We start from the raw sequence: 68,947 nt of genomic DNA, 5'->3' as shown, positions 1-68,947 counted from the left end.
TGGCTAGGTTTAAGGTACATGATCAGTTTTACAGGTTGCACTTTTGGATGAAGGGATGAGAGATAGTCCTGTTGTTGAGTCGAGTAAGATCGGGGATGCTCTGATTGATGGGGATCAAAGCATGAGTAATGATGATGATATGTTAGATGTGGAACATGTTTTAAGATTTGAAAATGGGATGAATGTTGCACAGGAGTCTCTATCGCCATCATGCTTCCAGCAATTTCTTCTGTGGCCTCCTGACGATTGCATCACTTTAGAATGGGTTCAAGATATGATGTCCACATTTGAGCACGTTTCACAGAAGGTGTTGCCATCTGCATTTTGTAATATTGTGCCAACCATTTTGGTGGATAAGTTGACAGATGCTGCTTCCAGTATTTTATGTGAGGAACCAAATTGTGTGGAGGTTGACTGTGAAGGAGAAGATTCAAGGGTCATCGTAGTAGGCGATATACATGGGCAGTTTCATGATTTATTGTCTCTTTTCAAGCATGCAGGAGTGCCCTCGGAGAGCCAATTTTATGTTTTCAATGGGAATTATGTAGGTAAAGGAGCTTGGGGCATTGAAGTACTTTTGGTCTTGCTAGCTTGGAAGGTATGGTTATCACTGTGAAATTGCATAAATGTTGATGTCCCTGAATGCCAATAATTATAGTAATGATACAAACAAAACTAACTAAATTGTACGAAATAGAAATATGTTATAGATCTAGAAACCATACTAGTATTATATAACTTCAGAGTATTTATTAGTATGTAAAGTATGTCATTACATATTCAGGTGTTGATGCCTCACAGAATATATCTGCTCTGTGGAAATCATGAATCAAGATATTACACTGGAAGGTATGGTTTTGAGAACGAAGTATGGACCAAATATGGTAAACAAGGAGAATATGTATACAACAAATTTTTGGAGTGCTTCAAGGTGCTTCCGTTAGCTTCAGTTATAGCAAACTGTGTTTATACTACTCATGGAGGGTTTTTCCGTAGCAAACATTCTGCTCCTTCACGAAAGCCAAAACATAGGAAGACACAAAGGGTGGATCTTGGTTCTTTGGCTGAGTTATCTGAAGTTAAAAGAGCTCGTATTGGTTCCCCTTATGAAGGTCCTAATATATTATTGACTGACATCCTCTGGTCAAAACCATCTAAAAGGAATGGTCTAAGGGAGAATGCAGGTCGAAAGTATGGTTTATGGTGGGGTCCTGATTGCACTGAGGCTTTCTTAAAACGACACAATTTAAAGGTATTATTTAAAAATTATAATGTTGCAAACTTATATTTATGTTTTAATTGGTGTATAAAGGTTAAGCATAACTTGTTCGCGAAAGTTGAAAATTTTCTGTTAAAAGTTGCGGTTCATAACTCATTATTCTAGATGGGTTGGTGTTTAGATGTCTATGGAAGAATGACACAAGTTAGTAACTATTATTTGACTGATTAATCCAACTTGGTTTTAAAATGGCCTAATTCTGTAGTTCATAATTTACTTGATTTAGTTTCACTTCATTTATTTTCCTTAACTTGAAAATCTGTTGCTGCTAATACTTTGTGGTGTCCAATTCTTGCTCCACAGCTGATCATCAGATCACATGAAGGGCCTGATGCAAGGGCTGGTCAGGATGATTTTGGGAACATGATGATTGGATATAGCTTGGATCACGATGTAGAATCAGGAAAGCTATATACACTTTTTAGTGCTCCAGACTACCCACAGGTTCATATGTGTATATGTAACTAGCACTTTTCTGTTTATACTATTGTTTGTTTGTTTTTTTTTTTTTTTATATTTTCCTGGAAATTTAGTATGTTGGAATGCATGTCTTCAAGCTCCATAACCTTGAAATGATGGAAAATTCAGTCAAAATCTGTCTGCATTTTATTAGCTAGTAGCAGCTCTGCAAATGGAAATTATTACAGAGAGGTGTTTTATGATTTGAAACAAAACAGCATCACGCTCTTATTGTGTTTGACTAATAAAACATAACTTTCTACAAGGAATTGGGAATTTGAGATCTGCAGCATCTGAAGTAGCATATCTCTTGAAAGGTCTTCTATGTTGCAGTTTGGTCAAAAGAGATATAATAATGAAGGAGCATATGCAATATTGCAGTCTCCAGATTTTGCAAGTCCTTCCTTTTTCTCATTCAAAGCTGCAGAAAGACCAACGGTAATCAGTTCTTATCTAGTAAACATTCAGAGCTTAAACAGCATATTCTCTTACACCGTAGGGGATCAAATGCAAGCTGAGGGTAACCCTTGTAGGTATAAAAATATTTTCTTTATGCAAGAGTTTCGTGCTTAAAAAAGTTTCTTTGCATCATTGACAATGGTGATTAAGAATGGATTAGCTAAAGGGTGACCTAGGGGTATTTTGTTCAAGAGAATAAAAGTAGCATTCAATGAATAGAAAACTTCAAATGTTTTCATTAAATTTACCTTTTCCTATTAAACTTTCTACTTGACTACTTGTAACATGCTTAACAAGTACCCTTAGCAAGGCCCAAATAAAAATTACTGAAGTGATGTACCTAAAAGACAAAAGGAAATTATTGAATTGGTTTTATCGACTGTTGTTAAGTGCGTCTGTCTTTTGTGATACTTGCTTCCCAGGTGGATCCTTATGTTGATTCTGATGCTGATGAGATGGACTTGCGTGCGCCAAGTTCTTCCCAAATAGTATGTGAGCAAATAACTTTTCCAATAAGTTCTCCTCAGCTTTCTCTTTACGTGATAAACAAAGAATTACTGAAGTATATTTGTCTGTAATAATAGCATTGGAAATTCTAATAGAATTAGATAGTATTGTGCTGCTTTTTGACTTAGAGCTGTATTTATAATTTCTTCTTTTTGCATGTTTTAAGACAAAATGCCCAGAACATGATTTTCCTCTTTGCCATCATGCTATATTGGCTACTAAATATTGGAAACGCAGGCCTCAACCTCTGCCTTCTGTGCTTCTCAAAGACCATATCCAGGTGGCTCGAGACCCATTTTTGATTTTAGTTTGTTGGGCATACACAATGGACCATCTTGGAGCGTTGAGCTTGGAGATGGTTTAGGTGGCACTCAAGTTATGCAGGTTCCGAGGGCCCCCGTGGTGGAAGGCTTGCCGCTTCCTCCCAATATACAGGTACATTTATCACTCAACTCTGGGCATCTTTGTTAATATGCTAATCCTTACCCGAAGGTTTGGTCTACAGGAGCCGCACCGGTCTGCGTACAAGTATTTGTTCGAGCTGGTTGGTGCATTGAAACATGTGGTTGTAACAAGGGTAAGAATTATGGCTCATGGCTGGTTTGTTATTTCACGTGTTCTCTCCTTTTTAGAAACCAAGCTGGTTTTCTCAATTTCAGGAGACTGAGAACAGGGCCCGTGTGTCAGCATTGAGAAGCAGAACCAAGAAACGAAAGGGTAGGAAGAGTAATAGTTGATAGGGACACAGAGACACTTGCATGTGACAAAAGATGTTCGTTACCTTTGATTAAATAACCCTTCTTTGCTTGTGTCCCTTCTGTAAGTATTTTCGTTTCTTTTCTTCTTGCTACTTCTTGCTTCAGTCTAAGACTTTAATATTAGCTTTGATGTCAAGAATAAATGGACACAAAAGTTTTGTTGTCAAAATATTTTTGTGCCTTCCCGTTTGTTGCATTTTGATGCATCATTGAATTGTGAGTGTAACTTCTTGACAATCTTAAAATCACAACATGAGCTACCACGTGTCACATGGCACTGAGTTAACAAATAATTTCATGTGTGAAAACTGAAAAAGCTCAGTCATAAATGTTTGAGTTGGGTGAGTGTGTGAAGATGATATGATTAGAAAAGAAAATAGAACGAAAATAATGAGGGAAGAAAGAAAGATATGAACAAAACTACACATTCTGTTATAGTAGTAAATTTCAATGCAAGTCGCAATCAATATATCAAAACGGTTTATATACGAGTTAAAAAATAAGTAAAAAGAATGAGTAAACTAACTTTAGTTGACTAACTCTAGTAAATATATATGAGACTAATAACCACTAGTAAAAAATAATAGAAAAATATGATTTGTACATTAAAATTGGTCATTAAAATTAGTCACTAATATATTTGTGTATAAATATATGTAGTTTAATTTATTTTTAAGAATTATGTTACGTGTATATTAAAATCAGCCACCACCGATATAAAATATATGTTAAAATACAAATACACATTGAAAATAAATTAAATTATACATATATTTATACATAAATACATTAGTGGCTGATTTTGGTGTCCAAATAACGTTCTTCTATTTTTTAATGTGTATTTATATTTTAACATATATTTTATACTTGTAGCTAATTTTAATAGCTAATTCTAATATACACGTAGCATAACCTAAAATAATATGACTGCACACTAATTATCACTGTCACACACAAATGCACAATTTAAATTGATGACAGCACTAACAACCACTAATGTCATGCACGTTAAGATAATAATGCAATCTACTAATAGATTGAGCTGTGTTAATAATATCATTATAAATTGATTGGTATTGATCCGTGATTCCTCAATCCGTCTCAAGAGAAAACAAAACTTGTAATTATAAAACTTATAATTATTCAAATACCAAGTTAGGACAGACATATTTTCTGAAGTTTTATAACTTAGAAGCTATGATGTTTGAGTCCTCACAACAATTTTGGAACTATTATTCGCATTCAACTTGGTTTGACCAATTGACTGAATCATTGTATTATATGTATACTCGTAGAATAAATATAGGTATAGAAAATTAAATTAAAAAGGAAAATGTTGGGTACGAAGTTGCATTCTCGTTATATATCTATAGATCTATAGATATTATAGATATATACAAAAGTAAGAAATTGCTAGATGGGTTGGGATATTGATGATGCATTAATGTTAGGTATTATTAAATGTTTTTTTACGACAGAAGTTAGGAATGGAGTTTTATACCTCAGCAAAAGCAGTTGAGTTATGCCAGTCATAATGTGCTGTCTCATTATACTAAAACTTACCTGACCGACATTATATTAATTAAAAGGTTAAAACACGATAATTTGAATTCATTTAATTTTAAATTTTATTTTAGAAAATAAAATATAATTTTTTATTTTTGAATAATTTTTTTTTATATTTTTTTGGTTTCTATTCTAATCTATTTTTTAGGTCATTATTTAAGCTATAAAAATAGTTGTTATTTAATAAATTTAATTAAATTATTATATAATAATTTTTAATTATCAACTTCATGTAAAATTGTATGTAAAATTTTCATCATCAAAATGATATCTGACTACGTGGCATGCACATCTTTTTTGAAAGGTTGTAAATGGCATAAACAATAAAAATATAAAGTTCATAAGAAAAAAAAAGTTATGAATTAAGCCCTTGCTCTAATTTGTTAATCTTTTGTTAAATGAATAATTAAAACACAACCTAATACCTTGGAATAATTAATTATAATTACTATCTCTACAACCTGGCATATATTTGTTGGGGTATTAGCTTTTCATTTTAGTTAATTGATTAGTCTTAAGTTTGAACTTTTGTGCACAAAAAAGTGCATGATTGGCGTCATCAAATAAATTTTCCATGAGTATAATCATTGGTTGTTTGAAGTTTGAACCTTCCACAACAATAACAAGAATACCCACGGCAAAATACTGAAAGTTACAGTAATAAACTAATAATAATAAACAAATAATCAATTAGTGCGCGTAATTAGTTTGAGTGAGTCAACAACACTTCTTTACTCAAATTTAATTAGGGTTAATTAACTAAAAAATTAAACAATTAAGAAGTAAAAACCGAAGCTTTGGGAGATTGTAAGGAATTAAATGATTGAGCTTCAGTTAGATCCGTTTGTTGTTAGTTATTAAATTGAAGAACCCTCTTTCCAATTCTGAAAGCAAACAACTTTTCTTTGTGTACAGTTTCCACGTAATCGCCGGGAGAACCGGTCTTTCTTTCTTTCTTTCTTTGTTTTCTATCCAAATTTATTTTCTTTCTTCACTTTTCCCATTCTCAGCGCTTTATCGCACCTTCTCCTTTCTCTTTCTTTTTCGTTCTTTTCCCCTTTCTCCCATCCTTATTAGGGTTTTTTGAATCTTCCAAATTCCCCAAATTTCCCGTCATTTCTCACTTCCTGTTTCAACGAATCTTCAAATTCATTCGCCCAAGATGATGATGCCCCCTGGCCTCGTCTCCAACCTCCAAGAAGCACTTCAAAACAGAAAAGGTTCCCAAGAACAAGGATCCAAGGACAATGAGGACCCACCCGAACCCGCTTCTTCTACCGATGAGAATCCCGAACCTGAATTCGATCCTTCCAAGCCCATTTTGTTGGTTACCAACAGCGATGGTGTTGAGTCCCCTGGCCTCACTCACCTCGTCGAAGCCCTAGTTCGTCAAGGCCTCTACAATGTCCATATCTGTGTTCCTCAATCGTGGGTCTTTTTCTCCTTCACTTTGATTTTTCCTGTTACCGATTTGTGGGGTGCCTGGTTCTTTTCAAAGTTCGGATTTTTTTTTTAATAATTGATGTGGGTGTTGTTATTGAATATTGTGATGTGTTTTGTAATTTTGTTAGTTCGTAAAATGGTTGCTTTAGGGACAAATCGGTTTCTGGGCACTCTGTTACTTTCAAAGAAACTGTGGAAGCTTGTTCTGCTAAAGTTAGTGGTGCCTCTGCATTTGAGATTTCAGGTAACACTTCAATTATATCCCTTAATCTGGTGTCAATTTGATGGAAATTCATGAAATTTTTCTGTGTATTGATTTTTGTATCGTTAGCATCATTTTTAACAGAAATTGCTTGTTTTCTAAATTCAGGAACTCCTGTGGATTGTGTGTCACTAGCATTATCTGGGGCACTGTTTTCATGGTCAAAGCCAATGCTGGTGAGTATTTGTATCATACAATTAAACTTTAACTGTGCATTTGTTCTCACATCCAATGCTGAGGATTGTGGATTATGATATATATGATTTACATTTCAGGTTATTAGTGGGATTAACCAGGGATCCAGCTGTGGTCATCACATGTAAGTTGTTCACTTATGGTTAGAGATGAATATGTAATCATTGTAAATCTAACATATCGCATATAGCTGCTAAATTCCGAGTTTCATTTGAAAGTGGTGTTTGTAGCCCCTGTGTGTAGACCAATGCTCATCTCATGAAAATTCACCAGGTTCTACTCAGGTGTTGTTGCTGGAGCTAGAGAGGCATTATTATCTGGTGTACCGGCTTTGTCCATATCATTAAACTGGTAAAGTTTATGATTGTTTATTTATATCCAGTTTTAACTGTGCCTTCTTGCTGGACATTATGAATTGGTATCATCCTGTTGTAGGAAGAAGGATGAAAGTCAAGAAACTGATTTCAAGGATGCAGCTGAAGTCTGTTTACCTTTGATAAATGCAGCTATCAGGGATGTTGAGAAGGGAACTTTTCCCAAAAGCTGCTTTTTGAATATAGAAATTCCCACATCACCTTCAAAGAACAAGGTGTGCAAAATTTCTATATTTTCAAATGCTTTGCTGCATTATATAAGTGCTTAGTTATTGGGAAAATTGATTGTTCAAAATTCTAGTATGCTTGAAGTTTGATATTCTATACTCGTTTCTTTCTCTGGGAAAATTGTTTATATGAATGCAGTGTTATCCTTTTCTTTTTAGGGCTTCAAATTAACCAAGCAAAGTATGTGGAGATCCACGCCAAGCTGGCTAGCTGTGTCAGCTAGCCGCTATCCAACTGGTCATTTCATGGCCAATCAACAAGGTGGCCTTGGCCTTCAGTTTGCACAGCTTGGACGGGATGCCTCTGCAGCTGTAAGTGATCCACTTGCTCAAAGAAATTATGTTTATGCTTTATGTAATCCCCAAATGATTCCCATGCATCTAATTCGAATCTTCCTCATCTTTGTCTTCTTCAGGGCGCAGCTCGTCGACTGGCTACACAGAAAAAGAACTTGGAGGTTATTGAATCAGTTGGAGCTTCAGGAAAATCCGATTCCAACAGAGTGAAGAAGTACTTCAGACTAGAGGTAAAAAAGAAAAAGAGAAGAAAAACAATCTTCGTTTAGTATTCTGGCATGAGGATCATGTGTGAACCCTGTTAATATTAAGTTAATCTGTTTTTTTTTTTTTTCCAATAAGAAAAGATAGCATTTTGTACCAAAGAGGTTATCGTAAAAACTAAAAACTTAAAGTTGTTCACAAAGGTTACCTCTGACACATCAAATCACATATGATTTAGATTGCAGGTTTTGAATAGCATTTAAATGATTTTTAATATTTTCTTTAAGTGAACTTACTTAAGCTCTTCTTGCATATTCAGTTTCAGGAAAAGCAGCAGGAAGATATAGATGAAGATATGGATTACGGAGCACTTGAAAGTGGATACGTAAGTTGCAATATTGAATTACTTAAGCAGCAGTAATTTGTTATTCTCAACTAATTCTTTTGTGTGTGATTTGGCGGGGAGCAGGTCGCAGTGACGCCGCTGTCTCTTTCGACTCCCATCGAGAGTGATATTCAAATGGCAGCTTCTGATTGGATTTCTGCTGCCATTCCTGCTGAACAATAGATGGAGAGTTGAGTATGATTGTGTACATTTGAGATTTATGATGATTCTTTCTTTTCCTTTTTTCTTGCATAAATCAAAGATGGAGCAGAAGCGTTAGTCACACCAATTAAATAGTTGATTTCATTTCATTCTCTGTTTCAATTTTAATATTTTTTTTTCTTATTCCGGTTTTGACATTTTAATTTTGGTTCTCTTCATTGTTTCACTTGCTTTGGTTACTTAGTTTATTTCTGAGGCGAAGCAAATGCTTCTTGTAATCACTTGGGCATATTTTAGAAAAATGCCATTTGGAATGTTTGTAATGCCAATTATTAGCAAAACAATGGAGCACTTGTAATTTTCCACTTGTATCTTCATTTGAAGATAGTTAAGCTTTGGAGTTGATGATTTCTTAGTATGTGTTCTGTTCTTTCTCATATTCAAGGTGTACTAGTGTATATTATTTATGTTAAAAGAAAAATTAATTTTGAAATGGATTTTGTTTGTGATTTTATATATTTCTATAGTGTAACCACTTTTGAAGCCTTCGTTAGTGATTTTGTATATATTCAAATATATTCAATAGATGCAGCTCTACAAAATTGAGTTTAATTCATGATGCCAAATATGATGAGAAAGCATGACTATAAAAAATCCCAAATAGTGTAAATCAACACTGACAAGGCACAATTTGGAACTTGGAAGGATGGGTGATGTTTGTATCATCTTTTATATACAATTTTTTTTTTTTATATTTTTACCTATTCTACCGATATCTATCAAGTATCAACTACTTTTTTATTGTATTTAAATTATAATAATATTAGATTAGATAAGTTCAACTCTTTTGTTTTTTATGGAAGATTTTCCCCCTTTTTTGCATAAATGAATAGGTGAGATTATTAGTTTATTACTAGGATTTTTTTAATTTAAATTATTTAAATATAATATCTACGAAACTGTGTAATTTAGAGTGTATTTATCTATATGCACAACATCTCAAAAGCACATTTTGAATGCACATTTTCATAAATATTATATTTAAATAAAAAAAAATCCTTATTACTATGGTTTGCACTTTAGGTAAGGTTATAATATTTAATGCTGTAAAAAAAAATAAAATGTCAATTATCTAATCATTTTTTGTTTGGTCAGAAAATGGGTTAGATAATCTTTAAGACTGCGTTTGTTTATAGAGACATAAACAGAAACAATATGTTCAGAACGTAGTGTATTTTGTATCTATTCTGACAGAAAAAACACAAAGACACTAACAAAAGATAAAATTTATTTTTTATTATTTTTATTATTTTTATTAATTTTTCATAATTATATTTTTTATCACAAATTTTTTAAATAAAAAAAATAAAAATAAATTAAATTTTCATAAATTATTCTAATTTATATATGTCATATACCCAATACTAAAGATTTTCATCCACCATTGGTCTTAGGTAAGTTTCGAACCCAAGTGCACATATTGCAAAGGCAAAAATCATTATCACTAGACTAGGCCTTGTGTTATCATTTGAAAACTTTTTTCAAAAAGGAAAAAAAACATGGGCTTAAAAAGCACTTGATTTCTGTGATGGGCTTTACTCTACGGCCGAACCAACCTGTTTTTATTTATTTATTGGTGTCTACTAACTTGTTTTTAAAATATAAAAATATATTATCTTACGGTTGACTGGTTGAGACTTAGATCAGATGACAATTAGGTTGTCTCTTAGAAAACTGCACCAAGATCAAATCCCAACTAAGACTGAAATGAAAAAAATATATCATCTTAAATAATTTAGCCAAACATATTAAATTAATAAATTTCACCTATCAGTTTTACATAAAAGTATTCTATATATTAACATTTTATATGAATAGTTACTTAATTATAATGATGGCTATGGCTCTATGACATATATATGTAGTTGGTGGAAAATTGTGTGTGAATAATAATAATAAAAGAAACTTGGCTACAGAATGAGAAAGTCAACAGGACAAATTGATGTTGACTTTATATATATATATATATATATATATATATCCATGGCGGCTTAATGTTGCATCCAATAAACACATAGAATAGAAGTATATAATGCAAACCTATTATAGCATTGCAGCTTATTATTCTTCTTCTAACTGTCACTGTCTTTTGCAGATAAAAAGGATTTCAATCTCACCGCACTTTATGGCACCGCCCAATCCAACACACTCCCATAATCTCTATCTACTTGTGTGCCAATTCTTTCATTTGCAAATAAATAAATAAATATTTCATCCAATCTAGTTTAGTGAATTGATGTATGTATAGTATTATAAGCCAAGATTGTTGCAATTTGTTTAGAAGTTTAATTTGGATGTATTAATAGAGTAAAGTATTTTATACAGTACTATAATTATATGTGTATTTTTTTATAATTATTCGTACTATTAATATAAAATGTAGTTATTTTTACTGATATAATATTACGTGTAATTAAATACGCGTATAAAACTACATGGATATATGTGTATAAGAAATTTCAGATTATATATTAATAACCTTGTACTGTATGCTCTATCATCTTCTTCCTACAAATTAAAGCTTTGAATATTGATTTAGAAAAAAGTGAGATAACACTAACAATAATAATAATAATAGGGGAATCAAAGGGGTCCCCAATAAATTTTCAGAAAAATTAAAGCGTCACTGATGGATAGATCATAGATATGGCAAAACAAAAGAAGTTAATGATATTAATCGATGAGAGTGAAAAGATTTCTTTTGCTCATCTTACTCACCTTTCTAATTCGTTGCTGAATTCAATTCCCTGTGAAGTAAAAAAATGAAATGATTCTATGAAGATGGCCCATAATTAAAGAGAAAAGTTTCATTGATTTATTTGATTCTGGAGCTATGAGAAATTGATTGGAATAATTCAAAATAATAACAATAATTAGAAAAGAAGTGAGTCCACTAGACAAAGTTATTATGGACCCATCAAATTATAGAGCTTACGCGGTGCCGACTCGCCTTCATGCTCAACCTTCTCTTTGCCTCTTTTTTATTTAATTTTAATTAATTTTCAGCATGAATGATTGAGCTTCACATTAATCACTGCTCAGTGGCTAACAAAATTTGACATTAATCCAAACATAAAAATCAACTTGTTATCATTAAAAGAGGTTGTGTCTCCCTAGCTTAGATTCTTTCCAGAAGATTTCTTTTGTCACCAAAATCATAATTAATTATACTTGGAAATAATGGTTTTCATCCCCCCCCTTTTTTTTTGTTTATCTTAGCGAGGCACTACTATATATGAGAATAATGTGAAATTTGTTGATGGAAATTACACAACAACAGAGAGACTTTAATTACTTTTCAAAATGAGTAAACTTAGTAATTAATATCTAAGCAAAAAGAAATAGTACTGTTAACATTTTATTTCTTTTCCCTTTGGGTTTAATTTATTGTTGTGATCATAGTGGAATCCACTATATGGAAGAATATTATAGACTATTTTAAAGTTTAAAACACAGAAACATAATATATGATAATATTTTAGTTATTTTTTTGTATGAAGATATTTTTATGTAAATAATAATTTTTTTTCTTGTATTGATTCTTTTATTCCTAAGCATATAGAATACAATCCCGCTACGTTATCAACAGAATTTCTGCCAACTTCTGCTAACTCTTATTTATAACTATGTTTAATGGAAGTGTCTTTTGTAGATGTGTTTAATAAAAATGTCTTTTCTTATGGCTGTGTTTAATAAAAATATTTTTATAGATATATTTTTTGGATGTGTCTCTTTATATATGTGTTTAAAATTTAATAATTAATTATTGTTGGCAATAAATTGACAAATAATATGTTGATAACTATACTTTTTCTATAGAATAATATCGTCAAGTCAGGTTACATGTATTACATGCAAGAATTCAAACTCTTTGTAGATACAATATGTGTTGATAGTTGAGATTTATTATATATTTGATATATTTAATTAAATCATTATTTAATAATTTTTTAACTATCAATTTTATTTATATGAAAATTAATGTAGGTGAATTTTTATTATTTATAAATCATTTCCTTGAAAGGGAACAGGTTCATTATTTCTTAAGGCTCTTGCTCTTTTATATAACGACGAGTAAGTGAAATATTTGCAATGTCTCATAATATTCATAGTTGAGATACAAGTAAAAAAAAATTATAGAGTTCTTGTTTTTTGTTATAATTTTTTGTTTTAGCAAAGTTACTAAAACTAAGAATTAATTGTATAAGATATATAAGTTTAATCTCTGTCCTTGTTATAAATTATACATGTAGTTATTAGTAAAAAGAAAATACAAAGTGATACACTTTTTTAAATCAGTAATCCTCTTTTCCCCTTCTTTCTATTCTATTCTCCCTTTTTCCATCAAAAAGACTAGAAGTGACTTTTTATTCTCTATCTCCATTCTTTTCCAAAAGTTCAACCAATTTATAAGCAACATCTCTAGCTAATTTAATTTCCCGGGTAAAGCAAATAATGTCATCACCACTCAAGGTAAAGACTGAATGAGCTTTAGCTTTTAGAGTACCATAATAATTCAAACACACTCAGACATGTTTTTTGTACTTATTTCAATAGTGATGCATTTATATCTAAATGTTTAATTATTATATATGTTGGTCCTATAATTTTATTCAATTTATAATTAAATTTTTTATATTTTTTAATTAAATTTTTATATTATTTTTAATTTTATAATTAAATATTTATCTGTAAATTGAAGATATCTAGATTAAGAACAAATTTAAGTAGATGTTTTTTGAAAAAAATATTCTATTTATTATACCGTTTTTAACATGAAAAGAATTTAATTATAAAATTTAAAAAATTATAAAAATTTAATTGAAAAAATATAAAAATTTAATAATAAATTTAATAAATCTATAAAAATCAAGAAAATAACCATAATTAAATTAAATGCATGACCTTAGGTATACCAACGACAATAAAGGAATAATCTCTTGATTTATTTGCAAAATTTGTCTCCAATAATCCATCACTACAATTAATCAAACATGTTTAAATTCATCTTGATGAAATCATAATAAAATATATACATATATATGGTGCTATATATTTCATATAAACGCCAAAACACCCTACCTAGCTAGGTCATATTTTAGGTCATGACTTTGGCCTTATCAACTATTTCTCTCTCTCTCTCTCAAGTACCAACAAGTTGACCATGGCATGTGTACGGCTTTTGTCTTTGTTTTGACGTCATCATCCATATCATAAATATCAGAAAGAAAGAAAGAAAGAAAGAGAGAGCAATGAAACAATATGTCAACTTTAAAGTAGTTCACAACTAGACTCATATGATTGGTATACAACAACATACACTATAGAAGTGAATCATAATAATAATAATAATTATACGCATATTTAGAAGTAAAAATAAATATATATTTATAGAGAGAGAGTACTTACTTTTAGGCGACAAACATGTGAATTCTGAAAGGACCTCAACATATATTTATGGCAGTTTCAAAGCAAGCACATCACTTATAATGGAAGACCCTCAAAACTAGCATCACTCATGTTTACCATTGACAGATAGAGACACTCCCTCTATCTATCTATCTATATACTCTCTCCCCTGCCTCTAATATTTATTAAATGCATCACATCTCTTTTTTCTTTTTTGACCTTAAAATAATGTATGCATGGAACTAATTTACCTCATCATCACTACTACTACTACTACTACTACTACTATTACTTGCTCAATTATATGTACACATAATAATAATAATAAGCTTGCTTAATTAATTAATTAATCAAAGCTACTAGAAGGAAAATGATGATACTAAATGTGATCTGCTTGATAGAGTGATGCTGATGAAGAAGATGTTGATGATGGCAATGATGATGGAATGATGAGGGGATTATTATTATTATTATTATCAATGTGTTGTTGTTGTTGTTCCAATTGATGATGATTTGCAGCCAGAAGAGTTGCTTGATCTTGTGGACAAATAGCAGCAGCAGAAGCAGAAGCAGGTGTAGTAGTAGTAGTAGTAGTAGTGTAACAGTGGATTCTAGCAAGAGGATCTTGTTGTGATGATGAAGCAGGTGAATATGGTAAGCCACAAATATAATCCTCAATGATGTTGGTGTTATTAATATCACAGATTTTTGGGACAACTGGTTCCATCAAGTGATGAAGATCAAAATGCTGCTGCCATGTAGTACTAACTGGATTATTGATGATGAGTTTATCAATAATATAGTTTGATGGGGTGGCAGCAGTGATGGCAATATCATGATCACTACTATTTTTGGAAATCTGATGATCTTCTTGAAGAGGTAGCACACATCCAAATGATGATGATGACCAAGTATCTTCATACAAAGATGATGATGGATTAACAGTAGTATTCATGGATGGTACTACTACTGTTTCTGCAGTAGGCATTTGAATATGGTGATGGAAGTTGTTGCCATTATTGTTATAATTAATGTTATTGTTATCAAGCTGCTGCTGCTTGATATCAATAACATTTTGTTGATCAAAAGCTTGAAGGATTGATGATGGGATTATTGGAAGGTATAGCTGATGAGGGTTTAGGATAGGGTTTTCAGGGAAGAAAGTTTCTAAGGAAGAACCATTATTATTATTGGCAATAAGGCCATGATGATGATGATGATGGATATGATGATCAGAAAATGTGGCCAAAGAAGGAACAAGAACATCATGGGAAAGAAGCTTCTTCTTTATGCTTGAATTCCAAAAGTTTTTCACCTCATTATCTGTTCTTCCAGGTAGGTGTTTTGCAATCTGAGCCCACCTGAAGAACAAGTTGATATACACATAAAAAGAAAGGTTTTTGATTTGATGGGGTTTGAGAATATGAAGTATGGGATACCATACCTGTTGCCTAGAATGCTATGGAGGTCAATAATGAGAGCTGCTTCTTGAGGAGAGAAGCTTCCACGTTTCAAATCAGGTCTGAGATAATTAATCCATCTTAATCTGCAACTCTTTCCACACCTCTGCAACCCTATACATGAAATGAAATGAGAAAGTATAAAGAGAATGATGAAGAGAGAGGTGAAGTTATTGGTACCTGCAAGTTTAGGGACAGAGCTCCAACAACCATGGCCATAGGTGGTGATGTAGTTGATGAGTTTTTCATCTTCTTCTGGTGACCAAAGGCCTCTTTTGACCTTCTGCTTGTTGCAGCAAGAGTGATGCCCCATTATTATGAATATGATGCTGTCTAAGGCAATGAGGGGAACAAGATCAGTTTTGGGATTCTATCTATATATATAAACTGAAAAAGAAAAGAGAAGAGAGAGAGAGTTACTATAAGGGAATCTTGATTTAATAGGGTGTAGAGCCTATGATCTTTTAGGCATCCCTAGTAGGTTACAAGATGTTACATCAAAAGTATTGTATTCAGAGAAGGAAGGCTTGCCGTTTATTTTCTTAGATATTAGTAAAATTGAGATTGAATTTTAAAATATTTCTTAAAATTTTAAGGGCAAAATGATATATTTTTGATTTGATTACTCTGTTGGTCTCTATAGTTTTGTGAAATTTTCAATTAGGTTTCTATACTTTTTTTTTTTAATTGAGTCCCTTCACTAATTTTTTTTCAATTAAGTCTCTCTTAGTAGTAATTGGCTTAATTTTATAGGGACCTAAGTAAAAAAAAAAAGAATTGGTACATGGATATAAATAAAAGGAAAAAAAGTGTAGGGACCCAATTAAAAAAAAATTTAGTGTAATGACTCAATTAAAAGAAAAAAAAAGTATAGGGACCTAATTGAAAATTTTACGAACTATAGATACCAGCAGAATAATTAAACCTATATTTTTTTGTTTATTGACAAATGACAATATGTCTTTAGGTATTATATATTTTAAATTAAAATGTATAATATATATAGTAGATGTATTATTTTATCTTTAAAATTTTAAAAATATCATAAAATTTAATAATTAAATAATATACTAATTTTTTTATATTAAAAAATTAGCCAAGAGAAGAAAAAAACTGAAGAGAAGAAATAAAAAGAGTATATATTCAAATAGATTTTTGAAGAATTTTGTGTCGGACACTTTTTGTTTTTTAAAAAAATTATTTTATTGAGATTTTTTTATTTTATAAAATAAATTTTTATTTTAGTTAGATTCGTTTTTATTTATACAAATCGGTCTTTAAAAATACGACGAATAGATCTATATATTTTATTTTTATATTTAAAGATTTTTATGTAATAAAAATTGTTTAAAAATCAAAACATGTGATACAAAATTTTTAGAAATTTATTTGAGTATATTTTAAAAAAAAAAAAAAAAAGGAAATTGAGGGAGTGAGGTGGTGAATTTAATGCTGGGGAGATGTACAGAGATTGTGGGGCATGGAAGAAGCGAGTTAGGGTTTTGTGGGGAAAGAGCTAAAAGCTGCAGTGCCTTCTCTGCAACACTTGTATGCCTTTTAATGGATCCTTCTTTTTCCCTTTCTCTTCCCATGGCCCTCCCTTGTACACGTGTCATCCATGCATTCTCTTCGGACCCCCCTCGCTCCTCTTCTCTTATGCCCTTACATCTTCCCTATCACACATGTTCAAACTTAGGTAATTTTTGTGCTCATGGATGAAATACCTATGTATTGTTAATTAATTTGTTAGGGTTAGAAAAATATTTCTTCTAGTGTTGTATATGCATGTGATCTATATTATTTCTTCTATTGAATGCATAAGTGTTACTTGGTTATTAAAGAAATATGGTAGGAATGAATAAGTGTTTTTTATGTGTGAAGAATGATAAAAATTTTAATTTACAGTGATCTTGATAGTATGTCGAAAAAATTATTGTGTAATTAATATTTGATATTTTAATGTGTATGACAAGTTAAGGTAAGTAAAAATAAAAAATTAATAAAAAATATGTGTTATGTATGTTTTTGTTGTTATTTTTATGATTGTTACTCGTATTAATTTTTTTATTGGAGTCGAGATCTTACTGTAACAACTATAAAAAAAAAGTTACATTTTTTAGTAACAACAACACTATAAATAATTAACTGCTTATAAAAAATCGCCAGATAATTTGATATATATTTAATTAAATTATGTATTTTAATCATAATAATTAATTAGTTAGAATAATCTTAATTTTTGAACGAGTCAACTGATACGAAAATTTTTATTACAGATTAAATAATTTTATAATATATGTCCATATCTAAATTTTTTTTTTTGTGAAATATTTTTATATAAGTAATTAACAAAAAAATATTTGCAAATATTTTAGCTTTTCAGTTTTGTCCTTATTGAGAATGGTAATTAAGAAAGAAAAAGGCGATAAGAAGAGGGGTTAATGATAGAGGACAGGACTGTATTTCCAAGAGGTGAATGATTAACATAATCCTCTTCCATTATGGATCACTTAATCAATTAAATTGAAGCTTCAATAATATTACAGCTGTAATGTACTCTATAGACATCATTAATAAGTAAATAAACGTTTCAAGGGTCATCATTCAAGGTTGATTGTTCTTTTTCATTTTCTTTTCCTAAATAGAAAATATTTTACTTAATAAATTAAGACTATACATAAGAAAAGTCTGTTTCTATTATTGGATATATGTATATATATATTGCATGCATTCGTAAGGTTTTGAATGATTTTATGTGAAAAGTGTTTACATTATTAAAGGAGATATATACATTAATTAAGTATAGAAGACAAGGGTGGCCAAGGGGCTAGCCATCTATAATATATATATAATATATGTTGTTCAAAATTGAATTTTGTTTTAACCTTTATGACTAAAAAAGTTTGTGCTCTTCTTGCAACTTGGTCCACCATATTAATAATATCATGTATTATATACATAAGTGATATATATATTTAGTGAGAAATTAAAGTAGCTTTATTATATGACAGTGATAATAATATAATTAAGAAAATACGAGTATTTATTTTCAATTGTCAAATAATTAATCTTCATAGATTTTTTGCTCAATATTTATCAATAAATGTATTATGAAGAAAAGTTTTTATAATTTAACAATTATTGAGGTTCAAAAATAGGCTATTTTTTTTTATATGAGATTAATATATGAGTTATACTGAGTTATGAAGTATTGGGGAGATATACACAATTGTGACGGTTTTCAATTTTTTTGTTTTAGTGAGAAGAAATTAGACCCAGAATTTTTTGCCAATACACAAATCGGACCCAATATTTACATAAATCGGACCGAGAGTTTTCTGCCGGTACACAAATCGGATCCAGGATTTACACAAATCGGACCCAGGATTTTCTGTCAGTACACAAATCGAACCCAAAATTTTCAATACCTCCTCATACCCTGTTAAAACACCATATACCTTCGTAACTCTGCTATACACCAACCCTCCCTCCATATTAAAATTAAAAAGTTCTCAAAAATATCTTGATATGCTAAAATGATTATTTTTAACTATAATAAAAAGATGATAAAAAGAAGGTAGCTAGTAGCTAGTACTGATCCAAAAGCTGTTTTCGTTTTTCAAAGTAATCAACCGGGATTTATTGAAAAGATTGGTACGTATTTAAACTTTAGAAAATTTGCCATCAAATGCGGTCAAAGGTGGTGATTTGCTGGATTACTTAAATGTGAACTTGTTCCTTTTAGGGAAATATAAGAGCTTTTCATTTCCACGAATCTTAAATAATGGAGCAGGCTAATTTATCAAAGTTTTTGAATATAATTAAAAAGTAGTTACATCTTATATAATAAGTAGTGGTCCTGTTGTGATAATGATGAACGCATCAAAACTAACAATTAATTAAAAAGGGATAGACAATGATCTTAACCTTGTGTTAAAGTAGTGACAAATATTTTTGCTCTAGATAGAGAAAAATAAAGTGGTAATAATAATTTCATGGAAGTGGAACATAGAAAAGCAGCTGCGAATTTTCACAAACTAATTGGCTAAGAGAATATTTCATAAATTACTATATATTTACCTGTTCTTTTAGCATGCTGCATTAAAATTATACAAAATTAAAGAACTATTTATTATTTAGTTTGATCCATCCGTTATAATTTGGAATAACTAATATATAACCTATAGTATGGTTATTTTATTTATGACATTGTTGATTACAACATATTATATATATATTATGATAATTATAAATAAGTTATAATCAATTTGAATTGGTTGAGTGATTAATTTATTCGTCAATTTCAACAACTGGAGAATACCATTAAACAAACATTAACTTAAGTATTAGAGTGTTTTTTGAAACTTGAAAGTGTTCGTTCTACAATAAAAAATATTTTTTTCTCAGTACTTTGAAATAATTCTGAACTATATCTCGGATAAAGTTCAGGTAGAGGTGTTATCGATTCGGTTTGATTCGAAAAAAACAAAAAAATCGATTTTTTCGATTTTTTATTCAGTTGTAGTAAATTTTGGTTCAGTTTTGCAGTAAATTTTGGTTCGGTTCGGTAACTTACACCCCTAAATTCAGGTAGACCAGATAATTATAATTTTTTATAATTAAATATTTAATTTATTTATTATCAAATATTTTATTTAATTATATTTCATTATTGCTGTACATTTTTAATTAACAGTAGTGAATTGTAATTACTGGCAATAATGGTGGTAAATAATACAAATGAAAATTTCAAAACCTGGTTTTAATTGTTCAATGTGTGGTTGTTGTGGTGTGGCTTCATTCTTTTTAATATTTTCTTTATGGGAAACAAACGATTTCAATTGGTATTCAAACCTTATAACATGCTTCACCATTTAGGTGAATAATAAGTCTTTTACTAATGATGATTAATCATTCTTATTCGTTCTTAGTGTGTACTACCATTCCAAATTTACTATCATCTTCATTCCGAGGGTCATATATATCTTGGACAAGAAGAAACATTGAATTCGGTGTAATGTTTCACTCAAACTTCAATTCTGAGCTGTCATTTAAAAAAAAACATTATTAATTTCAATATTTTCATTAATTAAGTAGTTTTTAGATTTTTTAGTCCATAGTATAAATTACACTTGAAATTACTCAAAATATGAATCACTCTCACCTGGTCTTGATGAAGAAAATGCATGCCAAAATGAATATTTTACTAAGAGAAAAGTATCGTTTTTGTCCATAACGTTTGGGGTAAGTCCTATTTGTGTCCCTAACGTTTAAATCGTCCTATTTGTATCCTTAACGTTTATAAAAATGATTCAATGTTTTCATACTATCAATTATACTAACAAATCAGATTATATTTTTCAATTATTTTTACTTGGATGTATTCATTCTTAATTAGGTCTCACTTGGATGTGTTCGATTTTAATATTATACCCACTATTTGTGTTTAGATTCAATTATGTCCCTAGAAAAGTGAATTATGTAAATGTTGTACGAATTAGTTTCAACATTTGATGAGTTATTTTTCGGAGTAGATCATCGATTCTATCCCAGATATTTGTATTCTAACTTTAAGAAGAGATTTTTAGAACTCAAACTAAAGCACTCATGATGTGTAATTGACGGCAGGATAACATTGAATCACTTTTACAAACGTTAGGGATACAAATAGGACGATTAAAACGTTAGGAACACAAATAAGATTTATCCCAAACGTTAGGGACAAAAACAATACTTTACTCTTTTACTAATTTAGGACTAACTTGCAAAATAAAAAATTTAATTCGATTTATATTAAAATTGAGTAGGTCTTAATTTAATTTCAAAAGCTAATTCAAAAAATAAATGATATCTTATATTTATAAACTACCTAAAATTATATGTATTTTATACTATTAATTTTGTGTTAATTACAACAATATAAAATATAGTATTGCTAAAGAGACAAAAAAATAGTCTAAAATTATTTTATTTAATATTTATTAATTTTAGTAAAAATTAATTAAAATTAATTAAGATAAATTTTGATTATTTTTTATTAATTATTTTTTGTTATTAAATATTTTGGCATAAAATAATAGGATAGCGTAACGGTATTGGCAAACGGTAACAGGAAGAATATTGTTTCCCATGCAAAGAAATTTATTACGTGCGTCCTTAGAAGTCAAGGGGTTGATGAAATTATATATTTTTCCAAGCAAGGCATGATTCATCATTTTTTGACACAAACAAAAACATAATAAGTCGAACATTATTCATTATTTCGTTTTGAAGGAGTAGTGATATATATGATGAACTCCAAAAAGGTGTTTATGGATCCACTCTTCTAATACAAACTAAAAAGGAAAAAATAAAAGGAGAAAAGGAGAAAGAGAAAGAACCAATAAAAATGCTAGTGTCCACATCTCACAAGAATTTTTAAATCTCATTTCTATATCTTTTACAAATTATTTCAACATTGCTGAGCTAGAATCTCAGCATCCAAAACAAGAAAAACATGTTAGGACTTGGTATTAGGGTTGGAAATGAGTTAAGTTGAGTTGAGTTAGATCAAGTTTAAGTTCGGCTCATAAACTTGACTCACAGTTCGCCTCATTAACAATTGAGTCTATTTTTTAAATTTAAGCTCGACTCACCGAAAACTCACGAGCTGGTTCAATCTCACGAGTTGGCTCAAATAATAGAAACATAATCTATAATTATATATCAATAAATTATAATAACTTAAATATTTTAAAAAGTATTTAAAAAGATTAATCTTAACATTGTTTATCATTCAATAAATTATAAATTTTTTATTTATGTCCTACATCAAAATTATATATAAAAAATAAATATAAAATTTTAAATAATTAAGATTATATATATATATATATATATATATATATATATATATATATAATCGAAACAGCTTACAAGCTAATGAGATGAGTTTATCCAAACTTAAGCTCGACTCATTTAATTTATGAACTTAATTTTAGGTTTAAGCTTGACTCACTAGCTCATGAATTTAGTTTATCGAGTTATTAACGAGTCGAGTTCGAACTGGCTTGACTCACTTTTAGTCCTACTTGATATATATGTCTTTCTTTTTCAAATAAATAAATAAAATAAGAAATAGAAAAACAAGAAATAGGTGGTCTCATCAACATAATCTCATTAGAGTTGATGTTGAGTAATATGGACGGAATAAGTAGTAAGATTTTGCTCAGTCCCTTATATATATTAGGTGAGATCCCCTATAATTATCATCAATATCATTGATCTAGTCTTAAAATACTTTTTTTTTCCTTTTTCTTTTTTAACTTTTAAAAATACAAAAACGATTATATATACTAATAGGATTCTTCATGCAAAACTTTCTTTTGCACTTGAAGTATATTTATCCATAAGTTTGTTTTTTAAAAAAAAAATTATAATAATATATATGTTATAAAACTATTTATTATCCCATAAATTTCAACTGTTAAATAGAATTATATCCGAGTTATTAATAGTTATATAACAGATACAAGTCTATCTATATATGTTGAATCTTATAACATCTTCCAGCAAAACAAACATAGAGTAGTAATAAAATATATAATCAACTATATTAGATGAAAATTAAAATTAACTACTAAAATTATTTATTAATATATTTGTATAAGATATATATTAAAATATAAATACACATTTAAAATGAGTTAAATTACATATATTTTTATACATTAATATATAGTAATTGGTTTTAGTGTACTGTTAATATTTTTTTGGATAAAATATTAAATTGATCCATTATGTTTGACCTAATCCTATTTTACTTTCTAAGATTTAAAATGTCCTATTTGAATATATAAAAAAAAATTGTTTAGTTTTAATATAGTCCTTCCATAAAATCAAAGTTAAATAATTAAAACTCATAACTAACCTCTTCAGATGTTGAGGGAAGTTTTTTCAATGGAGATGTTGATGGCCTTGTCTTTGTTGTCACTGACGAATTTTTGTGCAGAAAGCAAATTTTCAACGATATTTTCTATGTGCTTAGACTAAGACTAGTGGTTTACGGAGATGCATCTACGACTAATTTTGTACTTTTTCAAGTTTATATATCTTTTTCAAATTGCCTTATTCTTATACTGCTGTAACGTAAAAAATTTTGTTAGTATTTAATATTAAACTCACCGTAAGATTACCTAAATGAAACCTTTTAAGATTTAAATAAAACACTTTAAATTTTAGAAACTAAAACAAAATTAAATCTAAACGTACGGAATTAATTTAATATATAAATGATGAATGAAACCCTAATTATGAACACGTTTCTTTAAATTTATTTGCTTTTTTAGTCCTTGGGATTTGGGTCTACCATAAAAACCATATAAAGCAAAATTGATTAACCGTGTTCCAGCAATTGGTACCACTGGAAAGAGGGTTATGGCCAATGCTGGGGACAACATGAAGAATCTATTTGCCGGCCACTTTAATTTGTGTGCCCCTAACACTTCATTTCAATTCAAATTTTCATTTGATTACAAGAATGGACCAAAAGAATGCGTTTTCATCCTGTTATAGATTCCATGTAAAGTAGTACTGTACTATTCTTAATTATTGCCTACCTTATCTATTCATGCCTGCTTCCTTCAATTATCTCATCATTTCCATCTCATTTATATTATTTCAATGAATTCAAGAATCTTATAACAGTAATTATGCACATCTACTTAATTAGATTTTTTTCTTTATCTTCTGCTGTTTTTAATTCTATATCTCAACAAAGTTATTATAATAAATTATCATTTGTACCCATAAAAGATACAGATACTGACAAATGTATCAATATAAGAATAAAACGATAATTGTAACTACAAAAGATGACCTCCGTGTGTCAAGAGTATCCAGACGTTTGGTTACGTAATTGGTCTGTTAGGGTACTCTTGGCACACAAAAGCCATCTTCCGTAGTTACAATTGTCGTTTTATTCTTATATAGGTATATTTGTCAGCGTATGTATCTTTCATGGTACAAATGGTAATTTATTCAAGTTATTATTAAGTTACATAATAACATGCATGCTACATGAAATCTCGAGGAATTAGAACGAGTGTGAAACGTTTTATATAATTGTTCATTCACATTAGTTACATAATTATTTTTATTGACGTGATATTACATGATTGAATACACGTATAAAACTGTGTTACAGTATATTAAAACTAAATTCTACAATGAAATGTTAATGAATAATAATAATATGAACATATATGGTAATACTACCTACCTTAGTTTGTATGATTTGTTTGGTACTAAAGTTGCATAATGATTCTGTTTGACCATTCTATAATTGTGGAGCAAAATCTAATTAATTACAAGTTGATCCGGTTTAAATTAAAGAGAAGAGTAGTACAAGAAGAGACTAGTCTTTTCATGAGTGGGAAAAAGCAATGAATTTATTATTGGGTTTGGAATAATAATCCTAATTAGAATCTGGATGTGTACCTTAAGAATATGATGATGAAATAGTAAATGAGATAAAAACAAAGATCTTTATTGCGGTGAAAGAATGGAAGAGGGATTGTGGCAGTTTCATGCTGAAATTTGTTGCTTGTGGGAGAAAAAGTTGGAGCTTGGCATGCTTATGATGGAAGAAACAGATAGTTAAAAACAAGATTCCTAATTAATAAATGCACATGCAACATTTAATTCTGCTGGCATCTTTTGCTTTATTTGTTGAGCCATCAAAGGACTCTTGTTGTCAGATTCTTTTGTTTTTTTCCACAACTTAATGAGATATCAAAAACAAGTACATGAGAAAAAGAATGCTATGTAATTCTTTGTCCTCTATTGATTCCCACATTGGTATGTGTCATTTTCAGTCAAATGCTTGTTTTTCTCCTCTTCTTTTTTCATTTTTCCCCCTCTATGAGAAGCTAGGGGAATTTTATTATATTTTTTTTATTTTTTTTAAGAGGAAAGATATCAATATGCATCATCCCTTGATATGCAACGAAACCCTAAATAAAGTAACAATGGTTATATCTCCCTCACCTAAACTTATCTTCAAATCACATATGCTACTATGGTCAATGATAAAGGAGAACCTAATATAATTAAGTGTTGTGTTTAATTAATGGTATACTTAATGAAAGATCAGTTATTAAGAGCTTAACTAACCAATATGGACACATCAACTATATATGTGCCTATCAATCAAGAAAAAGTACAGGTAACCAACAATATTTTTGAACAATGTGTGAACAATGTGAATTAATAAAGTTAAAAGAGTAAATTAATCTTAAATTTAATTAGTAATATTAAATTAGGATGTATTGTATTTTTATTTGATTAGTGGTTATTCATATTGTTTAAAATGGTCATTATTTACCTAGCACTCCCTATTAATAATTACCGTAATGTTAGAAAAAAAAAACGAAACTTGTCTTATTTAACATTCATTAATTGTGAAGACAATTAATGAAAATTAAATAAAATAAAATTTTAACTATTTTTGGCCAATTTATTTTGGTTACCAAACATTTTTGAATTAATTATTTGATGCCTCGTAGGCTTGAAGGAAACTCTATCTAGTATCTACTTATATAATCAACACATTTATGGATAACATATACTTAATATTAGTATTAAAAATTAAATAGACCTAATTTACTCTAAAAATTAATTCAAGAGGTAAGAATTATTTAACATTTATAAAGATAAATATTAGCTAAAGACTTAGTCATTTAAAATTTCTCATAGTATTGGGAGACAAAAATTAGTCAAAATCTAATTAATAATAAGTAGACATCAATTCATATAACCAAAATAATATAATGCCATGGAAACAAAGAATTGAATTCATGTTCAACCTAAGATAGGTTCACATAGAAAGTAAAATAATATTCATGCATACTCTACATAGATGCACTAGGAAGAGAGTAAAGAAAAAGATAAAGAATTATTCTAAGTTAAGGACAAGAAATTGCTCAATCTGTTTTTCCATTGCTATTCACGCTTCCAAGTCAATCAATAATTGGAAGTGACATGCATAATAATAATAATAATAACTAAATTAAAGGGACACATTATTATATATTATTATTATTATCTTATATTATAAGTATGGCGAATGTAGATACTGAGAAAGAAAAGGAAAATGGAAAAATAAGGAGCTTAGGGTCTGTATAAAGCAAAGAAACAAGAGTGCAATTACCCCACAGAAAAAGGGATATCTAAGAAAAAAATTAATAACACTTTCTATAAGCCCCCACTGCCCCCACTTCAGTCTTCCTTCTATTCATGGCAACCCCCCATGAAAGGAAGTTTGCATACTTACTCCAAATTGAAGAAAGTTGAAAGCAGCATCTCACAACTTTTCTTCTTCTTTTTTTTTTTAATTTAATTTTTTTTAATTAATTTCCTTCATTTCATCATCAGAATCATTCAATTTTTTTTTACAACTTTTGGTGGCACATCCTGATTTCTTGCCTTTGTTAGCGCTTAATCTCACGTGAGAATAATCGTCTAATTAATAATTATTATTGCCTACCAAATACATACACAGTAATATTAAAAAGACCCAAAAAAATAATCAGAAGTTATCTTATTTAATATTCGTTAATTATAACCATAATTAATAAATATTAAATAAAATAAATTTTGACTATTATCTTTTAAATATTTTCGATATATATATTTTAAATTTTTGAAACACATTTGACAATAAAAAACGTTAAATGCAGATTGAAAATTAATGTTTATATATTTGTATATAATAAATACATGTATTGTTAATTTAATTTTATAGTAAAGTATCATTTTTGTCTCTAAGTTTGGAATAAATTCTATTTGTATTCCTAATATTTAAATTGTTTTATTTGTATCTATAATAATGGTAAAAGTGATTCAATGATATTCTGCCATCAATTACACATCATGAACTTTAATTTGAGTTTTAAAAATTTTTTCTTGAAATTAGAATACAAATGTCTGCGACAGAACTGATGATCCACTTTGAAAAATAGTTTATCAAAAGTTGAAACTAATCCTAGCAATATTTATATAATTCACTTTTTTTAGGGACATAATTTAACCTAAATACAAATAGTGGGTACAATGTTAAAATCGAACACATTCAAGTGAGACCTAATTGATAATGAATACATCCAAGTGATAATAATTGAAAAATACAATCTAATTTGTTAGTATAATTGACGACAAGATAATATTGAGTCATTTTTATAAACGTTAGGGATAATTAAACGTTAGGAACACAAATAAAAAACGTTGGAAACAAAAAAAAAAAACGTTAAGAACACAAATAAGACTTACCCCAAACATTGGGATTAAAAACAATTCTTTACTCTTAATTTTAATATATATTTTATATTTTTATATAAATAGCTGGTTTGATGATTAAATACTTTGTAAAATGGTAGAAAATATTTTGATATATTATTGATGGGTACGTACGTTTACGTAGGCCATGCAGTAGTAAAGAGAAGTCAAAGTTGATGAACACGTACGTACTAGAGATTCTGTTTAAAGCCTTATCATCAGCAATAATAAATGTTCGTGGCTTTATTTGAAACGGAAAATGTTTTTCTTAACATACATATATTTGTATATATCGATTTTTTTTTTGTTTGGTATATACTTTAACAGTTAATTAAGCTATGCACAAATCATAGGTGGTCCTGTCGGCTAAAGCATGCGAACCACTGCTACTATGGACCATACTATACGTTCGTTGCATCATTATTATATATCTATATATCTAAATATATATATATACACACACACACTCTATTATTGATTATTAATTATTTGAAATGGACCACGTGATTTCTTGTATTAAACTATTCTTCTTGTGTTGCTTAAGTGGAGATAAGAGATGTCTAATAAAGCTTGTTCATTTTATGAATGATTGTTGATTGATGTCTTTTTTTTATTTCATATATTTTGTTGATATTCGAGTGCTGAAAATAGGATATATAAGTAATAAGTGAAGATTGGAACAATACTTATTCTTGCTTGAAAGGATGATAAATTTAGTCTCAGATGGTTTAGATTTAGACGTGTGAGAAAAAGATTAATATAACATCTGAACACATAGTATATCAAATAGAAATAAATAAAAGGTTAAATTACATAGTTGGTCTCTACACTTTCAGTAAAATTGTAAATTGGTTTATACACTTTAAAAGTTTGTAATTGAATCCCTAAAGAGAATTAAAATTTGTAATTTAGTCCCCGCCGGTCAAAAAGTATTGATTTAACATAATATTTTCAGAATATACTGAGAATATTCTATTAAAATAGAGAATATGCTGAAAATATTCTGTTAAATCAAATACTTTTTAAATGACGGGGACTAAATTACAAATTTTAATTCTCTTTAGGAACTAATTACAAACTTTTAAAATATAGGGACCAATTTACAATTTCACTGAAAGTGTAGGACCAACTGTATAATTTAACCTAAATAAAACTATATACGAAGTGGTTAAAATAAATTTATGTGTAAACAATTTTACTGTAAATATGTTATAGGATAAGATATAATAACATTGTTTAATTCACATGGCTGATCTTACTTTATTATGGGATAAGATTTTTTTGTTGTTGTTTGTATTATGTTGATATATATATATATATATATACTTGATATAGTATAATGCAAAGCAGTTTTAGGTTGAACTTAGAAAATGGACAAGTAAAGTTGGGAAGAGAGAGTTGAAGAATTGAGGCATTGAGGCAGCAGAAGGAGCATAATTTTGTTTTAGGTCCAAAGATACAATCAACAATGATGGATTGCTATTATTTCTTAAGAAAAGTTGTCAACTTTGTATGAAATAGTGAATCATAGGTGTCACAAAGCCATTGCATATTATAATAACCATTGCATTTCTTTTGTGAAAATAACAAAAAATATAAAGGGTATGTACTAATTACCATTTTCCAATAAGTACTTGTGAAATATGATACATTGAATTGAAGATGTTAATGATAGTACTGCCTTGATTAATTATTCTCTAAAGTAAAAGCAGATGGATAATAAATGCCTGTTAGAAATTAGAATAGTAGTTACCACTAATTACCAGTGCTGATTAATGTTTGGATTGAAGGCTAGCTAGCTTGCTATCAATCATTTCAAAAGCATGGTATGGCAATAATAGTCAATAACATGTTCTGTTTTTTCGGTTTGAAACCTCAAAACTGTTTGGGCCAAAAGTTATAAGAAAACATAGGTTTGTATACAAAGTATTGTGCTACTTTCTGGCCCCATCTTTAGTTACTAATGTGAATGTAAATTCTGAATTGAAATCAGCACAAAGTAATGTAGATAGTTAATTATTAGTTGGACATGAATCAAGAAGGATCAGAAACTAGCAGAGAAACCATAACTTGAAAACAATTGAAGCTGAATGTACAAACCATATGAGACCCCCTCTATGTATGTATAAATATTATATATTGAAACACAATACAGATAATGTACCAGTTTGATGCTTCCATTCTCACACAAAACCATTTGTTATATCTATCTACACTGCAAAACCATTAAATTAACTATCACTTTGTCACCAACAAGCTGTTGGATACATTGAAATTGGAGATATTATCTACCTCCTAGGCTCCTACCATATCTTCTTTGATAACTTGCCCTTAGAGGTGTTGAACAAAGACCATTCCACAAGTTAACTGATGGATCAGAGACAGCACTGTTACTAGCATCTCCATTCACAAGTGTTGTGCTATGAGACACACAAGAATCCTTTGAATTCTGTGAAGAACTCCTGCAAGCCTTCAATTTTGCTTTGGTTGATTTTGTCAAATTCATGTAGCTAGGCTTATGAACAACATCTCTTTCCTCTGATGTGCATGTTGATGCAGGACTATTATCATCATACATGCAATCAGAGCTTATCGCCGAAGACGATGGAGTCGAATGACTTGTTGGAAGAGATTTCACTGAGATCCTGGTTGTCACACCATTCCTTCTTGATTGAACAATGTGATCATCACTTTTCTTGGACATTGGACTCTCCCATGGCTTTGATGCCATCCAGTGTTCTAACAAGCTGCTTCCTAAGCTCTTACTGTCTAGGTTCTGATGCTTGAAATGAGTCATTGCCTCTGCCTTAGAGGCTCTTGAGTTTGGACTAGCACACCCTCTTGAATGCTATAACAACCAAAGCCATGTTAATTAAAGCACATAGATTTGGTCATACAATAGTTTTATGTTGCACAATTTAAGAAAATTAAGGTAACAAAATTTGATTTGATCCATATATATACCTGTGTGGAGAGAGAGTATGCCATTGCTCTATCCCTTTTGATGGCTCCTTCCTGCCTCATTCTCAGCTTTGCTTTAACTTCATCTGCAGTCCCAGGAATGTCACACCATCCTTGCTGGTTACATTAACATGGCAAAATATGTTAGCATCTCATTACATAATGTCACATAATCTTGAAGTAAATTGTGAAGAGCATAGAATACATTGATTATACCTCAGCCTGCTTAACTGGATCAGCAAGGTTTCGATGTTCATCCAACAATTTCTGCACTGCCTTCCCTTCTGGAGAGTTCCTCACTTTCCTTGCCCTTACGCGTGCCTGAACTCTAACAAGAGCCTGCATGCACCTTAGAGTAACAACCGCTTGCTTTCGAACTAACCGGCCTCGAAATATAGCTTGCAACCTTACCACTGCCCTCAAGGCTCTCAAAGCTCTCCTAGCCTGAAATTAAGGCAAGAGCATAAAGATGTAGTCACTAGCCAAGCCTCACATGGATAGTATACAAGATCATTCTGAAAACCCCCAAATTTTCAAATGTTTACACAAAGCTTGATTCTAAATTCTAAATTCTAAATTCTAAATCATATACCCCATGGAAACAAAAGCACCATCACTTAAATTTGGATCTATTAGATAATAAAGTATAAAACTTCATAGGGTAACATGCTAAAATTAAGCTCTTTTATTCCTAAACTAACATTGAAAATTGAAAATTGAGAATTTTTACATGAGATCTAGAGCACATTTCATAGTAGTTGAAAGGTTGAGATTTGATAGTTACCAAAAAAGCTCGAAAGACTGCCTGAATGCGTATGGCAGCCCATTCATGCTTGATGAGCTTGAAATCTTTGGGTGGAGCTCGAACAAGTGCAGCCATGGCAGAAGTGAAGGAAGAAGAATCAGATTTGTGAGAAGCAGAAGCAACAGCAGTAGCACCCTTCTTCAATTCTGAAGAGTTCTTCCATATCTTCCACTTCTTCTTACTCTTGTTATCAGAGCTAACCTTCTCCTGAGTAAAAGAAAAGAAATGAAATACAGGACAGAACAACCAAACAGAGCAAAATTAGGTTTCCTCACTTGATCAGTAGTTGAGATCTTTTTCAGAGATAGAAATGATTTGAACCATCTTGCCGGAGCACCCATTGGAGGAAAGATTCCGTTTTTGATGCGCACACACACAGAAAACAGAGGGAAAGAGTTTTGGAGCTTTGTAATAGTTAGAGAGAGAGCCAAGCAAGTTTTGAAATTTGAAATGTGTGGAAGAAGAATTGAAAATGCAAAATCAAATCTCAACGGTAACCATATGTACCTATAATTTCAAAAATCAAAACTTTCTCCCCCTCTAACTTTTTATGGGCCTGGCCCAACCAAAAAAGCCCAGTGGAAATAAAGCCCAACAAGATATTCATATGTTCAAATTTTTTTTATTAAATAAAGTAAACTTAATTTAATGATAATAATGATACTAAAGTTGAATGTATTAATGATCAAATTGTCCAACCCTAAAGGTAGAATGAAAAATAATAAGGTCCATCTAAATTCTAACTATGGGAGTAGGGAGATACAAAAATTTATCATTCTATTCCCATGTAGACAAGTTTAGGGGAGAGGTGGAGTTTGAGAGTAGGTCTTGGAGATGCAATGGGTGCCATGCCAACAAATCTTCCAAGGTGCTCAAGTGCCATCACTTGCAGCTCTTTAGGGTACTCTGTCATGCAACCAATTCTTGGACCAACTCCAGTGCTCCACTTGCTTGCTTGTATTATTGCCGAGTTTTCATTTGTTGGCGACTCACTTGATCCCATTTCACTTGGCACGTCGTCGTCTACTGGATATTTCTGCATGTAATAAATATATCAAATCATTTAACGATTCTCGTCTATCCTTTTTACATGCATAAGATAACTTTACGTGAACAGTTGCGAATTAATTAATATTTTAGAATCACACCTTGACATTAGTCAAATCAACATGGTGAGCTTCCAAGAAATGTAAGAATTCCAAGAAATTCTTTGCTGTTGGACGGTAATGACCACTGTAGGGCCAAATAGCCTGAATATATAACATGTGATCGGATATCAATTAATTAATTTATGTAATAAGTATGTATAAGACATGAACCATAAATAATTCATTCAATTCATACATCAATGACTCCATTATGGGCAACTAATCTTCCAGAAGAAGTGGTAACAGCTCCAGCTAGAAAACTAGAATGTTGGAATTCTCCTTTCTTTTTCTGACCAACATACAAAACTCTTGATGGACTAAGAACAAAAATCCACTTAGACCCATCAGTGGTATGAACAGGTTTCTGGCTTTGCTTATAAACCAGTTTTCCTCCTTCCACAATCATCACCTCATATGCTTCCCTCTCCTCCTACAAATTAAATCATCATCATCAAACCCTTAATTATAATTCCATAAGGAATATAATATTAATATTCCCAATGATTTATCATGACAACTTACAGGTCCAAGGTAAGTAATTCGTTGCCTTTGCAAGTTCTTTCTTAAGCATATTTCAAGGTTAACTTCCTTGCCATCTCCAACATCCAGCCTTCAATTTTGAAATCATTATTATTATGAGATCCAAATTTAATTATCATATATAAGAATCAAGATTTAATTAATTACCAGTAAAAAAAGGGCTGGGAGCTCTTGCTCCAAAACCAGATGTTGTAATAAAAGTGCAAGTTGTGCCCGTAACGATGACGTGGATCAATCTGAAAAGGGGAGTACTAGGTAAACAATGACTTTGCTTGCATTGCAAGTAACCATGTATATATATATATATATAGAAATTAAACACTAATCTTACGGCTTCAAGCCAGTGACTTAGAGCCAAATTCTGCGCCTTATAATCTTTGGAAAACTCTTTTCCCATCTCATCAGCCATGGCTCTAGCTCTTCTCCATTTTGATATAGCTGATTCTGTTTTATCGGCAAATTCAGAAGCCTTCCACCTGAAAACAGAACCTCGAAAATTCGCTGAATTCGAAAAACAAGAAAGAATTAAAACAAGCATAGCCATAGACATGGGAGATTGATGAACAAACCAAAGCTCCTCGCAGACGATTGCGCAGTCTGCGAGATTTCTTCTTGTCCTGTAACTCCTGTAAACTTTCTGGAGCTTCACTGCAGCCACGTGAAGAACTTCAAAAGACAATAACCATGCTTCTGGTTTCGGTAACAAATCAATGGGGTGGTGTTGTTGCTTCTTGCACACGTCTTTCACTTGCAATTTCATGACGGATTCAAGAAATTGGAAGGAGAACAATGTAGGTGGTAGCTTTAGATATTGTAACTTCCTTCTCCTTGGTAACGAGCTTGAAGATTGATGAAGATCTTGCTTTGATACTAGAGCATTCAACTTTCTATCCCTCTTGCTGTGGATTCTACTCTTAGAAACCGATGAACCCCAATGATTATTAGCACGCCAACTTCCTCTCAGGTACATTATTTACGTGAATCTTTGCAGCAAACTAACCTTGCAGAACCATTAAGAGTCAACAAAGAACAATGATAATAATAATAAGGTGCAGTTAACTTCACGTAAAATTGATAGCTGAGAGTCGTTAAATAATTTGATAAGTTTAACTAAGTTGTGTATAACGACTCTCAATTAAGTCAAATTCATGTGCATTATGCAATTTTGTTTAGTCACAAGGAAGAAACAATGAGACCAATTTTAGAAAAGAGAGTACAAAAATATGTATTGATACCCTTAGAAAAACCATAGTCATCATTGCATGCAATGGCACTTCTCAAATAGAAGTATATACTGCACAAGTTTGATTAACAATCAGTGATTATTGGTGATTAACAATCAGTGATTATTTATAGGTTATGATGTAATCTGATTATAATAAAAAAGAATCAATTAAATTTCCCACTGAATCAATATAAAATATACTAGATACAATGTTAATTTATATAAAACACACTGTGAAGTTAAGTAAGTATGGGATATTTGCATTCATATTCGAGATTTTCTTTTGGATTTATATTTTACGAAAGGTTAGTACAAGAAAAATAATACGTTAAGACAAAAAAAATGCGGGAAAATGCATTGCTGGCATCACTACAAGTCTACAATTTGCAGGCCTCAAGTTTAGAAGAAACGCTTGGACCAAGACAAAAAATTTCTTAAATGGTTTCATTATCCAAATTTTATTACTAATAAAAACCTAATTAACTAGAATTTGATTTTAATAACTAATTTGTTAACTTAAATATAAATTATTTATTAACTCCTAAGTTATTTCTGAGATTAAATCCAGAAATATTTTAAATAAATAATTTGCTAACTCCTAAATTATTGTATATTAGATGTAATCACTTAATAATGCGGTCCAAAGTCCAAATATTTTTTTTACTTATAGATTATTCGGTTTGCATGTCCATTAATTTTTTTTAAGAAATATTTATTCCTTTATTTCTTTTTATTTTATTTTTCAACCTCACATGCTACACATATAGAAAAAAAAAGTGATTAAATCAGTTATCTAATTCATATAAAATACATGTTTTTATATATATATATATATATATATATATATAAAACTAATTTTGTAGTTAATTTTTAATATGCATATAATATTTTTGTTATTTTCTATATGAATTCAACTAGGAAGTTAATTTTTTTCAGCCAATATTAACTTTTTTTTAAATTTTTTAATCTTAAATTCTAAATTTTCTTCATAATAGTTAAAAAAATAATTTATAATAAAAAATTAGTTATTGTTAATTAATAAAAAATAAAAATGGATATGCTACTTCTCTTTTAATGATGTCACTTTTTTTTTAATTCTTGAAAAATATAATTAAAAATATCATATGTAGAGTGACATTATAAAAAACGAGAGCAATATTATTATTTTCAAAAGATAATTCTCCACATTTTTTTATGGATTTTATAAAAATTACAAAATTAAAAATAATTAATATATTATTTTATGACTTTATCAATTTTTTCACGATGCGAGGTAAATAATAATCATTTTGAACAACATGAATAACTACCAATCACATCAAAATACACTACATCCTAATTTAATGCTACTAATTAAATTTAAGATTAATTTACTCTTTTAACCCTATTAATTCACATTGTTCAAAAATATTGTTAGTTACCTATACTTTTTCTTTTTTTTAATATAATATAAGTATCGCAACAATTAATAAATGCTAAATAAGGTAAGTTATGACTGTTTTTAGCTGATTTTCTTTGGTTACCAAACATTTCCGATAATATAAATGAAAGAGAAGGTAAGAGGTAATGCTAGGGAGACAAAAAAAATAGTGAGAACTTGCCTTATTTAACATTTATTAATTGCCGCAACAATTAATAAATGCTAAATAAGGCAAGTTATGACTGTTTTTGGTTGATTTTCTTTGGTTACCAAACATTTCCGAGAAGGTAAAAGGAGGAGTTTGGATATGATTTATTACCTTTACAACCCTTTGGTGGTAGCACACAAGAAATGAAGCTCCAAAAGAGTACGATGAAATGTGTGAAACAGAAGCTTGAAGCCGTACGTAGTTGAGGCACGCAATTAATCCCAACAAGGAATCTAGCAATCATGAAACACATGTCAAATTTCCCCTTATTATTTCCATCTTCCAAACACATACTAACACTAAACCTATATATATTTGTATGTATATGTATTTGTCTTGTCCACTAAGCTTTTGTACTACTTTTATTTTTTTCTTTCTTGTTCACTCCAATTGTTATTTTGTCTTATTACAACAATAGCACAGACAATCTCATGGGATGACTTTAAAATCAATGGTTCTTACTCACTAAACAATACTAAATTACTAGTCACAAATAATGTGATGAAACACTCTCTCTGTGCCTTTAACCATCTTGTGATTTTATTAAAGCCGCAAATGCTTTTTTTTGGTATATATAATACGAGAAATGTTAGATGATTAATATTTTTAATTTATTTATCTTATATTTAAACTAATTTTCTATTTTTGACTCGCTGATAATTTTTATTTAGTATTACTTCTAACTAATTTAATTATTTTTTTTTTTCATGAAGCAGATGTATCCCATAACGCGTGACAATGTATTATAAAGTATGTGTATCACTAAGACATACATGTGGCCTTTGAAAATTGTAGGTGGCCACAAAAATGACCCTCTCCAAGCTGGAAATAATTATGATTGTGATGATCATGAACCAAAATGACCATTACATTGTCTTTGTGGCCATAATACAATTTGGATGGAATGTTTGAAATTAACTGATGATGTTACGTGCATTGCAAGATCCCTGGCAAAATTGTTGGCATTTTGATGTGAACCCAAATGTGATCACCAAAGAATAATGTGATCAAGTCTTATGAAAATCAAAATTCAAATGCTAGCTGCAATATAATATGATATTAATTAATTAATGAAATGCTTTAATTAATAAGTTCTTACACAAATGCTGAATTGGCCACACCCTATTAATTAGTAGAGTAGATACTTTTTTCTAATTCCTAAAAAGAGCTTTAGTCTTAGTAGCAGATGAGAGCAGTGAATAAATGCAACTGAACCCTCCAAGTGCCCCATGCTACTATCATAGCTGCTTTTTTTCCATCAATAAATACTAATAATAATGCCCCCCCTTCAACCATCATAAATAAATGTACTACTACATAATCTGTTTCTTCATTCAATGGCTCAGATCATCTGTTCTCTCAACAACCACCCAGTAGAAAAGTTGACTCTAGTACTACTACACCACAATTAAAGTGAACACAGTAAAAGAAAACCTTAACTAACTTCATTAAATACTATTATTATGTGTAATGTATAAACATATATTTTTCTGGTGCAAGATTTGAATGTCTCAAAGGCTGTGGTACCTTCTTTCCACTTCATATAATTAAGTAGCACTGTGGCATTGATGATACTGTATATATCTTTCTTTCTTTCTTTCTTTCTTAGTGTGAGGGATGGGGCCATCAAAGAAAGCATCAGTAGAAGACAAAAGCTCTGCATTCTAGGTGTCAAAGCTATTATTGTTATTATTTTTAAACTGCAATATCATATGATATATCAGATATATAATTATGATTAGGGTGTCTTTGCAGGGTGTTCAAGGCCTAAAAAGGGTGCTGTTATCTGGACTTGTGGACCACCATATGTAGTACTACTCTCTTTTTAGACCTTTTTTTCTTTCTTCAGAGAGAGCTTTGGCTTGTATAGAAAGGTAAGCAATCGAAGCTACCATTAGAGGCAGAAAAAGAAAGACAGTGAAAATCACTGACCCAGAAAGCTAGCCTCCTTAACTAGCAGTGCATCACTTGCTTGCATTGTGAAGCAAAATCTCTCTCTCTCTCTCTCTCTCTCTATATATATATATATATATATATATATATATACACACTGCAAAGGTTGTGATTTGTGAAGATTATTTTGGGAATTGCAAGCATTACATGCTTTGATAGCAGTTCTTCTCTTGCTTCTATATATATGTTGTAGCAATCATCATGCCTTGCCTATTCTACTGAAGGGGAGGATTTAGATATCATCATCACATTCATAATTTGTGATTTTGACCCAAAAAGAAGCTGGAATGAAGGGAAGATTCTTGTGCTTTCTGATTGTTCTCCAATCAGTGAGTTGGGTTTCTGTAGCTAAGAGGCCTTTTTCTCCAGATCATGCCATGTCCCATCCAGGTTTCTTTACCCTATATACCATTTTTAGCATATTTTTTGCTTGCATGCTATAGCTCCCAAAATCAATTATTCTATCCCCTCAAAATTGAATTTGCTTTAAATTTTGGTTCATAAATTAAATATAGTCTTCTTATATGATCAATTGTTGGAGAAGTGAAAGTTTCCATTAGCTTAAGTAAACATAACATGCACCTTGAAAGAAGGACTTATTTTAGTGTTAAGCTCCTACTTTTCTTAGAACTTCTCTATATGTCTTTAGCTATTTCCATGCTAATATGAAAGGAAGGACACTATTGTTAAACTATGAAAAACATATACTTCATTCGGTTACTGTGTCTGCATATCGGATACATTTTAGACACAGCAACCTTTCAATCTATATAAAGAAATACTTCTCCAAACACAGTTTTAACAAAAGTTTGAAATTCGTATTTCTATATGTCCCGTGTCATATTGTGTCCTTTTACCATCCTCATAGTTCTTAAGTAAATTGTGATCTGTCAATATCTTTGAAGATAAATTGGCATCTCTGTTATAGCATTTTTCACAGCATGTCATTCATCATGATCTTGTGTTTTATCCATGCTTAATCATCAGGTACAAATGAGTCAGCAGCACCAAAGTCTTCACCACCCTATACTACTATAGAGTCAGAAAAGGTACGTGTATTGTGCACATTTTTCTCTTTTACTTAGTGGTTCCATTCTCTATTCTATTCTGACCCAAATTGTTTGGAAAAGTATAGATAACCAACAATATTTTTAAACAATGTGTGAACAATGTGAATTAATAGAGTTAAAAGAGTAAATTAACCATAAATTTAATTAATAGCATTAAATTAGGGTGGGAAAAGTATAGGTAACCAATAATATTTTTGAACAACGGAAATGTTTGGTAACCAAAGAAAATCAGCCAAAAACAACCATAATTTGACTTATTTAGCATTCATTCATTGTTGCGACAATTAATTAATGCTAAATAAGGCAAGTTCTGGCTTTTTTTTGTCTACCTACCCAATGAACAATGTGTAAACGATGTGAATTAATAGGATTAAAAGAGTAAATTTAATTAGTAGCATTAAATTAGGGTGTAGTGTATTTTTATTTGATTGGTGGTTGTTCATATTGTTCAAAATAGTCATTGTTTACCTAGCACTTCTCATTAGGGTGTAGTGTATTTTTATTTGATTGGTGGTTGTTCATGTTGTTTAAAATAATCATTGTTTACATAGCATTTCCCAAATTGTTTTTGTCTTGGCTGGTGATGGTTAAAGAAGATGAAGTCGTTGGAAAATTGGAAAGCAGTGAAGAAAATAGGGTCAAGTCCACCAAGCTGTGAGCACAAGTGCTATGGTTGCACACCATGTGAAGCCATTCAAGTTCCCAGCACCGGCAAGCGCACTCATTTAGCCATTCACTACGCCAATTATGAGCCTGAGAGCTGGAGATGCAAGTGTGGTCCCTTCTTCTACAGCCCATGATTAATTAATTAATTCATTTTGTTCATATCATCATATCCAATTCAATGTATAATTTAATACTCCATTTCATTTGCTTTTTTTCTCTGTACCAACCACATATGTAAAATACATGCACAATGCGTGACCAACTTCATTTGACTTAATTTGTTAAAATTAAATGTTAATGCAGAAGATTTATGCAAAGATAATTGAGTGAATTTGTTAAAATAAAATGTTATTTGAAAACTCGAAGAGGATTGGTCAGTTTGAACATAAATTATCGGCTACTTGGAAGGTGAAATATTATTATTAGGCCAATGGTTCGCGATATATTTACGAAATTACCCTTGTTCCCCGCGTAAATGAAATCCCAATGTCACACTTTTTAGATCTCAAAATTCCCCGCACTCTCTCATTCATTCCGTTTCTCTTCAATGGCGCATCATGTAATTCTCTCTTCCTCTCTATCGTTTTCAGCTGAAAATTACTGTTGTATCTTGTTATTGTATCATCGATTGTTTTCGAATTTCTATAAAGCTGATGAATATGTTGCTAATATATTCCCAATCGCAGATTCTTAGTGTCGTAACTGATTTTCATTTCAGAATTCAGATCCAATTAGGTCGTCTTTTTCTTATTGATCTTTGCCAAACGATTTGTTAATTTGATCATAGAAGGAATAGATTTGATTCAATGCTGCAGGTCTTATTAGACAAGATTAATTATTATATCATAAAGTTTGATGGACTATATATGGCCTTGAATAATGTGAATCTGGATAATGTTGTGAAATTGTTGGTGATTGATATCATCTGCATATATGGTTTGATCTTTAGGTCTCGTGTCCGGCGATAAAGAATATTCTTCTTTTGGATTCCGAGGGAAAGCGTGTTGCAGTCAAATATTTTTCAGATGACTGGCCAACAAACAGTGCAAAGCTTGCTTTTGAGAAGTTTGTGTTCAGTAAGACCGTTAAGACCAATGCTCGAACAGAAGGTAACAACAACACAATGTTCCTAGGGTTCCTTATGTTTTTGTGTATCTGCTTGTATTAGCCATTTAAACTAGAACTCCTTTGTATTCAAATTTAATCACCCTTTTTATGATGTTAGCAATTAAAAAATATCAAAATTTTCCATTGGGGGAAGTGAGTCTGCAATGGCTAGCAACCTAGCATGCTCTAAATTTTAGTGGAAGCATAATTAAGTGTTCTGTTTACTAGGTAGAAAGGTTGGTTGATATCATAGAGGTTCTCATGTTTGTAATGCTTCTTTGATGACCAATACTCCAATACATTGTTTCGTGTAATCTGCAGCTGAGATAACATTGCTTGAGAACAATATCATTATTTACAAATTTGTACAAGACCTGCATTTCTTTATCACCGGCAGTGATGATGAGAATGAGATCATTTTATCATCAGTTCTTCAGGGTTTCTTTGATGCAATCACGCTTCTCTTGAGGTATTCAGGTCCTTTTTTTTTTGCTAGTTATAACTATACATTTGCTTTTACTCATCAAACGTAATATTTTGTGCTGTTTACAGAAATAATGTTGACAAAAGAGAGGCACTTGAAAATTTGGATCTCGTTCTCTTATGTCTTGACGAGATTGTTGATGGAGGGTATGTGATTTTTTATTATTATTATTATTATTATATTATTATTATTACACAATTTGGTATTTGCGTAAAATTTTAATTTGTTTCTTTAAACAATTTCTGCTTTGAAGAATGATACTTGAAACAAATGGACCATTAATTGCTGAAAAAGTGACCTCCCATAACTTGGATGCAGAGTCCCCCTTGTCTGAGCAGGTAATGCAAAATTCTCAGTTAATTTGTGGCAGTAATGTTGCTTATTGTTTTAATTTGCACATTAGAAACATATGATTTGCCATATAGACGCGAGGTTGTTGGATTTGTTCCTCAAATAGTCAAATTATTATTGAGAATCTTAATCACATATTATGTAAGGTATATTTGGTCAATTTGTTGTGTATAAATTAGTCTCGACATTTGACTGATAAAAATAACTGCGGTCTTCTTCTGACATTGAACTTCTGATATTGCAGACACTTACTCAAGCATGGGCTACAGCTAGAGAACATTTGACAAGAACCCTTTTAAAATGATGTTTTCATACAGAGATGAGTTTTGTTACATTTTGAGCGATATTTGGCGTAAAAAAAATTGTCTTCTGATTTTTTCTGGGCATCTTATCGGCTGCTTATATAGTCTTATACCCTCTCTCTCTCTCTTTCTTTTCCTTTTTAATTCTATATTTCTAGTTCCATTTAAATATAGCAAAGACTCTCTATGATTTATATCTATCCTAAATAAAACTTTAAGGTGGAAAGAGGAAAGCTTATACTGCACTTACACAATTCGGTTCAATCCTGAATCCTATATCATTTATCGCACATGCCAATTGAGCTAACCTTATTCACACTTCTTGGATATAATTTAGTTTCATTACCTTAACTTTCGATTAAATCTTTTAGCTTCGAAGACTTTTTTGTATCAACTAACCCTTTTTATATGTTAGGAAATCTTAGTTTAGTTCAATTACTTAAATCCAAAAGAAAACAGATGTAACAAAATCGTGACTAGTAAATGAATCTTGAATTTTCTGTTTGGAACACAAATTATACAGATGCTCTTTGGACATTCAAGAATGAAAACTAATTATTCTACTAATTTTGCATATAACATTGTAATAATTCATCCATTATTGGATAACATACTAGATCTCATTAAAATTCAGTTCAATGATAAACATTAAATAGCTAAAATCTTATATAAAATAAATAGTACCAAACATAACTCTTCAAAAATGGACATCCAACAAATTACAAAAAGAAAATTAAAAAAAAAATATTTGATTGGAATATCGGGGAGAAATGCTAGAATTTGTTTTTTTCTCTCTTAATATGTCTTCAAGATTTCTATTTTAAATATGCAAAAAACATATTCTGATCAGAGTTATAAGAGATGAGAATTTACCAAATTATGATTTGAAGCTTTAAAGAAAGCCGATTTGCTGAATAGGATTTGTATGTATGAAATATGATTCCTAGTTTCGGCTCAAACCTCAGACATAAAAACAAACGATAGTGAAAACAAAAATGAAAGAAAAGAGATGGCCTTGTCAGCTTCGGAGCGAAATAAATACATGCATAATGCATTTAAAGAATGAATCTAATTTTAGTTCTAACTAACCTCAAAATTTACAACATATGAACTAAGGCTCACATTTCCCTAGTCCCTTAGCATTTCTTCCCAAAGATTTGGGATCATGCAAGTGTTTCTACTTAATGTGGATTACATAGAAATTGTAGTGTACTATGTATATAGGTGTCAGCATGGTTCATCCGCTGTGTAGACAGGTATTTGCCAAACTTTTGTGTTCTTTTTGGGATCATCAGTGAGGCTAAGATCAGTGTCATCTTCTTTGAATGTTCTAATGAAGGTTTTCGCACCCATCATGATAAGTCTCTCCACCATGAATAACTCGTAATTGTTCTCAATCAAGGGATCCAGGAGTTGACTGTAGTTTGAAGAATATGCCATTTTGTACCTGCAAATTTGAATTTGAATCATCATGAACATCAATAGAACGTAATCTCAGCCGAAAGCTACATCGAGATACAAAACCTTTAAAGAGTCATTGTTCCATGAATTATATGATCAATGTGATTGGGTAAAATATAAGAACCAACCGCAATAGAGTTGTGTTATATGTTCTTATAGGTCATGGGGCACACTCACACTCCATCCATTGGATAGGGTGTGGATTTAAGTGGTGTCCAAACTGCATATGAACACAACATTTTCACCGCAATAGGTGAACCAATAGAAAGCAGATACAAGATAGGATATTATAGCCCAACTTAAGAGAAAATAATCTCATGTCTCGATGAATGCACACGAAGAAACAAACACACAAACACCGGCATGCATGCAGATGAAGTCTTTCACAGCCATGGAGACTAGTATGATACAGCTATTGCACAATTTGATAACTCCACATGTTATTGGAACCGAAAAAATGACACACAAGTCCAGTATGTAATGCACATCCTTTGATGGTTCATGAGTAACAAGTATTTCATATTTATAACATCATAAAATTGAAAAGATCAACTTCATTCAATGATGAATATAAATATTCTAGATTACGCCATATAGATTCCTAAATTATACTACCTTTAAAAGTTTCAATTTTCTAGGAACCCATGTGCACAATAGAACAGTTACCTGACAGCAAGCGGTGAAAAAAATCCAGGAGACCTTTCATTTGAAGCAATAAATAAGGTTCTTCCAGGAGGGACCCACTTTGCGATTCTGCAGAGTATAAATTCCGCTCGCGTATCCCTATCAAGGTGAGGATGCAGGCTCCTTGCTACTCCAAATCTGTCCTTCCTGGTCTTTATTTTATCCCCACGACGGACATGTATGGCATCATATTCACCAAGTTGTGCTTTGATCTGTGACCAAGCAGGTCAGAAATTGAACAGTGAAACTTGGAAATAGTTTTTTGAATGTAAGGCTATAGTGTGAACTCAGCCAGCATGTTATAACTATAATCACAAAATTCTCAAATTTGCAGAATAACACTCATATATGAGCTGCATAATTAAATTTCATCAATCAAGCCATGAATTCAAAATCTTAGATAAGTGACTGTATCACAAGTCCTGACAATCACTGCAAACATACATAGATCACAATATAATTCATCTACAACGAGAACTCTATTCAGGATGTAAAGTAAAATATCATCATGTGGAGGATTGGGAAAGAAGATGATGTCTCCTAGGAGGACCTCAGCACATATTTCTGTATATCGAAAGGGCATGTCTGTACTAGGTATAATTTTATTTTCCTCAGAAAGAAGCAAAAAAACAGGAAATTGCTCTAACTTCACTGAAATTTTATGAATCAGGAAATCAGAACATCAGTCTACCCATAATCTCTACCCTCTCTAATTTGTGGTTCATCCCAAACAGCTCCTTTGTTTATGCTCTCCTAATGGCTGTTTCAAAGTATTCACTGCTACCTTTACGGGAAGACTCTGGGTATCAATGTTGCCTTCTTGCTTAGTACCTTTTCCTAGTCATTCTTTTCATTTCTGCTTCAGAGGATGTCTTACCTCTCCCCAATTCCCACTTCATTTCTTTCCTCTCCATGAAATTTCTTTTGGATAAAAAATCAACGTAAGGAAAATCTGCTGCGAAATCCTTGAGTAGCACATAAATGAAACATTCAAGCATGGATACATAGAAGAATCTAGACAATAACATCCAACCCTTTGCTTCATTGAAAATTTTCACAAACAAACCAACAGTTCTCACTCACTCACCCTAAATCCTAAACCCTCACCTATAATCTCTCCAAAGGAAGGGAGAAGGTGTATTATAAAGCAGTGAAGATATTTGGCCATAGAACACTGTAGGCACACTCTAAAGTATATTATAAAGCACTACCATTACAGTAATGTATTATTCAAGCAATAAACATCTTATAAAATATAATAAATCAATATATCTAGCACGAGAAGTTTACCAAACTTAAAGAGAAGCTTTAAAAAGATTGTGTGTCAGGTGGACCTTTTCTGCTGCATCTCTTAGTTTACGTGCTGCCATTGATGGCAGAAACGAGTATGGCAACATTATAGCACTACGGTTGTTTCGATCCTTGCATTCCATAAACCTGAAACACCATCATTACTCACATCTCAAGAAAATTGGAAATTTTTAGAAGAATAATGACTAGATAGAAGTAATAATCATGTTCACATATAACTGCCAAATATTAGGAGGAATCCTGTATGTCTAGGGTCTAATAACATAAATTTCGAGCCATGATTTTACAATCAATAATCAAACTTCCATGAAATTCTATACTAAACATACGTCATAACCAAAAGAGGTTGGCTGACCTACCAAGAAAGAGGGCTAGCGGTTCTGTTGATAAGCAACAGACCTGAATAGTGAGTATCCTGTTTAAGCTCGACACGGCTAACACCCTGCACATGTGCAACTCCCCTGGCTCCCAGCTTCATGCTCGTTTCCAGAACATGATACCACTCTTTTGAATTGTCCAAAATCACGGGAATAGTCTCGGACATCCTGTCCACATCATACAAAGAATCCATGGCACAAGAACTACCTGCCCACCTATTGCCACAAAAAAAAAAAAAAAAAAGTTGCAGACGTAAATTTGCATTTTCAACAGTTTCTATAACTGAATCATGATAGCAAGAGCAGCTGCATCAGCTCCAACTTCCCATAGCAATCACAATACAACAAGAAAGCACAATTTAAAACCATGACAAGCAGCAATGTTTGTTCACCTCACAGAAACTGTAAACAAGAACGGATCCAGACACATGAATTGAGTAACGAAAAACACATCAACATTGAAGAAAGAAAAGAACTCACATTTCCTCAGAAGTAGCATTAGCAACGGAATGGTGAAGGATCCCTTTCTTGTTGTGTATGGGGTTGATGCACATCCTAGACGGCATAACGAAGGTTCTGCACTTCAATTAAATCCAACACCTCACAATAAAGTTACAAAGCTAATAGAATGTAGGTAGAGGTAAATAGTAAGATTGCAGAAAAGAAAAAGAGTACCTTTGGAGGAAGAGGGCTTCTTCGAGAGCGCAGCGGAGGCTTGATTCCTGGTGGCCCAAACCCTCGCAGGAATCGCAGTGTTTTCCGGGGCAATCGATTCTGTCGCCCCAATATAGGTACCTTCGGAGTTGGTGGTGTTGCGGATAATTGGCGTTTGAAGAAGTGGTGGAGAGGAGAGAGAAGATAAGGAAGATAATGGCAATGGCGGTGACAGTTGCCGCTAGCACCAGGATCGGGGATGTCGCTGATTTCGTCGCTTTCGATTTCGAGAACCCTCTCTGAATTGCCATCTCCACAGAATGAGAGATGTTAAGTGTTGACAGTTAACAGCAACTTGTTATAGTTGATCCATGTCCTCAACAATTTTGCATCTATCTTGAGCATATCACAGAATCCTCGTCTTCTTAAAATGTATATTTATATTTTGAATTTGGATTCTCTCGAGCAACAAGTTGGTAAAATAATAGAGTAAATAGTTAATATATTATCTTAATTTAAGAGTAACTTTTCAATTTATTATTTTACCAACTTTCTCGTTTAAAAAATTTTGATCTTTATATTTTATAAAAACAGTAACATGCGTACGAGTATGTGCTCCACTAGCATCTAATCAAAGTGCGGATTGCATTTTTCGCATTTTTTGTCCTACACAAATTTTAAAGCATAACACAAATTTTCGTAAAAGAAGAAGGAACGATCATTAAAGGGAAGAGAGAGAATGGTCCGTAAGTAATTTTTTAATTTTAACAATTTTGTTAAACTTGATTCTGCAACCGAGGGCTTGGTGCTAGTGGCAGGATTTGCTGCTTCGCAAGTAGCTGCATCCGGGTTTAAGTCTTACTAGCGGCTCAACAGGCACTAACAGTCGCTTTTCTATTGTTTTTAAGATATTAATTTATTGTTTTGTTAACATATTATTCACTCTTCAAATTTATTAGATAAGTATGTTTTTATTTTAACGTTGACGTGACTTTATTTATATCATATATTTTATTAAAATTAAAATTATTATAAACAAAATATAATTCAAAAAATAATGATAATAACATTATTCTAATTCAAAAATAGTATATATAAACCAAAATGCATGTTAGTTATTTACAAAAGATAATTTTTACTTAAATGTCATGGATATTCATATTTGTCTTCATCTTTTTTAAGTGAAAGGCCAAAATATAAATCTAAATACGAAGAGCTCTTCATTTTTTTATAAATAGTGAAAAAATAGAATAAATGAGAATGCTTATTTTTTTCGTTTTTAAATATCAAAATATAAGAATAATTAATAAACAAAATAGGAGAGTATAAAAATTGTGTATCTGGACAAAACTCTTCGTAATTCATCATACATCTTCTTATCAATAACTTGTTTAGTCTTGAAAAATTGTTAGATTTATTGACCATAAAAATAAATATATAAGCGTTTCAAGATTATTCAATTAAAAATTATGTGTAACAAAATCAAAATAAAAATTTAAAAATATTATTTACAAATTAACTATTTATAAACGTTATTAAGTTAATTATTTATTTTTAATGAGTATTTAATTTGAAGTCGAGATAAAAATTTATATTCAAAACACTCTATCTTCATGCATAATTTTAATTGTTAAAAAATATTTTATTTTTTTTTCTAATTTTATATTTAATTTTTTAAATTATCTTTAATTTTATTATATTTTCAAAATTATTAATTTATATTATTATTATATCCCTTACAATATCAAACACTATTCTTCCTCTCGTTATTATTCTCTATACACATACATGTCATTGTCTCATCGCCATTATTATTATTATTATATTACCTTATTTTTCTTTCTCGATTTTTTCCTTCTCTTTCTGTTTTCTCTTCACCCGAACGTCCGTAATTAATTATTACCAAGTACTATTATCGTAAGTTCGCAACTTTTAATATTGTCTATCACTTTGATCTATAACCATCTATTCTGTTAACTTTTATGAGTTGTTGAAGTTTCACAAAAAAAAAAAAAAAATAAGACATAAATCATTTAAATTTTTTACCCAAATTATCAAATTAACTTTTAAAATGTATAAAATTTATAAATTTAAATTAAATAAGATATTAAACAAATTTATTATGTTGTTATTATGCATAAAAAATTAAAATAAAAATTTAGAAACATTATATATAAATTAACTATTTATAAATGTTATTAAGTTTAATTATTTATTTTTAATAGTATTTAATTTGAAGTCGAAATAAAAATTTATATTCAAAGGACTCTTTATTTTCATCTATAATTTCAATTGATAAAAAATATTTTAATTTTTTTAATTTTATATTTAATTTTTTTAATTTTCTTTAATTTCATTATTTTTCAAAATTATTAATTTATAACTTTTATTATATCCCCTTATTATAACAAACATTATTCTTTCTCTTATTATTATTATTATTATTATTATTATTATTATTATTATTATTATTATTATTATTCTCTATACACATACTTGTCATTGTCTAGTCGTCATTATTATATTACTTTGTTCTTTCTAGTTTTTTTTTCTCCTTCCACCTTTTCTTCACCCACCGTAATTAAATATCACTAAGTATTTATATGTTACATCTTTTATACGTTAATCAAATAACCATTGCCATATGCCAAACAAATGATATTATTAAAGTTAAAATAAATTATATTTTTGTAATATAATTTATTTATTTTAGTTTAATTTAAAAATAAATATTTATGTACTCAAATTTTAAATATAATATTCTGTATAGTTAATAATTTAAAAATTAAAAAATAATATTATTCCATATGAAGTAATTTAAAAAAGAAAAAAATGAATTTAACAAAATATTAGACTTTTTTAATTCATTATTGATAGGTACATACATATTTAAAAAAAAAAAAAGAATACATCTTAGATGAAAAAAAATTCGTTTTTCCTTGGTAAGAGAAAAAGATAGAACACTATCTTTGTAAACTAAATGAAATTTGTAACGATGGATGTGATGAAATCGATGGTATTGAAGGTAACAAAATAATAGTAGCAAGAGAAATATAACAAAGTGTATTAAGAGGTCAAAAAAATAGTAGAATAGATGAAATTATAAAAAAAATAAAAAAGATATATTTTTTATGATTACAAAAAATATTCTAATAGAATAATTAGAATTAGGCTAAATTGCCGGACAGACCATCAGAGTACAATACTCACAGACATACTCAAAATAACACTATACAAAGTACAAACAAAGACTAACATAAAATTAAACAAAATATAATTTAAATGAATATCTCAAAATATAATAAGATCTATAAAAATACTATTTATCACTACTGGTTAAACACTTGTTGGCTTCTAATTATTTTTTTTTCCATTTCATATATGGCCACAAAACAATAAAAAAATAAAAAAGAGATTGTGGAGTAAAGAATTGAATAGAAGTTATGGGTGAGTTTTTGTAACTGAAATATGGTAGAAAAATAAGTAACTGTATAATATTTTTGAATTATGGTAGTAGGGTTAAAATAGGAAATAGAAAATTGGACACCAAACCTCATGTTTTGGCATTATATATTGTTATAGATAAAAAAAAAAATTCTTAAATAAATTCATGTAGTGTGTAGATGTATAATACATGTTTAATGTCTAGGATTAAGGACTGTTTAATCCATCTGACCAAAAAAAAATTTCATTCTCCAAACAACTTAAACACGTAGCATTTTTTGATTAAGGAAGTATAGGAAGTCAATGGAATATCTATACAATATGTACAATGGAGATTTAAGGATGTCCAATTCAATATTAGAGATATAACCATTAGTATTACCTTTTCCTATCAACTTAAACTTTTGGAATGAATAGTTTCATAACATTATATCAGAGCTTTAGATCTAAAAGGTCAAGAATTTGATCCTTGATAAATCCCAAAATTAGTTTAAGTTTTTGAGATGAGTGGTTTCATGACATAAAATGTTTATTATTCCTGGTACTCGAATGGTTATTCTAGATAATATAAATGATGTTCATTTTATAACTCATAGTTCATTGTACACATTGTACAAATATTCCATTTGCTCGTGATTCCGATTGATTTAACAAATATCAAACATGCGAGGGAATTTTATATAATCTCTTCTCTTTTGATGGATAAAATCAAAATACAACAAAAAACCTAAAAACCTGTGCAAATATGCAAAGGAAAAATATATATATATATATATATATATACACACGTATATATAATGAACACAATTGTAAAAGTTAACTATATACTGAAACAAAATTAAGCTAACTCCTTCGCTTATATGGACCTTTAAACGTAGTATGAACCCCGGTCCTCTTAGAGGCATTGCAAGGAACCTGACATTTAATATTGTAATTTGGTAAGCCAATTTGGCAACCTTCATGATACTTCTGCTGCATTCTTACCTTTCTATGGTTTCCTGATTTTGTAAAACCAATCCATTCCAGTAAGGATGATATCTTGCAGCAGCAGGACTATCATTGTCATTGCTACCAGTACGATTGAAACGACCTGCTCTTCCATGCATACTCATGCCACCATAACCACAACCACTATTGCCATAAGGATTGAATCTATACCCACCAGACCCATACATTCTACCATATCCAAATCCATAACCATATCCACAATAGCCACCGTAGGATGCTGCAGAGATTCCTCCGTAGCTTCCTTCGAAATGGCCACATTGCCTGTTCATGCCAAAATTAGTATACGGTTCATCCCATTTTCCATGATTATGACCTCTAGAACTGTATGCACCAAATCCATCCATTCCACCATATGAATTCCCTGATCTTTTAGGCTCGGCTCTCTTAATCTCAACCTATATTTATAGTCAGATTCTCTTATTTAAAAGAATACATAAGGAATATATAAAGTAGTATCAGCCTATGTTTGGGACAAGAATTTGACTTACCTGCTTGCCTCCAAGTTCATGTATTTTTCCTGCCGAGAAGACCTTTTCAACCGAATCTTCATTGTCAAAAGTGACAAATCCAAAGCCTCTAGATCTTCCAGTTTTATGATCTAGCATGATTTGGTACTCAACAATATTACCATAAGTTGAAAAGTAATCCTTCAATTCATCTACAATATAATTAGCTACAGTCAAAAGACAGATTCAATAATCGCACTGCAATCCAGAAAAAAAAAATGGTGGCTGGCTCCCTATACCATCAGTGAAAAACTGGGGTAATCCGCCAACAAAGATCTTCTTTGTTCTGAATACTCCAGTAACTTCCATGTCCTCCCTAGGGACAGTCCTCTTCACTTCAACCTGATAAAACAAAAAGGAGTTAGTTTGTCACGAGGGGAAGGAATATGCACTAAAATGATTGAAATTGTGTATTTGAAATGAATAGATTACCACTCTGCCGTCTATGGTATGCTCCTGTGACAAAACTTCATCTGCAACAGCTGAATCAGCAAGTTGATACACTTGATTAGTGCACCTTGTATAATTCAGAATTTATTCTATCTTTTATTTAATTTATCATCAAACAAAATACAAAAACATCTCAATATCCTGTCTTGTTCTGTTTTCAAAACAAAATGCAGCCTTAAAAAAACATGTACTTGAAAGTCTTGAAACAAATTAAGCGCAAACCTGGTCTTTGAAACCACGAGAAAGCATTTCATCTGCCTCATCCAAAACAAACATCTTTATGTAATCTGGGCGAAGAGACTGTCTCCGCAGCATGTCAAAAACACGGCCGGGAGTGCCAACAACAGTGTGGACACCGGCCTGGAGAATGCGCTGATCCTCGCGAACACTTGTCCCACCAACACAAGCATGAACCTTGACACCAAGGTAATCACCAAGTGCTCGCATAACCTTCTCAATTTTCTGTGCCAGCTCCCTTGTTGGTGCCAAAACCAAAGCCTGACACTGAACCACTCCATAATCAAGCTGCTGCAAAATTCCAGAACAGAATGTTGCTGTCTTGCCAGTTCCAGATTGAGCCTGCTGAATCACATCTAAACCTTTGCAGAAAGGAACAATTCCCCTTTGCTGTATTGCAGAAGGCCTCTCAAAACCTTTAGGAATAAGAAAAAAACATATCACTCATGATCTTGTCTAAGAGTTAAGCATGACATTGAAACAAATTTTAAATATAATTTCAATGGGTTAAATATTGCAGAGCACAACAACAATGCATCAGATCTTAAAATAAGACAGTAATTAAGACATTGATAGACCAGTATAAAATAAGAACTTAAAGGAAGTAACAAAGAAACATTCATCTGCTACTATACCATAAGCATATATGCCTCTGAGAAGATTTTCTTGTAATCCCATTGCATCAAAACTATCATAGACTTCATCATATGAGGTGAAGAATTCTTGCCCATCGGCAGAAAGCCTGTAATTAATTTTAAAGACATCAAAATTACAGACAAGTACATGAAAAATTCAACCTTTAGCATAGAGTGAAAAAATATATACAGTATATTGCATGAAAAGTAGAAGAACAAAGACTTACAAATCATTCATCTTAGAATCATATTGCCGAGCATCGAATTGTGTTCCTTCAGGAGCCAAACCCGCCATCACTGCAAAACCAAAATAATAATAATAATAATAATAATAAATTTTAGCATAATTAATCCGTGCCAAGTAATGGCTACAACATAGATTACATTCTAAATCTTAAGAAATCTAATCTGGGCATGCAATAAATCTTAAAAAGAATAAACTTTTGACAATAAATTCCAGTATTATATAAAAAATAGAGAAAATGACAAATAAGTCCCTGATCTTTTGCCCCGTAGACATTTTCGTCTCTGAGCATTTGAAAATATTTTTAAATCCCCGACCTTAGCAAATATTGGACGGATGAGTCCCTCCATGGAATTGCCTCCGCCGGAGCCGTCGGAGAAGTCTGATCTGGCTCCCGTGAGGATGACGTGGAACGCCTGGTTGACAGCTGGACTGCTGAGTGGAAAGCTCCATTCGAAAATTGGACAATGAATGAGTCTTTTACAACTTCCTTAAATCTCTCTCTTTGTCATTCTTAATCCACCTAAGCTTCCTACCCTCAACAATGAATGAGTCTTTTACAACTTCCTTAAATCTGTCAATGGTGGCAAACCTTGTCCCTAACTCAAACCTCCCCTCTCCATGCTCATAATCGTCATCAAACTCAGGGAATTTATGCTTGCTAGATTCATCATCTGATGAAATAGGTGTATGTAAAGTCTCAAATTCATAGTCATATACCGGGTCATCATCATCATCTTGCATCAAGCTCTCATAGAACCTAACATCTTGGTCCATGTTGGGTTGTGGGCCTCTGTTGGGCTGCACATTAGGATCAGGCCCAACATTATTTCTGGTCTGCTGCTCATTGGGTCCACTGCTTTGTCCCATCTTCTTCCACATCTTCCTTTTTCTTTTAGCACCTGTCTTGTTTGCAGTTGTCTTCTTTGGAGACACATCTTTCTTTTTTCCCTTCATTACTCTCTGCCTTTTGCTACCCTCATCATCAGCACTTGTATCATCATCATCACTGTCACTTTCAAACCCGGGAGGTGGAGGTTTGTAGGGCTCATCCTCCGTGCTCTCGTACCCATCATCAGATGACGAACTCTGATCATCCACCAAAACCTCTCCCTCATCAGGACTGTTACTTTGCTTTTCAGCATCCTCCACAATCTCAGGTTCATCAATCGGGTGGTCAAAATATAGGTAAAACTCGTCAATCTCTGTATTCTTCATTTTGTTCTCTCGTATTTCGTTAATCCCTGCATCCCCTGTGAGAATATGCAGCCCAGACTCAATATCAGGACTCATTGGATCATACCAATAAACTGTCTTGTATGATTGGTACCCCAACCCCTTGAACAGTGTGATCAAGTCTCCGAAATTAACGAAGTCCAGGTCCATTTCTGAAAACTTCTCCACCTTCCCATTTTTGTAAACCAGACAGCCATTACTCTCTCTCACAAAATTACCTCCATGGTGGAACACAGGCACTACAAACACATCAACCATCTGAGACAAGAAAAATGAAAAACTGTAAACAATGATCAACAATTACTCTTTTCACATATTAAAAGGCAACAACCTTCAACATCCAAACCGAAAAATAACCGAGAAAATTTCTTTGCCCTAACTGTAGTTTAACTTCAACCGAAAAATCCGAATACTTTTTTCACAACTTCTATCAACATGCACGATCAGTCCATTCACATCATACTTTATACTTGCATACATATTTAACCTCACAATCCACTAACTACGCTACAGTACAGACTTCTTACCTTCGGTGAAGAAGCCAGCAAGTCACACAACAATGGACGCCACTTCGACAGCAACTCCACACGGCGAACGTCTCAGCCTGGGTAGTGATCTTTTTGGAGGGAGAAACAGAGTATGATGATCGTTGGTATTCCTTAGGGTTAATTGTAATTCAGAAAGGGAGATATGGGTGTAATGGGTATTGTAACGTTCTTTGTAAGGGTAAGATGGCAAAACGACGTAGTTTAGTGGTGCAGGGACTTCATTGTCCAATTTTCGAATAGAGCTTTCCACTCAGCAGTCCAGCTGTCAACCAAGCGTTCCACGTCATCCTCACGGGAGCCAGATCAGACTTCTCTGACGGCTCCGGCGGAGGCAATTCCACGGAGGGACTCGTCCGTCTAATATTTGCTAAGGTCGGGAATTTAAAAGTATTTTCAAATGCTCAGGGACGAAAATGTCTACGGGGCAAAAGGTCAGAGACCTATTTATCCTTTTCTCTAAAAAATAACTAGTAATCGCAAGAGAAGAGCAAATAGGAGAATGAACAATGGGATGTGGATCAGTGACGGATCCATAAAATTTTGGTAGTGGGGGCAAAATTTATATAACATAATAATAATTTTTATAATAAAAATAATATGTGTATATAAAAAATTAAATATTAAATTATCTATTAACCACTATATATCTATATATAAATTCATGTATTATTTAACTTATTTTCAAGATGTATTTTATATTTTAATATATATTTTATACAGATAATTATTTTTTATGTACATATAGCATGATTATTGTTATGATTATTGTTCATACCCTGGCCCAATAATAAAGGTCCAGGATCCAAGCAAAGAGGCCCAACCCAAAGGGTTGGCCTTCATCCAGTACCAGCCTTCATCCCAAGAAGTCGGTACTAAACACGACCTGCTCCAAAGAAGTCGGACACGAGGGTTAGCTGGCAGATAACACTCATTCGAATGAGTAACTGCCCCTAGAAACTCTCTAACCACTTCATAGAGCCATATCTTAACCTCCCTAAGATATGGGAACGGTTATCCACCTAAAAAGGTGGCACTACTTCAGCGGTGGTTATTGGTTCACCACTATAAATACCCTGACACCTCTTAGGTATCTCTAGGTCCCAATATTCTCTAACCTGCTCACACTCTTGCTAACTTAGGCATCGGAGTGTCTTCGCAGGTACCACCCCCCATTCTTTCACACGCACAAGTCGGACGGAGGAGCACCGAGTAGCAAATCCACTCGAAAGCCGCCTCCTTCATACGTTTGGGCCAACCAACGCCATCCAGCCCATTAATCTCCGGTTACCCACCGTAACATTGGCGCCGTTTCCGGGGACCCGAGAGATCAACCAGTAATGGCGGATAGATCCCCTGAAGAGGGTCATGTGGAGACGGATTCTGAGCAAGAAAATCTGAACATTGGAAACAATGAGGCAGACCAGACCCTTCACCAGGAAGCCAATGATCAACACAGGGAAGGTACCTCCGGAATCAAAAACCCGAAGGTAAATTCCTCAGAGGGGCGCGAATCAGAAAAAGAAGGACCATCCCACGCAATTGAGCTCATAGGATTAGTCCACAGTCGCCTCGAGCAGCTAGAACAAGAACGAGAACGACAAAAGGAAACCGAAAAGAACCTAAAAGAGGAGATGGAGCGACGAAAAGAGTTAGAAAGAAAACTCTTAAAGTTAGAATCCTCCCTCAAAGGTCAGAACTCCCACGACGGTAGAGAAGATTCGCCCTTAGGGGAGAAAGATCCTTTTAGCGAGGACATAATGAGGGCAAAAGTTCCGAGAAACTTTAGAAGCCCCGATATGGACCTCTACGACAGAACCACTGATCCAAAGCATCATCTGAGCAACTTTAAAAGTCGGATGTATCTGGCTGACGCTTCTGACGCTACGAGATGCAAAGCCTTTCCGACGACTTTGTCAAAAGCAGCAATGAAGTGGTTCGACAGTCTCCCCCCGAGATCTGTCACCAGCTTCGAAGACCTATCAAGGAAGTTCTTGATGAGGTTCTCCATCCAGAAAGACAAAGTAAAACATGCACCAAGTCTCCTGAGAATAAAACAGGAGGTCGGGGAGTCCTTACGGCCTATATGGAAAGGTTCAACAAAGCATGTTTGGAGATTCAAGACCTGCCTACCGAGGCAGTCATCATGGGGCTAGTCAATGGTCTTAGAGAAGGTCCCTTCTCACAGTCCATATCAAAAAGACACCCCGCCTCTTTAAGCGATATACAGGAAAGAGCTGAAAAGTACATCAACATGGAAGAAAATGCTAGGCTAAGAGACCCGAGTTGGCGACCTGGTCACCCTCCCTCAACGAAAGAGAGGGAGAGGGAAGCTAAGAAGAAGGAAGAACTCGGCCTCGATAGGCCAAGAAAATATCACTCTTATACTCCACTGAAAGTTCCTGTAGTGGATGTATACAGAGAAATTTGCAATACCGAAAGGCTGCCCCCTCCCAGGCCCATTAAAAATAAAAGAGGGGGGAGCCATGGTGATTACTGTGAGTACCATAAGATATATGGGCACTCCACAAACGACTGTTACGACCTTAAAAATGTGATAGAAAAGCTGGCCAGAGAAGGTCGGCTTGACAGATATCTCATAGAAAGGTCGGACAGTCATGGAAAAAGAAATCGAGATGATGTGGAGAGAAGAGATCCACCACCACAAACTCCGGAGAGACATATCCATATGATCTCAGGAGGGTTTGCGGGAGGGGGACTCACAAAATCTTCTCGCAAAAGACATCTCAAGAGAGTTTACCAGGTCGGAGAGGGGTCATCCGACCTTCCAACCATTTCATTCACAAAGGAAGATGGGCGAGGAATAATCCCTGGGCACGACGACCCAATGGTAATTACCATGATCCTGGCAAATGCCCATCTCCACAGAACACTAGTAGACAAGGAAGCTCAGCGGACATACTCTTTAAGCCCGCTTTCGACAAACTAGGGTTAGATGAGAAAGAGTTAAGAGCCTACCCCGACACCTTGTACGGATTAGGCGACACGCCAATAAAGCCACTAGGATTTTTGCCCCTCCACACCACCTTTGGAAAGGGGGAAAAATCAAAGACTCTGAGTATAGAATTCATAGTCATCGACGTGGGGTCGGCTTATAATGCTTTAATCGGCAGAGCTACCCTTAATCGACTCGGAGCGGTGGTATCGACACCCCACCTCTGCATGAAATTCCCGACCTCAGCGGGAATAGCGACGGTGAGGGGAGATCAGAAGTTGGCAAGGAAATGCTACAATGAAAGCCTAAACCTGAGAGGAAAAGGCAAAGAAGTTCACACAATAGAGCTCGGTGGAGCAAGGGTTAAAGAAGAACTGCGACCACGACCCGGAGGAAAAACCGAGGAGATTCAGGTCGGAGAAGAGGAAGGAAAAAACACTCACATAGGAACCAACCTGGGGGAAACCCTAAGACAAGAGTTGACTAAGCTCCTCAGAGATAATTCCGATCTCTTCGCCTGGAAGGCCTCCGACATGCCTGGGATAGATCCCGAGCTCATGTCCCACAAGCTCTCGGTCTACTCGGGATCTCGACCTGTACAACAAAGAAGACGCAAGCTCGGCTCAGAGCGAGCTCTAATAGTAGAGGAGCAAGTACAAGCGCTCCTAGAAGCCGGTTTCATCAGAGAAGTCAAATATCCAACATGGCTAGCCAATGTAGTGCTAGTCAAAAAACAAAATGGTAAATGGAGAATGTGCGTCGACTATACCGACTTAAATAAGGCATGTCCCAAGGACCCTTATCCACTACCAAGCATTGACGCCCTAGTAGACTCTAGCTCGGGGTATCAATACTTGTCGTTCATGGACGCCTACTCGGGGTATAACCAAATCCCGATGTATGAACCAGACCAGGAAAAAACATCATTCATCACGCCCAGAGCTAACTTTTGCTACGTGGTCATGCCATTTGGATTGAAAAATGCAGGGGCCACATATCAGAGGCTGATGAATAAGGTGTTTGCCCCTCACCTAGGGAGCTTAATGGAAGTGTACGTCGACGATATGCTGGTAAAGACCAAGAAAGAAGTCGACCTCTTGTCTGACCTTTCACGAGTCTTTGACACCATAAGGTTGCACGGGATGAGACTAAATCCTGCAAAGTGCGCCTTCGCGGTGGAGGCAGGAAAATTTCTAGGATTCATGCTAACACAAAGAGGGATCGAAGCCAATCCCGACAAGTGTAAAGCTATCCTGGAAATGAAAAGCCCGACTTGTTTGAGAGAGGTCCAACAGCTGAATGGCCGGCTAGCAGCTTTCTCCAGGTTTTTGGCAGGATCAGCACTAAGATCCCTTCCACTGTTCTCCCTATTGAGAAAGGGACACCAGTTCGAATGGACTCCCGAATGCGAGGAGGCGTTCCAGGAGTTCAAAAAGTTCTTGAGCCAACCTCCTATTTTGACCCGACCTATGGCTGGAGAAGACCTTGTACTATACTTATCCGTAGCAGACAAGGCCATCTCATCCGCCCTGATAAGAGAAGACAAGGCCGGTCAGCACCCAGTATACTTCGTCAGTAAAGTTCTGCAAGGCCCTGAGCTAAGGTACCATAAACTAGAGAAGTTTGCCTACTCCTTAGTAGTAGCCTCACGAAGGCTACGGCCTTACTTTCAAGCTCACACAATAAGAGTCCGCACGAACCAACCCATGAAGCAAATCCTCCAAAAGACGGATGTTGCAGGAAGAATGGTTCAATGGGCAATAGAGCTCTCCGAGTTCGACTTAAAGTACGAAACTCGGACGGCGATTAAAGCCCAGTGCCTCGCCGACTTCATTGCAGAATATGCAGGAGATCAAGAGGATAAACCAACTACATGGGAACTCTATGTAGATGGATCCTCCAACAAAACAGGAAGCGGCGCAGGCATAATATTGGTAGATGAAAGGGGAACCCAGATAGAGGTTTCCCTCAAGTTTGAATTCCCAGCTTCAAATAATCAGGCAGAATATGAAGCCTTGATTGCAGGATTGAAGCTGGCAGAAGAAGTCGGTGCTACGAAGGTGATGATATACAGTGACTCTCAAGTGGTGACTTCCCAAATAAGTGGAGAGTATCAGGCAAAAGACCCAAATATGAAGAGATACTTGGAAAAAACTCTGGAACACCTTGGGCGCTTTGCAGAAACCAAGGTCACGCACATAACTCGGGACCTAAATAGCAGAGCAGACGCCCTATCCAAGTTAGCAAGTACCAAGCCAGGAGGAAATAACAGAAGCCTGATCCAAGAAACTCTCCAGGAACCCTCAGTGGTAAAAATAGAAGACAAACAAGAAGTCTTCGAAGTGGTCGGATTGAACCTCGGATGGATGAACCCCTTAGTCGAATTTCTGAAATTCGACATCCTCCCCAAAGAGGAAAAAGAGGCAAAGAAAATTCGAAGGGAAGCCCAACACTATACCTTGGTGAAAAATATTCTCTATAGAAGGGGGTTATCAACACCATTGTTAAAGTGTGTACCGACCTCAAGAACCACCGAGGTATTAGATGAGGTACATAGTGGAATCTGCGGGAACCATCTCGGAGCAAGGTCATTAGCCAGAAAGGTGATCCGAGCTGGATTCTACTGGCCAACCTTGCAGAAAGATGCCACAGACTTTGTGAAAAAGTGCCAACCATGTCAAATGCATGCAAATTTCCACGTGCCCCCCCAGAGGAGCTCATTAGTATCACCTCTCCATGGCCCTTTGCAAAATGGGGAATGGATTTGTTAGGTCCTTTTCCCCAGGCGCCAGGACAAGTTAAGTACCTAATAGTGGGAATAGATTATTTCACAAAGTGGATAGAAGCAGAACCACTGGCCACCATCACTGCACAAAGAAGTCGGAGGTCCTCTACAAAAATATAATCACAAGGTATGGGATACCTTATTCCATTACCACAGATAACGGAACCCAGTTTACCGACTCCACTTTTAGAAGCCTAGTAGCCAGTATGAACATCAAACACCAGTTCACCTCAGTGGAACACCCACAAGCCAATGGGCAAGCCGAAGCAGCCAACAAAGTCATACTGCAGGGCTGAAGAAAAGATTACAAGATGCGAAAGGAGCTTGGGCTGAAGAGCTCCCACAAGTACTATGGGCTTACAGAACAACCCCCCAATCCGCCACTGGAGAAACACCCTTCCGACTAGTTTATGGCGTAGAAGCCATGATCCCAATAGAGGTCAATGAGCAAAGCCCAAGAGTGATTTTCCACGACGAGATCGGAATATACAGGGGCACAAAGAGGAGCTCGACTTGCTCCCCGAAATCCGAGAAGAAGCCCAGATAAGAGAAGCAGCGTTGAAGCAAAGGATGACCGCGAGATACAACAAAAAAGTCATTCGAAGGAATTTCACCCCAGATGACTTGGTCCTAATCAGAAACGATATTGGAGTCAACAAATCGGGGAAGGAAAGCTCGCTGCTAAATGGAAAGGACCATACAAGATCAACGAGGTCTTAGGAAAAGGCTATTATAGGGTAACCGACTTCGACGGCAACGAGTTACCAAGATCATGGCATGCTTGTAATATGAAAAGGTACTACAGCTAAAAGCGACCCTACTCCCTGATGTACTCTTTTCCCAATTTCATGATTTTTTCCCAAAATCAAAGGGTTTTTTCTGAAAAGGGTTTTTAACGAGGCATCATAGTAGAGGCTAAGGGAAAATAAATTATCAAAAGCCCTTAGTAGCAAGAAGGTACCTCCTCAATTAATAAAGACCTCTTTCATTTTAAATATCTCTTTTAAATTCCCTTTTTATTCTCTTTCTACGAAACGCGCCGATTTAAGCTCGACAAAACGTGAAAATCCCATGAACCGACCTAGATGGTCGTCAGGATAAAACGACGAGGTACAAGTCGGCGTAAAGAGGCTATAGAAGTCGATCATGATAAACTCGGGAGCAGTCCGACTCATAAGTCGGAAAGCGAAGCCGAGTAAAATTAAAATGAATCGCAAAAGTAGCCTAAGTCACGAAAAACTCAATGAAACAAAATTGAGTACTAGGAATAACAAAAAGAGATAGGAAAAACTAAGAAAAAGTTATAAGGCTGCCTTGAAGATAAAAAAGATTCAGAAAAGCAGGCAAGCCCCAAAGAAAAGGTTTTTCCAGAAAAGATCAAAAAGTCAAAAGAACACGAATAGAAAAGCATGCGCGCATAAGGTAACTCAAAACCCTTATCCAAAAAAGGGCATTTATTTAAACGCTAAATTAAACCCTTATTAAAAAGGGTATCGAAAATTTGTTTTGTTTACGGCCCTAAAAGGCCAAAAAATTGTTGCAAACATCAACAAATAAATATAAAAGAGTTTAAAAAGAGGGGCCCACAGGCCGGGCCCCAATAGCCAAAATCACTTCTTAGCAAGAGGAGTAGAAGGAGCACCACCAGCAGAGTCGGAAGGAACGCCAGGAGCAAGGGCTGGAGAGGAAGTCGGAGGAGCAGTAGAAGAACCCGGAGCGTCCTTAGAGCAAGGAGGGGACTCTATGATCCTCTGCCCCCGAGTTTTCAAATCGGACTCGGACTCCACCACGGGGACAGGAGGATCCACGATGGCACCATCAATAACAATCTTATCAGGGTCCAAAGGAGAAAGGTCCAAGTCAGGAGCAATGACTCCGACCTGCTCCTTAAAAACCCTCCAAGCCTCATCAGCACCATCTGCAATAGAGTCCTCTAACTCGGTATAGGCCTTCCGGGCATTCAGCAAGTCATTCTTTACAGACACAAGATCATCAAATAAACTGTTGTAGCTGGCTTGCGCTGCCTTCCTCAAATCCACCTCCATGTTGCATTGGGCTTGCAACTTCCTCCCACTCTCCCGGAGATTATCTCTCTCCTCCCTCAGCTTGGCGACTTCCTCCTTCAACTTCCCCTCATGCTCCTGATATATGAGAAGCCTTCCTTCCAGCTCTTCGACCCTCGAGGTCATCCCTAAAGAGCTGAGAGGGGCCTTCTCGAAAATATCCAAGAGTTTGCCACAAACCCCCGCCGCCTTCAGGCTCTCCTCAACCAGAGTGGTAAGGTGGCGCCGAACAGAAACATCATCCATGTTTATGCGAACGTTGGGATAGATGTTCTTTCGACGAATGCAAGAGCATCCGCCTTCGCCTCACCAGAAGAGCCAGACTCTAAGGTCTTGCGCTTCTTATTATCTGGTTCAGAAGAAGGTCGAGCAGGGGGGTGGCTGAGAGAAAGTTGAAGAAGAAATTACAATGGCTGAAAGGGAGTCCCAACATTCCGAGGAGGAGGAGGAGGAGAGATAACTGCCCTGGCGCCACCAGTCCTGGCGCGAGACCTTGCTTTAGCCTCCTGGACCCTTTGGTAAGATTCCTGAGCGTTTGCCTTTACCATCTCTGAAAAAAGCAACAAATGATAGATTAGACAAGTCGGATAAGACAAGTCGAAATCCAGCAAACAAATAAAAGCTACCTAGCTGTGCCTGGACAAAGGTCGGAGACCCCTGGAGAAACTTTTTTGTGTCCAAGTATGGGGCCTCCCCACACTTCTCGGAGGAACCCCACAATGGCTGCTTCTACCTCATTTAGGTCATCCAGACCATATTTCTCGCAGGGGGAGGCCTCCAGCCAATATAAAGGAAATCGGGGAGAAGAATATCATCCAGGAAAAAGGGGCGGTGACCCTCTACAGCTTGCACTTTGAAAAATAGTTCTTGAAGTCGTGAAAGGATTCGTCAAAAAGGGTGAAGATTCTCCGACCTTGTATGGCTCGGAACGACACCCACTGTTGTTTATTGTTTAGCCCACTGAAGGGTTTTGTCATATGAAAAAGATGGAAAAAATCTTTAAAGAAGTCGGGAACTCTAAAGCCTGGCTATGAATTGATAAATTTTAAAAAACCCCAAGAGTTGGGGTGAAGCTGGGTGGGAGCGACTCGACAGTGACGCAAAACAGATATCTCAAAATTTGAAAAAGGAAGAAAAACACCCAAACGGGTGATCATGCACTCATACATAAAGAAAAAATGAGGGGCCGCCTATTGACTCTTCCAAAACAAACCCGGTCTTCAGGACCCGGGACTACCAATTCATATTTTGGTTCGTCATCCTCAGAAGTACAAATTCTGTGATGAGTGCGAAGGTTGGTAATGAACTCAGAATCGACTGAGGGCTCCTCCCCTAAGACCATGACATCAACCCAGTGAGAGAGAGCATCTACAGAAGCCATTTCTTTTTATAAAAAAGGGGGTAACAAAATCTACAAGGGGAAAAGAAAAATCACCAACACGGTCTCTAAAGGGAGGAGGATGCGAAACTAAAGTCTGCAAATCAAATTTATCTACAAGGGCATATTAAAGAACTAACCTTTATCCGGAAATAAGGGTTGGAAGCAAAAGCCTTCGAAAACGCAAGAATGCAGCACGAACGAATGCAAGGGAAATTTGAAAGATCGCAGAAACGAAACAACGAAAAGAGGGAAAGTATTTATAAGAACGTTAGGGGCATAATGGTAAAATTGGGGCAATCATTAATGAAGATGCACCGTTACCAAGGCCATTAAATCCCTACGCACACCCCTAACGGACACGATGCTTGATTAGACGTAACCGTCAGAACCAAAAGGTCACGGAAAATCACGTCGGTTTTTAAAACCATCACGTCGGTCCTCTTACAAATTGGCTACGACCCGAGTTGAATACTCAAACCCAAATCCTAAAAAGATATTGGGCCCGAGTAGGGGCACTGTTCATACCCTGGCCCAATAATAAAGGTCCAGGATCCAAGCAAAGAGGCCCAACCCAAAGGGTTGGCCTTCATCCAGTACCAGCCTTCATCCCAAGAAGTCGGTACTAAACACGACCTGCTCCAAAGAAGTCGGACACGAGGGTTAGCTGGCAGATAACACTCATTCGAATGAGTAACTGCCCCTAGAAACTCTCTAACCACTTCATAGAGCCATATCTTAACCTCCCTAAGATATGGGAACGGTTATCCACCTAAAAAGGTGGCACTACTTCAGCGGTGGTTATTGGTTCACCACTATAAATACCCTGACACCTTCAGGTATCTCTAGGTCCCAATATTCTCTAACCTGCTCACACTCTTGCTAACTTAGGCATCGGAGTGTCTTCGCAGGTACCACCCCCCATTCTTTCACACGCACAAGTCGGACGGAGGAGCACCGAGTAGCAAATCCACTCGAAAGCCGCCTCCTTCATACGTTTGGGCCAACCAACGCCATCCAGCCCATTAATCTCCGGTTACCCACCGTAACATTGGCGCCGTTTCCGGGGACCCGAGAGATCAACCAGTAATGGCGGATAGATCCCCTGAAGAGGGTCATGTGGAGACGGATTCTGAGCAAGAAATCTGAACATTGGAAACAATGAGGCAGACCAGACCCTTCACCAGGAAGCCAATGATCAACACAGGGAAGGTACCTCCGGAATCAAAAACCCGAAGGTAAATTCCTCAGAGGGGCGCGAATCAGAAAAAGAAGGACCATCCCACGCAATTGAGCTCATGGATTAGTCCACAGTCGCCTCGAGCAGCTAGAACAAGAACGAGAACGACAAAAGGAAACCGAAAAGAACCTAAAAGAGGAATGGAGCGACGAAAAGAGTTAGAAAGAAAACTCTTAAAGTTAGAATCCTCCCTCAAAGGTCAGAACTCCCACGACGGTAGAGAAGATTCGCCCTTAGGGGAGAAAGATCCTTTTAGCGAGGACATAATGAGGGCAAAAGTTCCGAGAAACTTTAGAAGCCCCGATATGGACCTCTACGACGAACCACTGATCCAAAGCATCATCTGAGCAACTTTAAAAGTCGGATGTATCTGGCTGACGCTTCTGACGCTACGAGATGCAAAGCCTTTCCGACGACTTTGTCAAAAGCAGCAATGAAGTGGTTCGACAGTCTCCCCCGAGATCTGTCACCAGCTTCGAAGACCTATCAAGGAAGTTCTTGATGAGGTTCTCCATCCAGAAAGACAAAGTAAAACATGCACCAAGTCTCCTGGAATAAAAAGGAGGTCGGGGAGTCCTTACGGGCCTATATGGAAAGGTTCAACAAAGCATGTTTGGAGATTCAAGACCTGCCTACCGAGGCAGTCATCATGGGGCTAGTCAATGGTCTTAGAGAAGGTCCCTTCTCACAGTCCATATCAAAAAGACACCCCGCCTCTTTAAGCGATATACAGGAAAGAGCTGAAAAGTACATCAACATGGAAGAAAATGCTAGGCTAAGAGACCCGAGTTGGCGACCTGGTCACCCTCCCTCAACGAAAGAGAGGGAGAGGGAAGCTAAGAAGAAGGAAGAACTCGGCCTCGATAGGCCAAGAAAATATCACTCTTATACTCCACTGAAAGTTCCTGTAGTGGATGTATACAGAGAAATTTGCAATACCGAAAGGCTGCCCCCTCCCAGGCCCATTAAAAATAAAAGAGGGGGAGCCATGGTGATTACTGTGAGTACCATAAGATATATGGGCACTCCACAAACGACTGTTACGACCTTAAAAATGTGATAGAAAAGCTGGCCAGAGAAGGTCGGCTTGACAGATATCTCATAGAAAGGTCGGACAATCATGGAAAAAGAAAGCGAGATGAGTGGATAGAAGAGATCCACACCACAAACTCCGGAGAGACATATCCATATGATCTCAGGAGGGTTTGCGGGAGGGGGACTCACAAAATCTTCTCGAAAAGACATCTCAAGAGAGTTTACCAGGTCGGAGAGGGGTCATCCGACCTTCCAACCATTTCATTCACAAAGGAAGATGGGCGAGGAATAATCCCTGGGCACGACGACCCAATGTAATTACCATGATCCTGGCAAATGCCCATCTCCACAGAACACTAGGAAGCTCAGCGGACATCTCTTTAAGCCCGCTTTCGACAAACTAGGGTTAGATGAGAAAGAGTTAAGAGCCTACCCGACACCTTGTACGGATTAGGCGACGCGCCAATAAAGCCACTAGGATTTTTGCCCCTCCACACCACCTTTGGAAAGGGGGAAAAATCAAAGACTCTGAGTATAGAATTCATAGTCATCGACGTGGGGTCGGCTTATAATGCTTTAATCGGCAGAGCTACCCTTAATCGACTCGGAGCGGTGGTATCGACACCCCACCTCTGCATGAAATTCCCGACCTCAGCGGGATAGCACGGTGAGGGGAGATCAGAAGTTGGCAAGGAAATGCTACAATGAAAGCCTAAACCTGAGAGGAAAAGGCAAAGAAGTTCACACAATAGAGCTCGGTGGAGCAAGGTTAAAGAAGACTGCGACCACGACCCGGAGGAAAAACCGAGGAGATTCAGGTCGGAGAAGAGGAAGGAAAAAACACTCACATAGGAACCAACCTGGGGGAAACCCTAAGACAAGAGTTGACTAAGCTCCTAGAGATAATTCCGATCTCTTCGCCTGGAAGGCCTCCGACATGCCTGGGATAGATCCCGAGCTCATGTCCCACAAGCTCTCGGTCTACTCGGGATCTCGACCTGTACAACAAAGAAGACGCAAGCTCGGCTCAGAGCGAGCTCTAATAGTAGAGGAGCAAGTACAAGCGCTCCTAGAAGCCGGTTTCATCAGAGAAGTCAATATCCAACATGGCTAGCCAATGTAGTGCTAGTCAAAAAACAAAATGGAAATGGAGAATGTGCGTCGACTATACCGACTTAAATAAGGCATGTCCCAAGGACCCTTATCCACTACCAAGCATTGACGCCCTAGTAGACTCTAGCTCGGGGTATCAATACTTGTCGTTCATGGACGCCTACTCGGGGTATAACCAAATCCCGATGTATGAACCAGACCAGGAAAAAACATCATTCATCACGCCCAGAGCTAACTTTTGCTACGTGGTCATGCCATTTGGATTGAAAAATGCAGGGGCCACATATCAGAGGCTGATGAATAAGGTGTTTGCCCCTCACCTAGGGAGCTTAATGGAAGTGTACGTCGACGATATGCTGGTAAAGACCAAGAAAGAAGTCGACCTCTTGTCTGACCTTTCACGAGTCTTTGACACCATAAGATTGCACGGGATGAGACTAAATCCTGCAAAGTGCGCCTTCGCGGTGGAGGCAGGAAAATTTCTAGGATTCATGCTAACACAAAGAGGGATCGAAGCCAATCCCGACAAGTGTAAAGCTATCCTGGAAATGAAAAGCCCGACTTGTTTGAGAGAGGTCCAACAGCTGAATGGCCGGCTAGCAGCTTCTCCAGGTTTTTGGCAGGATCAGCACTAAGATCCCTTCCACTGTTCTCCCTATTGAGAAAGGGACACCAGTTGAATGGACTCCGAATGCGAGGAGGCGTTCCAGGAGTTCAAAAAGTTTTGAGCCAACCTCCTATTTTGACCCGACCTATGGCTGGAGAAGACCTTGTACTATACTTATCCGTAGCAGACAAGGCCATCTCATCCGCCCTGATAAGAGAAGACAAGGCCGGTCAGCACCCAGTATACTTCGTCAGTAAAGTTCTGCAAGGCCCTGAGCTAAGGTACCATAAACTAGAGAAGTTTGCCTACTCCTTAGTAGTAGCCTCACGAAGGCTACGGCCTTACTTTCAAGCTCACACAATAAGAGTCCGCACGAACCAACCCATGAAGCAAATCCTCCAAAAGACGGATGTTGCAGGAAGAATGGTTCAATGGGCAATAGAGCTCTCCGAGTTCGACTTAAAGTACGAAACTCGGACGGCGATTAAAGCCCAGTGCCTCGCCGACTTCATTGCAGAATATGCAGGAGATCAAGAGGATAAACCAACTACATGGGAACTCTATGTAGATGGATCCTCCAACAAAACAGGAAGCGGCGCAGGCATAATATTGGTAGATGAAAGGGGAACCCAGATAGAGGTTTCCCTCAAGTTTGAATTCCCAGCTTCAAATAATCAGGCAGAATATGAAGCCTTGATTGCAGGATTGAAGCTGGCAGAAGAAGTCGGTGCTACGAAGGTGATGATATACAGTGACTCTCAAGTGGTGACTCCCAAATAAGTGGAGAGTATCAGGCAAAAGACCCAAATATGAAGAGATACTTGGAAAAAACTCTGGAACACCTTGGGCGCTTTGCAGAAACCAAGGTCACGCACATAACTCGGGACCTAAATAGCAGAGCAGACGCCCTATCCAAGTTA

The 68,947-nt window shown here is 34.1% G+C and overlaps 10 protein-coding genes across 20 annotated transcripts in view; 4 read left to right on the top strand and 6 right to left on the bottom strand.

Annotated features, from left to right (window-relative positions):
• Window positions 1-3,517, top strand: part of LOC112769019 (serine/threonine-protein phosphatase 7) — a 4,454-nt gene extending 937 nt beyond the window's left edge. For 2 of the 9 annotated variants that reach the window (XM_025813409.2, XM_025813410.3), the window contains exons 5-12: window positions 35-598; window positions 785-1,252; window positions 1,583-1,723; window positions 2,072-2,176; window positions 2,620-2,685; window positions 2,942-3,139; window positions 3,210-3,281; window positions 3,337-3,517. In XM_025813409.2, coding sequence (XP_025669194.1) covers window positions 35-598; window positions 785-1,252; window positions 1,583-1,723; window positions 2,072-2,176; window positions 2,620-2,685; window positions 2,942-3,139; window positions 3,210-3,281; window positions 3,337-3,441 — 1,719 coding nt within the window. In that variant the 3' untranslated portion in view covers window positions 3,442-3,517. Of the gene's footprint in view, window positions 1-26; window positions 599-784; window positions 1,253-1,582; window positions 1,724-2,071; window positions 2,177-2,619; window positions 2,690-2,870; window positions 3,140-3,209; window positions 3,282-3,336 lie in introns of all 9 variants that reach the window. The other 7 variants (XR_003186310.2, XR_011876880.1, XR_003186312.3 and 4 more) reach the window with 7 other exon arrangements.
• A 2,320-nt stretch (window positions 3,518-5,837) lies between these two features.
• On the top strand, window positions 5,838-8,995 carry LOC112769021 (uncharacterized). Its single transcript, XM_025813416.3, has 10 exons — window positions 5,838-6,456; window positions 6,621-6,715; window positions 6,842-6,909; window positions 7,009-7,052; window positions 7,202-7,279; window positions 7,364-7,517; window positions 7,689-7,841; window positions 7,946-8,056; window positions 8,350-8,415; window positions 8,500-8,995. Exons 1-10 carry the CDS (start codon window positions 6,191-6,193, stop codon window positions 8,596-8,598), a joined length of 1,134 nt encoding a protein of 377 aa, XP_025669201.1. The 5' UTR covers window positions 5,838-6,190; the 3' UTR covers window positions 8,599-8,995.
• Window positions 8,996-14,064: 5,069 nt separating this feature from the next.
• LOC112773039 (uncharacterized) lies at window positions 14,065-15,881 on the bottom strand. Its single transcript, XM_025818080.3, has 3 exons — window positions 15,687-15,881; window positions 15,491-15,620; window positions 14,065-15,407 (listed from the first exon to the last, which is right to left on the bottom strand). Exons 1-3 carry the CDS (start codon window positions 15,817-15,819, stop codon window positions 14,426-14,428), a joined length of 1,245 nt encoding a protein of 414 aa, XP_025673865.1. The 5' UTR covers window positions 15,820-15,881; the 3' UTR covers window positions 14,065-14,425.
• Window positions 15,882-29,911: 14,030 nt separating this feature from the next.
• Window positions 29,912-32,052, bottom strand: LOC112772834 (protein IQ-DOMAIN 6). The gene is made up of 5 exons (XM_025817841.3): window positions 31,860-32,052; window positions 31,564-31,791; window positions 30,996-31,223; window positions 30,783-30,896; window positions 29,912-30,666 (listed from the first exon to the last, which is right to left on the bottom strand). The coding sequence occupies exons 1-5, from the start codon at window positions 31,923-31,925 to the stop codon at window positions 30,103-30,105; spliced, it is 1,200 nt and encodes a 399-aa protein (XP_025673626.1). The 5' UTR covers window positions 31,926-32,052; the 3' UTR covers window positions 29,912-30,102.
• A 138-nt stretch (window positions 32,053-32,190) lies between these two features.
• On the bottom strand, window positions 32,191-36,694 carry LOC112772833 (IQ domain-containing protein IQM5). 2 transcript variants are annotated; one of them, XM_025817840.2, is made up of 8 exons: window positions 36,237-36,690; window positions 33,842-34,267; window positions 33,604-33,748; window positions 33,420-33,508; window positions 33,255-33,342; window positions 32,929-33,162; window positions 32,733-32,834; window positions 32,191-32,620 (listed from the first exon to the last, which is right to left on the bottom strand). In XM_025817840.2, exons 2-8 carry the CDS (start codon window positions 34,240-34,242, stop codon window positions 32,357-32,359), a joined length of 1,323 nt encoding a protein of 440 aa, XP_025673625.1. In that variant the 5' UTR covers window positions 34,243-34,267; window positions 36,237-36,690; the 3' UTR covers window positions 32,191-32,356. The 2 variants fall into 2 exon arrangements, with proteins under 2 accessions (XP_025673625.1, XP_072081487.1); XM_072225386.1 differs by having other exon boundaries at window positions 33,604-34,267; window positions 36,237-36,694.
• Window positions 36,695-37,124: 430 nt separating this feature from the next.
• LOC140181543 (EPIDERMAL PATTERNING FACTOR-like protein 6) lies at window positions 37,125-40,136 on the top strand. 2 transcript variants are annotated; one of them, XM_072225388.1, is made up of 4 exons: window positions 37,125-37,793; window positions 37,881-38,468; window positions 39,066-39,127; window positions 39,745-40,136. In XM_072225388.1, the coding sequence occupies exons 2-4, from the start codon at window positions 38,366-38,368 to the stop codon at window positions 39,946-39,948; spliced, it is 369 nt and encodes a 122-aa protein (XP_072081489.1). In that variant the 5' UTR covers window positions 37,125-37,793; window positions 37,881-38,365; the 3' UTR covers window positions 39,949-40,136. The 2 variants fall into 2 exon arrangements, with proteins under 2 accessions (XP_072081489.1, XP_072081488.1); XM_072225387.1 differs by having other exon boundaries at window positions 37,132-37,793; window positions 39,742-40,136.
• Window positions 40,137-40,196: 60 nt separating this feature from the next.
• LOC112772779 (coatomer subunit zeta-3) lies at window positions 40,197-42,322 on the top strand. Its single transcript, XM_025817779.3, has 6 exons — window positions 40,197-40,373; window positions 40,764-40,923; window positions 41,243-41,390; window positions 41,474-41,551; window positions 41,659-41,743; window positions 42,001-42,322. Exons 1-6 carry the CDS (start codon window positions 40,362-40,364, stop codon window positions 42,058-42,060), a joined length of 543 nt encoding a protein of 180 aa, XP_025673564.1. The 5' UTR covers window positions 40,197-40,361; the 3' UTR covers window positions 42,061-42,322.
• A 759-nt stretch (window positions 42,323-43,081) lies between these two features.
• On the bottom strand, window positions 43,082-46,995 carry LOC112772319 (uncharacterized). Its single transcript, XM_025817246.2, has 6 exons — window positions 46,567-46,995; window positions 46,372-46,467; window positions 45,874-46,107; window positions 45,538-45,640; window positions 44,186-44,415; window positions 43,082-43,505 (listed from the first exon to the last, which is right to left on the bottom strand). Exons 1-6 carry the CDS (start codon window positions 46,854-46,856, stop codon window positions 43,286-43,288), a joined length of 1,173 nt encoding a protein of 390 aa, XP_025673031.1. The 5' UTR covers window positions 46,857-46,995; the 3' UTR covers window positions 43,082-43,285.
• Window positions 46,996-50,969: 3,974 nt separating this feature from the next.
• Window positions 50,970-52,085, bottom strand: LOC112772600 (heterogeneous nuclear ribonucleoprotein 1-like). Its single transcript, XM_025817565.2, has 5 exons — window positions 52,078-52,085; window positions 51,936-52,020; window positions 51,743-51,845; window positions 51,486-51,655; window positions 50,970-51,392 (listed from the first exon to the last, which is right to left on the bottom strand). The coding sequence occupies exons 1-5, from the start codon at window positions 52,083-52,085 to the stop codon at window positions 50,970-50,972; spliced, it is 789 nt and encodes a 262-aa protein (XP_025673350.1).
• Window positions 52,086-52,158: 73 nt separating this feature from the next.
• On the bottom strand, window positions 52,159-53,130 carry LOC112771351 (eukaryotic initiation factor 4A-8-like). Its single transcript, XM_025816069.2, has 3 exons — window positions 53,053-53,130; window positions 52,826-52,932; window positions 52,159-52,606 (listed from the first exon to the last, which is right to left on the bottom strand). Exons 1-3 carry the CDS (start codon window positions 53,118-53,120, stop codon window positions 52,164-52,166), a joined length of 618 nt encoding a protein of 205 aa, XP_025671854.1. The 5' UTR covers window positions 53,121-53,130; the 3' UTR covers window positions 52,159-52,163.
• Between the last annotated feature and the right edge of the window lie 15,817 nt (window positions 53,131-68,947).

Source organism: Arachis hypogaea, chromosome 18 (genome assembly GCF_003086295.3).
Source record: "Arachis hypogaea cultivar Tifrunner chromosome 18, arahy.Tifrunner.gnm2.J5K5, whole genome shotgun sequence".
NCBI classification, from domain to species: domain Eukaryota; kingdom Viridiplantae; phylum Streptophyta; class Magnoliopsida; order Fabales; family Fabaceae; genus Arachis; species Arachis hypogaea.
This window is presented reverse-complemented; position numbering and strand designations above follow the sequence as displayed.

What these genes read in the sequence shown, in the direction of transcription:
- LOC112769021 (XM_025813416.3), top strand. Translation starts at nt 6,191, where the DNA reads ATGATGATGCCCCCTGGCCTCGTCTCCAACCTCCAAGAAGCACTTCAA. An exon ending in CATATCTGTGTTCCTCAATC is followed by an intron (nt 6,457 to 6,620) that starts GTGGGTCTTTTT and finishes TGGTTGCTTTAG; the next exon opens with GGACAAATCGGTTTCTGGGC. An exon ending in TTGTCCATATCATTAAACTG is followed by an intron (nt 7,280 to 7,363) that starts GTAAAGTTTATG and finishes ATCCTGTTGTAG; the next exon opens with GAAGAAGGATGAAAGTCAAG.
- LOC112773039 (XM_025818080.3), bottom strand. Translation starts at nt 15,819, where the DNA reads ATGGGGCATCACTCTTGCTGCAACAAGCAGAAGGTCAAAAGAGGCCTT. An exon ending in CTCTGTCCCTAAACTTGCAG is followed by an intron (nt 15,621 to 15,686) that starts GTACCAATAACT and finishes TTTCATGTATAG; the next exon opens with GGTTGCAGAGGTGTGGAAAG. An exon ending in CATAGCATTCTAGGCAACAG is followed by an intron (nt 15,408 to 15,490) that starts GTATGGTATCCC and finishes CTTGTTCTTCAG; the next exon opens with GTGGGCTCAGATTGCAAAAC.
- LOC112772834 (XM_025817841.3), bottom strand. Translation starts at nt 31,925, where the DNA reads ATGGGTGCTCCGGCAAGATGGTTCAAATCATTTCTATCTCTGAAAAAG. An exon ending in AGATCTCAACTACTGATCAA is followed by an intron (nt 31,792 to 31,859) that starts GTGAGGAAACCT and finishes TCTTTTACTCAG; the next exon opens with GAGAAGGTTAGCTCTGATAA. An exon ending in CAGTCTTTCGAGCTTTTTTG is followed by an intron (nt 31,224 to 31,563) that starts GTAACTATCAAA and finishes CCTTAATTTCAG; the next exon opens with GCTAGGAGAGCTTTGAGAGC.
- LOC112772833 (XM_072225386.1), bottom strand. Translation starts at nt 34,242, where the DNA reads ATGTACCTGAGAGGAAGTTGGCGTGCTAATAATCATTGGGGTTCATCG. An exon ending in CCCATAATGGAGTCATTGAT is followed by an intron (nt 32,835 to 32,928) that starts GTATGAATTGAA and finishes TTATATATTCAG; the next exon opens with GCTATTTGGCCCTACAGTGG. An exon ending in TTGATTTGACTAATGTCAAG is followed by an intron (nt 32,621 to 32,732) that starts GTGTGATTCTAA and finishes TATTACATGCAG; the next exon opens with AAATATCCAGTAGACGACGA.
- LOC140181543 (XM_072225387.1), top strand. Translation starts at nt 38,366, where the DNA reads ATGAAGGGAAGATTCTTGTGCTTTCTGATTGTTCTCCAATCAGTGAGT. An exon ending in TCATGCCATGTCCCATCCAG is followed by an intron (nt 38,469 to 39,065) that starts GTTTCTTTACCC and finishes CTTAATCATCAG; the next exon opens with GTACAAATGAGTCAGCAGCA. An exon ending in CTACTATAGAGTCAGAAAAG is followed by an intron (nt 39,128 to 39,741) that starts GTACGTGTATTG and finishes TGATGGTTAAAG; the next exon opens with AAGATGAAGTCGTTGGAAAA.
- LOC112772779 (XM_025817779.3), top strand. An exon ending in GACCAATGCTCGAACAGAAG is followed by an intron (nt 40,924 to 41,242) that starts GTAACAACAACA and finishes TGTAATCTGCAG; the next exon opens with CTGAGATAACATTGCTTGAG. An exon ending in GACGAGATTGTTGATGGAGG is followed by an intron (nt 41,552 to 41,658) that starts GTATGTGATTTT and finishes TCTGCTTTGAAG; the next exon opens with AATGATACTTGAAACAAATG.
- LOC112772319 (XM_025817246.2), bottom strand. Translation starts at nt 46,856, where the DNA reads ATGGCAATTCAGAGAGGGTTCTCGAAATCGAAAGCGACGAAATCAGCG. An exon ending in TAAGAGATGCAGCAGAAAAG is followed by an intron (nt 44,416 to 45,537) that starts GTCCACCTGACA and finishes GCTTGGTCACAG; the next exon opens with ATCAAAGCACAACTTGGTGA. An exon ending in TTTTCACCGCTTGCTGTCAG is followed by an intron (nt 43,506 to 44,185) that starts GTAACTGTTCTA and finishes TCAAATTTGCAG; the next exon opens with GTACAAAATGGCATATTCTT.
- LOC112772600 (XM_025817565.2), bottom strand. An exon ending in ATACCATAGACGGCAGAGTG is followed by an intron (nt 51,846 to 51,935) that starts GTAATCTATTCA and finishes TTGTTTTATCAG; the next exon opens with GTTGAAGTGAAGAGGACTGT. An exon ending in ACCCCAGTTTTTCACTGATG is followed by an intron (nt 51,656 to 51,742) that starts GTATAGGGAGCC and finishes ATTATATTGTAG; the next exon opens with ATGAATTGAAGGATTACTTT.
- LOC112771351 (XM_025816069.2), bottom strand. Translation starts at nt 53,120, where the DNA reads ATGGCGGGTTTGGCTCCTGAAGGAACACAATTCGATGCTCGGCAATAT. An exon ending in GATTCTAAGATGAATGATTT is followed by an intron (nt 52,933 to 53,052) that starts GTAAGTCTTTGT and finishes AATTAATTACAG; the next exon opens with GCTTTCTGCCGATGGGCAAG. An exon ending in CAGAGGCATATATGCTTATG is followed by an intron (nt 52,607 to 52,825) that starts GTATAGTAGCAG and finishes TTATTCCTAAAG; the next exon opens with GTTTTGAGAGGCCTTCTGCA.